Genomic DNA, 71068 nt, shown 5'->3' on the forward strand with positions numbered 1-71068 from the left:
TGAAGTAATTTATAAAAGCCGGATGCACCTTCCTGAGATCCAACTTACAGATGCACTACAAACAACAGCCATGGCTGCCTAATCCTATCACTGCTGTAGAAGAACACATTTGTATTGTGTCCTGCGTTTGCCAGGTATCAGGGTGCAAAACTGACAGCGGTTTCTTGTCTTTAATCCTTTAATTAAATGCGTTGACTGAGCTTTCAGGATTTCTTCAAAACTAAAAAAAAACAAAACATCTGAAGTTTGATGCATATTGCATGCAGGCAAAGGGGGTAAAAGCTGTATAGAACAGCAGACACTGGGAGGTGCACTGGAGAAGCATCAGGATCCTCCATGAACACACCCCAGGGCCGTGTCCACTGCCTCTTCCAGAAACTGGGAACTGATCTCATTGCTTCGCTTCTGTTAATCACCAGTGGCTTCCTTACTGTGTCTAACGATGGTGATTATGCTTTAAAGTGTAACTCTTGATTATTGGGATCAATAATGAAAACTTGTTCAATTTTTCTTAAATCCTTGTGCGCTCCTTCACACAGAGAAACAGGATTTCAAGTGGCACACGTATGCATCTGTGTTTAGCTGACACCACTGTTTGTGAACAAAATGTGTGATTGCTTGAGCCTTTTTGGGTTGTGTTTTGCATTGCAGTTTCCTGTTCAAAAAGCAACACCAGCTGAGGTGTGATTCCAATTATTATTTTTTTTTATTTCAGCAAGAACAAAGAATTTATCACAGGCTATCGGCAATTCTACAAGTCCCCTTCGATACCACTTTACACTGTGTCTCTAATTACTGTGTATTTACATAGTAGTTACTTAGTAAATACATGTGTACTTACAATGTCATTAGACATAGTTACAATGCACTTAATGTGTAAATCTTTTTGCACGATATATGCAAGTACACAATTGTATCAGAAAAGGGTAAGGGTTAGAGTTCTGGGTGCATCAAACAGCACTGCCTGCTAAATGCGCTGCATTTTATTATAAGCCAGAACTAGTTGGCTGTGCAGTTTGTTTAGATGTCCGAAAAGCAGATGCCACTGCCGGCTCACCGCATTTCTGTTTGCCACTCACCTGGCTGTTGCTGACCCAAGTTCAAACGCCCCCTTTCTCAAGCTCCTCTTTGTTTGCAGGCAGTCCCTTCGATGCAGTAAGATCACCGGGTAGCATGAAGAGGTAATCATGAAACAGATACAGCCTTCTGCACTGAGCCTGCATCAACAGGAGGTCACAGCAAGCACCCAAAGCTCCCCTGCTGCTCGAGGAACAAACACACAATGCAAGCAAACTGGGGGGGAGGAATAACTCCACGATAACACAGCACATGTTTTACCACTTAATATTTTATTGTGTTACGTTAACTGAAAGAAGTAGAAAATATTTTATGTACAATTGCACTTACAAATACAGCACTTCCGTCGGCCGGCAGTTAGAGTATATTCTGGGATTGAGGTTCGGAGTGTTCTCACGTTGATTTCAAACTTTACCAGGGACTTACACAAAGGCGGCTCTTATACGTCATTGCATCAACCAGCTGAGAACAGGACAACACGGCAGCCTGGATAAAACTTCTTAAAATGTCAATTTTACCACAAGAGGGCTGCTGGTTCTACATTTAAAAAAACACTTTTTTTTTTTTAGCACATTCTTAACCGATATGCAACAAAAAGGGCTAGAAACCCAAGTTTGAAAGAAACGCAAAGCAGTTGTTGTCCGTAATTTTGCTCAGTACATTGTAAGCATGACGCTTGCTTCCTTTTTACCAAAGAAACACTGATACTGCACCAGGAATACAACATTTGAAATAATGGTTTTCAGTGATGCCTCGCTCACCACAAACACGCACGTTCCAAAAAACAAAACAAAAAGAAACACACTAATTCGATATTTATAAAGAAAATAGGACACTGTTTCTTTTTTTTAAATTTTACCACACAAGCAGTAGAGTTGCGCAGAGCAGTAAACTCTCTGTCAGGATCTCTGGATCGGGGGAGTATTCCAGAATTACATTTCTGATCATGTTGGGCGTAAAACCAGATTCCTGTTAAACAGCTAGTTCTGTGTTTCAACACGTGAGCAAGTGTTCACCAGGAAAGAAGACTGCATCGACTAAAGATGCTTACACTTAATACCAATATATAACACAGCAGAGCTGAGTGGACTACAGAATGGGCAAGGGTTATAGATTCAAACTTGAAACAGCTTTCGGGATTGGAGCCAATATACATCACAGGATGTAGTTAAGTACCCGGAAGAGACCACCTGAATTTGAATTATAAATAATCGACTTGCATACCTGTGTTCACATAATACAAACACTCAGGGCTTCAGAACAGAGAGAAGAGTCGTGCTTTAGGGTAGTTATTTTAAAGCCCAGGTTAGCCAGGCAGAATAAACTGGGTGTGCAACATTCAATAATTCTCTCACCTGCGTACCATCTTATTTGGTTTGTTTTCCGTTACATCCTTGAAACTGAAACGTTTGAGCCCAACATAGTTCAATATCTACAAAAGAGCGCTGCCAGGTCCCCCGCAAACTTCAGAATCATTGGACCCGGTTAGTAAATCGAATCCCCTAACTAGCCCATCACAAAGCAGTTATCAACAGGGACAATTGCACAGGTGCGGAAGGTGAGGCTAACGCTCAAATCAGCCTCATGCTGACGGCTCCTGAAACCGCTGTGGGGAATGAAACACAAATCGTGGTGTTTAGTAAACAGTGTAACAATGCTACGGACCTTGCAGAGCTCAGACGCTTTACAAATAAGTAGCAAGGATGCGATTGAAAACAGAAACAAAGTAACAAATCGCACACGCTATGCTTTCTAATATTTTAATAACACATACAGCGACAATATTATTGGCCTCTTATGAGAAATCTTTTTTTTTTTTTTTTAAATGTCTTTTCATTTGGCAGATGAAGATGTTAAAATGAATGTAAACCAATGTCCTAATCTCGTATTGGTGAAACCCTTGTTCACAACAGGAAAGTGTGTACATGCTTTTGAATTGAAATCCAAGAAGTGCTTTTCTGACATCGAGTTTACCAGGCTGACGGCACTTCCCTTTTTAATTAAATCTGAAGTCTAATTGTAAATTAGCAGCACAGGCTCATTTGCAAACGACATTATGCTAATACCATTACCCTTGCCTTTTAAAAGTCATCTTTTTGACAGGTGTCTAAACAGACCAAGTGGGTTTTTCTGCTGGAATGCAAATTATATTAAACACTTTAAGGAAGGCCTTACCAAAAAAACTTTAAAAAAATACTGTCTTAAAAATGCCAGCTACAGAATTCGATTAGCACTGGCCAGAAAAGCCACATGCTTTACTGAATAAACTGCATGTTGCTACGCGTCTCTATTTCAGCAGAGTATTAGAGTATTATAATATATTATATATATATATATATATATATATATATTATATATATATATATATATATATATATATGATCTGACTGAAGATCAGCTGCCACCTGGCTCTCTAATTACCGGACAGTTTAAGACAGGTCAGGTTTTTTATTTATTATTTATTTATTTTTTAACTCATCTCTAAACCACAAACGAATTGATTTTAAACAAGTAAAGTGCGTGGAAACTGTGTGAACTTGTGTGCTAACTGAAATGAATTATTTTACTTACTAGTTACTAGCTAAAGCACACACCTGCCCTGGGAGACCGTCCGAGGATTGTTTCTGTCAATCAGACGGACGCAGCCGGCTGATTTGCTGTGTTTGTCTGAGGGGGCGGGACTGTGTGAAGCAGTTATTAATATTAAATCAATAGAAAGTGAAGCACAGCCTTAAAGGACGGGCGAGTGAAAGTTCTCTGTAATGAAGGATTTGCACTATTTTGATAGAAATTACTCACCATGTAAAACCTCAAGCATTACAATTTGAAGCCATGTTTTTGTTTTTAATTTAAATGAAGCAGATAATGCGCTCACTTTACTTGTTGATTACAATAAATTCATTTGCCCGGGGGTTGGGCATGTAATTAAACTGGCCATCAGAAAAAGAACCTCAATTCAGCCATCCCCGTCCACCTCTATTGTGGGAGACAACACTGTCACTGTTATATTTTACAAAGCCAACAAACAAACAATAAAAAAAGAGTGTGCGACAGCCTACAACCCGCGAATTGAAAAAGGTCTGACCCCATCAAACAGAAGCAGCGACTGTACAGTATAAACAAGCGCTTGGGCAAATGATGTGTTAGCACAGAGCAGACACCTACAGGAACACGTCCGTGTTGTTTAACGCAGCTCTCTGATGTTCGTGCGTCTTCAGGGGCAATCCTTCAGATTAACCACCAACCCGAAGCGCTCGAAAGCCCGTCCGCTGCTGCGCAAAACGTCTAGCAAATGCTTAAGACAGGTCCTGCAGGTTTCGAGTCCTGGTTTCACAGGTACCCAATGTTCCCATGCCAGAGTTCCTCTTGTCCCAGCGAATTCCTCAGTGGTAATCTGGTCATTTTTTTAAATGTTGTTTTTGCATAATGCACGTCGCAAGTTTCCAACTGCTGGTGTCCGCCAGACAGGTAGGCGTATGTGTCTGTTTGAGCTTGTCTGTGTATAAAACGCTGTCCTTCATGTTGCGTGTCGGATCAGGTGTAGGGCTATCGTGTGACCTGCATGGAGATAAAACAAAGATGTGCAAGTATCTGTGCAGTGGATCTTCCACAACTTCAACACGCTCCATCACAAAGAAACCTCGCAGGCAAACCGTTCTGTGCCTTAATCAGTCTACTGCTTCATTACGGTGTGTGGCGGTGTTCATTAACCAGCTGGGGAGGGGTAGCCCCCCCCCTCTTTGACAGCTGTGTGTGAGCAGGTCCCAGCGCTCTGCTTTGTCTGGGATAGAGAGGTGATGAGGAAAAGAAGGAAAGCACAAAAGAATTTAAGAAAGTTTTCGAAGGACAGGAGGCATGACTGAAAGCATCCATCATAAAATAACATTTTATAAAAGATGCTTTTTTTTTGGCGTCAGCTATTGATTCTTAAATACAATAAATAATAATAACAATAATAATAATAATAATAATAATAATAATAATAATAATAATAATAATAATATTTGATTCCTCTACTGATCCATCATCCATCTTTAATGGTGTTTATCTGGAGTTGAATTTGGACTGTCGATTATTATGTTGGATGCTAATGGCTCTGAGAAGGAATCAATGTGATAGATTGGTGTGTCAGTCCACCCCGAACCCTTGGAAAACGCTTTCATTTTTGTATCATTACACAGGGGCAAGTATTGATCCACAGGAAAACATATCTCGTTGCAAAACTTTTTTCCCTGGGTTTCATTCATTTATTTAACTGTTCTGTTATCAGGCTTGGGTACCGGTGTGCTGAGTGAGTCCTGCAGCCCGGGAATCGCAGGCTTGGATCCTGGCTTGGTGAAGCCGATCAAAATGCACAGGCAGCTGAAGAAATCTCAGTTCTATAATAAAAGCCCCCTGTCTAATTAATAATAACAGAACATATTAAATTACACCCCAAGTTAACCACTAGGTCACAATGCACCAAATAAGTCTGGAGTTATTAGCCCTGTTAAAGCAGTTATAACTCCAGCCCTCCCACACCTCTTAGCCTTGCGCCCCACACAAAATAAATTAAACTGTTTGATCAGCAACGCCGTTATGATTGCAACCGCTGAGGTGGAACGGCAATGGACCGTGTTTGGCCTTGCAATTAAAATACAAATCCAGTACTGCAACGCATGGGGATTGCACAACAGCAGCCCCTTTCGTTTCAGGAGCGCAGCTGCAGGCATCCACAGCACAATGCTAGTCTGCATTTCCCTCGAAGGAGCTATCTTTTGTTAACGGGTTACGGGGGTCAATACATACCTTTGTTGTTTGAAGTACGGGCGCCTCCACTATATCCCCGTGGCTAGGGATATTAGTCATCCTCCACGGGGCATAATCAGCTGTAAATTAGAGGGTTCATATTCATTAAGCACAGTAAATTGGCGCAGATAGCAGAAGGACAGGGTATTGGCATTGCACAGCTAGTGGATCAAATAGGCTCTAATGCAACAATACTTTCAGATCAGCTAACGACCATTTAAAGTTGACATCGACAAAACATAGAAACATATTTCAACTTGTGGATGCTGGTAATGCATTTCATTTCATTAGGATCTGGGTAAGCCCACGCTGCAAACGCTTTAGTTCAGGCATCCGTTATGAACAACTGCAAAAACAATAGCACAAATGTATAATAACTGTATTGCAAAAACAAAGCAGCCTCTTACAATTAGAGAGACAGGCGTGTGAAGACAGACAAGAGAGGTATAGAAAGAGAGACAGACCTGAGGACAGGCAGACGGACTATATCCGTTACAACTGATTATAAAAAAATAGCAGGAAAAAACCCAAATACATGACAAAAGTGTGAAAAATAGTCTTTATTACTTTATTACTAATCATATTGTTACTAGCATAATTAATAACATGTTTATAGAGCGTTTATAATCAATTATATAATGGATACTGAAACTAAAGTGTTACAGAAATCTACACTATAAAATGTAATTCCTCTGCAAAAAATGTTTTTTTGTATCGGGCGAGTGATTTCGACTATGGGTCTTACTCAGTATAGTGCTGCTGGCTTATAGAAGGAAAACACAGAAACAGGATGAATTATTTACTCTTGTGTCTGCTGCTTTCCACCTCCTTCAATACAAATAATAGAGACCAAAGGGCTTATAAGCATGTGTTATCCACATGCAGCGTGACCGAAGGCTGAAGGCTATTGTGTCAAGCTGTGAGCAGAATGACAGGCGAGGACTGAAAAGAAATTTCCCTCCCGTTGTGGTTTTGTGATGAAATGTTTCCTAACAGTGCTGGTGTTTCTGCATCTTTTGATTCAAAGTTTGAAGGTAGCGCTCTCTGGGGGTTTTCATCAGGTAACCCTCCCTAAACCCATTTCTTACGGAGAAATGCCTTCGGATAAGAGAGGCACGCTTCAGGCTTTGAATTGAGAAGCTATGTGTTTCTGTGCTTCTTGAATGTTGTTAACTTCAAGCTGTGCAAGACATACTGCTGTTAATAAACTCTGTGCCCATGGAGAAGTGGTGTTTGCTTTCAGTCTTTTATTGCAGTACAAACAATACACACCTTGAGTTTGATTTGAGACGCAATTAATCACTACACCCCCTTAACTGTGGGTACACCATATGAGTGGAGTCTGGAGAACAGAAGGCTCTGTCATTGTTTGTGTTTGGTTTATAAGGTGTACACTGGAAATGCTCCCAGTTACCTTACATCTCTGCTAGAGATACGCAACTCTGCCTGTGTACTGAGATCAAACGGTGCGCCTACTTTTAAAATCCTTCATCTAACATGGGCTAGCATGCCTTTGTGTATCAGGCGTCTCCTCTCTAGAACTGAGAACGGAAAATCTGCCTCTTCACAAAACCTTTTTAAAGCATTCATAAATATTTATTTTAAATCTCACCATTGCAAATCCTTGCATTTAACATTTCTTTCTTTGAAAGAGCCAAGAGTCAGTTAATAACATAAAAAGAAACATTTCAAGTTTCACGAAGCAGGCCCGTCATTGCCATGAGAACTGAGTAGGCCCGTTGCCGTGAGAACACAGTCTGAAGTGTGGAAACACATACCTTGGTTGTTTTGACTTTGTTTCCTGTACTGCAGCTCCAGCCAGTTTGATCCGGCAAAACTTTACACTCCTCTGCTTCAAGGCAAGGCTGCATTTGGCACCACCATTTCTGAATGACTATTGAAGCTGCATGTGAAAAAAAAAAAACAGACTTGAGATTTCAAAGCACTTTTATCTGACGGAATGATTCCACAACTCTATCTGCTATATATATACAGCCACGGAAAATGAACTCACTTTGCTTCGTAAAGTCGAACGAAACCTGCTGAACGATGTTAACATATTGAATTACATACCGCTTTGTAGCTTTCCATGTGCTTAATGAAAAAACTGACAAAAATTGAAAGATGTGACATTTTGAAATTTAACATGAAATACTGTGCTACTATTATTAACAGGAATCATAGACTTTTGCAATATTATGTAAAATTCAACGAGACTAATTCAAAGAAACAATGTACTATAATAATATATATATAGATATATATATATATATATATAGATAATATATATATATATTTATATACTTCATATCGTTTTTTTCTTTTTTATTGAGCAACAGAACAAATCAATTTCATCCGCAAACTGAAGAAAGAGCTCGTCTTTCCCCCGAGAGGGCAGCTACCATTTGTGTCAGCAAATGAATACTTGGTTACACTGAATTAATCACTTTTGGTCTCTTTGGCACTGCAGGGTTTAACGCTGAAGTGAAATTGTTTTCATCAGCATCTTAGAACATGCACAATACAGATTCAGCCTTGGGTTGTCTGCTTTTATTGAAAGTAGAGCGGATGCCGTTTTGCTTTTAAATAGCTCCAACCTTGCGTATATCTTTGAAAACAGCTCAACACGTAGTCAGAATTCTACCACTTGGATAAAGTTAAAAGGTTGAAACTAAACTATTTTTCATACCGTCCACACAGGAAGGGGCGGCCCTTGTTGTACCCGCCACCTGGCCTGGGAAGCAGGAACACTTCACTGTCTGAGATCTCTCCTCGATCTTGTTTCTGTTGCAGCATCGGTGGGCAGCGATGACCTCACAGGTTCCGGCTTTGACGTGAACTGTTAAAATACACAACCGGACAGGGTGAAACGAGCTCAGGGAATATACTGTAAATGGGGGGGCCAAGCCACCAAGCTCTGTACGGCTATGAGTCGTCAGCACCATTTTCTCCAATCAATGCTTCCCCTATTGACTGGTAGGCTTTCAGGCAGTCACATTGTCTGAAAAAACTGCTGGGGGCAACAACAGAAAGAAAAAACAGTAAGTAAAGCTGAAACAGACACCTTGGAGGGCAAATCAAGCAAACTGAGAGCTTGAGATAGAAATATATGTAGGCTTGTTTTTTTAAAAACTGCACAGTCGAGACATATACAGCTAATGGCAGAGCACAATGAGTACGACTCATAGAATTGTTTTGTTCGCTACAATCACAGTGCTTTAAAAGGCTTTAGAAGTGATTCACTTGAATCAACACTAAAAACCCAGTACCTTTCTCTGTGAGCTGTCGCGTCCAGTGAGCTCCACTGGAAAATCATTCAAACACAGACCCAACCATCTTTCCTTTCTGGTGTCTCCATGTGTTATAGTGATGTCACAAGGGGTGGGGGCGGGGCCAATAAATAAAATCAGTATTAAAAAGAACAGAGAGATTGATACGGGGTTGAAAGTTATCTCATGAGCTGCTTAACATTGACTGGAGAGCTGTCTGACTGCTCAAACCGTGCAAAACCATTTCTGTAAAATAATAGACACCCTATGACATGATGCACTCAATTATTATAAATCATTAAACCTGGAAACTCATGTCAAGGTGGGAAGGAGCTTCCAGATGGTAAAGAGGCTTTGACCTTTCGTTATACCTTGGAAATTGTGCCAGGGTTAATTCAGAGCTCTTTATTTTGAGCGGAGGAGCACGTTCAACCTTCAGCTATAAAAGACAGAGGCGTAAAGCAGTGATTTCTTTTTCAAACTGAATGACAGTGTCCTGAAAGCTTAGGGTTTTTTTTTTTGACATTCTCTATTTTTAATGTTGCAGTGCAGACTTGTTCCGCAGAGGGCATTTCCTTTCGTTCCTTTTCTTCGTGGTGCGACAGAGAATATTGCATTTGCTCAGTGTTGGGATCAATTGAACAGGAAGCCCTTGAAAGTTCACACACCTCAGCTCAGTTGTCCCCTTTCTTTGGTTAATAATCTTGAGGCAGTTCTAGTCCTGTACAGATATGCACATGGAAGCCACAGGGGGCCACTGGGGGCCCCAGAAACAATGGAAGCAGCAAATCCTAGCTGTCAAGATGTCATGTACAGGTGCATAGGTAAAACAATTTTTTTTAAAAGCACGTCAATTAGAGTCTTTTTTTTTTTTTAAATGTAACTAAAAAAATGTAATCCATTGCAGTTACAAATTACTGAAATATGTAATCAGATTACAGTGGCACATTGCATGCAATGTGATACTCCCCAGCTACAGGTACATGTGTTGACATTTCTGTCAAGATTCGAATCCTCTTCCTCTAATCCAATCAGGGCAAGCATGTATAAAGTCTATTTATTCATTTGAATGTGCAGGAAACCCAGCCAGTTATTTCACAGCTATTGCGCTCCCAAGGCAAGCTGTACTGGAGGTCAAGGTGACCCATCAAATTCCCTCAAGGGTGCTTGTCACATCTTCCAGGTTTCAAGTCCCTTCGCGGGGAACGTTTCGTAATTTAATTTCACTGTTAATTAAAATCTCTTCCCAATCAGAGAGGCACATTCTGGTGTCAGTTATACATGACCCCAGGAGCTTGTCTTTTAAACAGTTACTAATATATTCCCGTTCATTCTCGGAATAATGATTCTGCTTATTTACACAGCGGAGTGGAGATTCAACCCTGTCATGAGCTCTGTTTTTCTATCAAGGAGCAATGCGCTAGGAAAGGCTGTGTGACACAACTGACACAACAGGAGAACAGAAGGAAGACGATGAACGGCGCTTGCATTACCAGTTTTCACCTGGCTTTGAGCTTGTCTGCATAACCCTGAGTGCTGGGAGATGAACAGCCTTCCCATTGTCCCATTGTCACGTGATATGAAGGAGATGGCTGTTTAGTTCATAGAGTGTCCAGAAGCCTTAAAGGAGGGGGGGGGGGGGGGGGGGGGCGTGTGTGTTTCTGCAGCTAAGACTACCTCAAGCAATGTAAACAAACTGGTAAGCCAACCAAGTTTCTGATGTGCATGTGATTGGGTTGGGGGGCGCTGCCAGGGTTCCTTGGCGGTCGTCCATCAGCGGGAGGTTCGACTGCAGGTTCGATGAGAGGCCTCACACAGACACGCAACATTTCAGGGAATCCAACCTAAGACTTTTATTATGTGTCATGAGTCATACATGACTCTGTTCCCATCTGTAGAAGTGTCAATCCTATACACCTACAGGCGTTGGGCGTGCTGTCTCTACATCGATAACACAAAGGAGGAACGGAGCATCACAACCCTCCATTTAAACCGAACTCCCTCTTTCATTAGAGTCTCCCGTGACCTTTAGTCTCTCGCACTGTTGTGTCTTAAAGGCACAGAACTGAAAACATGATAACATAATCATCACACGTGAACAGAGCACTGAAATCTAGACTTAATCTGTAGGACTTCATTGGAAAACTGGGGCAGGTGTATATCGTTCAATAGACACATTTTCTCTGTTCATGGGCAGTGCTGCTGTGGAACCCAACGGACAGCAAGGCATTTTCTCTGGAGTCGGTAGTGCATGATTGTATCATTATAACTAATCTTCAATAACCCCCAGCCCAGAATCCCTTCTGTATTACAGTATATTGATCAGCTCGTTATAGTCACTCCCAAAGCACTCGAGCAGTATCTGGTCTATAATTGTAGTGAACTATCAAAACATAATTCTGCATAGGGCTTCGATTGATCAGTATCCTGGTAACACCGTTACTCAAAGAAACGAGCATCGGAAAGCCTTTATAATATGAGAAACAAAACACAGGGGAGAATATCTACCTAATGGATTAAACCCAATCCGAAAAGTCACATGTGAACAAAGACCCAGCAACACGCTAACGCGGGCTGTGTTTACTGAACAGAACAGCAGACTGTGTTACAAACCTCCAGCACATTGGATTTCTTGGCCATGTTAGCAGTTCAATCACTAGTTACTCGGCACACTAAGACATCACTGCTTAAACACAGGTTTCAATGCCGTTTGCAACCTCCTTGGGGCAGTTTTTGTGGCTCAAAAGGACTGAACGTCCTGAACATACTGGTGCCCGTCACGAATCGCTAAATGAAAAGGAAACAGCCGAAGCAGGAATAATATATCCTGTTGGGGTTGCTAGGCTTCTGAAATTGAGAATCTGGCCTGCCCTAATTAAAATACATACTGGGGTTGTTATAGACTGGTTCAATTTGCAGCCAGCATTGTAACGTTTCCCCAGTGGCAATTAAACAGTTAACAAGTTTCCTCTCTGAGTACTCACTGCCAGAGATTCACTTTTGTAGCTGAAGGTGTTAGAGTCTGCAATCTAATCAGTGCAACAATACCATGTGAAGAAAGAAAGAAAGAATGAACGATCAGTGCACCATTTTATATCCTTTATAACCAGCTAGACTGATTTTATTTCCTATGCTATAAAAATATAATAAACATAATAAAACACAGAAAGGAATGTGTGAAGAGTAGAACTACATTGGTATGGTTGTACTGTAAGTCTATTTTGCAGCTGATGTTAAATGCATTTATGCATGCATGCATACATGCCAGTAATGTGTTACGGCATCCAGATGAAGTAAAGCAGGGAAGGACTACATTGGTACTGTCGTACATGTCAGTGGAAATGTTGTTAGCTTATATGGGATTTGCTAATCGTTGCCTCCATAACATTAATCTTGTGCTGTTGTGCAATGATTACAGTCATAGAAGATTATGAAATAATGGATACATTAGGACGGGGCAAAAACATATTGTTTTGAAAGCTGGCTCTTGTTTCTATAAAGGCAGAGGTGAGTATGGCAGGCAAGTAGAACTGAAGAACAGCTTCATTATACTCAAAACACTGAGAAGATAACAAGGCAATAACACGGTAATGGAGTTCTTGAATTTATAATTGCAAGTATTATACAAAGGTACAGGGATGGTAACAAAAAAAAAAAAACGTTTTTAAAATGTCGAGCTGCATGCCGTTTTGAAAAAAATGCTTACAGTGATTTTTGAGATCACAGTCATAGTAGCTGATCACCACCCTTTATGCTAATTCAGGATTCATCTGTCTGTAAAAGATAATTGGATAGGAAAGAGCCTGACGCTTGCATGAGGTTTCTAATTGAGCTTTAAGGGGTCTCAGCTTGTGCTTCTGAGAAAGATAGAAATGAACGCAGCGCCTGTTGAAAATAACACCCCGATGACCACATTCTGCACCGCTCTGCACTTCTAAGAACAATCAGTAAATCAGCCAGGATGCAATATCCCAGAGAACGCAATACATCAACTCTCGGTTTCAATACCAGGCACACTAATGTTGAGTAGAAGCAGAGCTTTGTTATTAATTTGCTATGCCAAACATCACCGGCTTTATTTTTTACTGCCTGCATATCAGTAAATATTCACCCTTACAGGAAAGCATCGCCATGAAATATTCAGAAACTTTTGGCCCCCTTAAGTTGAAAGCCAACTGCTGATAACCCCATTTGAAAGCCCTTATTGGTCCACTTAAACACTTCCACGCACGTTAAAGATAGACAGCTTAATGTAACTGATCAACTGAAAATGCAGTAAATGGCTCCACCTAGACAAGTATGTCAATTCCAAATTAGAGCTATCATCACAGGAAAAACGTTGCTGACCACGGCGAGCATCGCCAGCACTGAATGGTTTAGGATAAGAAACGGCAAAGAAAAGTTTACGGGAAATTGGAGAAGAGGTTTTAAAGGTAAGCAAATAAGGTGATGATGTAATAAAATGACTGATTCACAGTATGTTTAATAACTTCTTGAGCTCTTAAAGATACATGTAAAAACAGAGAGATGGACGGGTGTTCAGACAGAAAGACACCGCCCCACATCCCCACAATCTGAAATGTGGCACACAGCCGGACAACTGCCATTACTCTTTTATCAGGGAAATATTAGAGCTACAAGAATGCTTTTGTAAATGACAAAAGCAGGATACTTTAAAGTCAGGCTTGCCGATTGGAGTGTAGACTGCAGATGTTGCACTTTGAAATTCAAACAAAGAACCAAAAGAGCTCCCAAAGAGAACAGCTTCTTGCTTGGCAGTCCTTTAAAAGGCACGTGATCCATAGATATGCCACTAAGTTGCAAGGAAGCAGCCGTCTCAGTTAGTCCGGTGGCAGTATGGAAGGAAACAGGCTGGGAGGAAGCCGGTGACAGCCACAGATGGATGGGACTCTCAACTAGATTGGGACCTTGACCGTGGGATGCACCCAAGCAACGCAGCACACGAACCAGTGATGAAGAGTGTGTCTGAGATGAGCTGAGGCTCCTGCCAGCCTTACTTACACGGGCTGCGTATTGACTGAGCGAATGAAAATGCCCCAACCAAACTGATTGTCTTTATGAAATGGGTACGAGGACTGTGAAGTTATCAAGTTCCGGGGCTGCAGAAAGTCTAGCCGCTCTGTGAAGCTGTCAGTGCCCAGTCAGGATTTCATTTTTCATGTGTCAACACAGATCATTTGGGAACGGCAAAGGGGGAGGAATCTTAAGATAGCTGGGTGGAAGCGCTCTTTCGAACTCCATACAGATTAGTGGGAAACGGACGTCAATTCCCTTTAATTCTAGTATACTCTTGCTGGTAGTTTCCTTATAAGGTTATATTTGTGGACCACTTTATTAACATCTCAACGTACAGTGAACTATTATCTCAGTGTTACTAAACAGGGCTCATAGCAAAGCCCATTGCAAACAGCTCCTGACACCTCTGCTCTACGTATTCCTGCAGTATTGCCATTTCCTTCCTTCATGCATCCCCATAAAGACTGCTGTCTGTGGCTTTGACCTATTTTAGTGAACTGAAACACCCACAAGTTAACAGCACTTCTTATTTCTGGTGCTACACTACCAGTTTGACCTTCTTTGTTTTTTCGAAAGTAGAGCCTCTGTCGTTTTTACTGCAGGGAAGTACCTAGACGTCTCAATTTAATTACTGTTACCATAACACATCTTTTACAAACTACCGTCCAGTCTGCAAACAGGAATAACTGGATATTTAGACACCTTTCTCTCCGTAGGCAGAAAAGAACTTTACAGTCTATAGAATTTCACCCAAATCCATTCATTCTACATCTACTTAGACTAAAAGAGCTGCATTAACTGTAAGTTTAATGTGGATTAAATACAGTAACGGGCGCCAACGCTGAAGCTTAAAGCCTTATAAGACTGACCAGCTCTTGGATCGAACCCAGTGCTCGTGCGTGCATTATCTGAATCTGTGGAGCGCGGGTCACATTTTATTTCATGTCTTACTTCCCCTGCATTTTGCGTATGGGGACAGAGGCCTGTGTGGATTAGTTTCAGCTCGGGGTGTGTTGTTAATGTCAAGACCCTGTAGTGCAGGTTTAATGAGGAATGGCCCCTCCAGAAGCCAATGCTTCACTGGCCTAAGATGAGTTTTAATTGGAGGTTATGGGCTGGATCTTCATATATTAAGATGCTGTCAGCAGTTTTCCTTTAATTGTATTCATCAATGCGAATCATTGCGGCGCCTGAAAATTAAAACCCAGTGTTTCTTTCAACTGAGGCTAGCTGCAGGTAACTGGAATCCATAGAGGGCTGCGCTTTAACCCTAATTAGTCTCTGCAGTTTGCTCCCTCGTATACAAAGAAATTAATGAAGGGAGGCAGCGATTTCGTTAGCAATAAAAACATGTTTTAAAAGAGATTAGGATGATTGCTGACTGGGTTTTATCGAATGACATTTGCATGTTATAATCAGGGGTAATGTTTACAGTTACCTTGTTTTAACTGCCCCTAATTTGCAATATTTTTATAATAGAGAATGAGGTATATGAGAGAATGCAGGTGGTCTCGGATTAAACCATTTATAGTAGATGGTTGGTGGGGGGGGTTTGAGACTATGCGAGGCAGCTTCAGTGCACAATATTTCACCTTTGGGTTTCAGCGCATTGCAGATATGCCTCAGAAAATCAGTCTCAAGGAATGTTTTCAGAATACATTTTTTTTGCTGAAATAGTGATTTGAACTTGAACAGGAACATAGAAACACGCCAGGATATTAGGTAAGAAAGGTCTTTAATAACAGCAGCTCAATCTAGATAAAACGGAGTGTCCAAGTGCAAAAGAAGACGTCTATAGGAGGCTGGGAGTGTCCGATAAAAGCTTGGCTTAAAATCATCCCGCTATTAAAAACTCAAAAAAACCCTCAAACATTTCGACATCGACATTGAAAAATACGGCTATGTACTCTTTAACACGTGCTGTACTTCGGTGTATGAGTGCCTAATCCCATGTCCTTCAATGCACAGTTTAACTGCATTAACTCTCATTTAGCTACAGTGTGTTACTGGCGAATTCCTGATCAAGTTTACTGCTAATGCTCAGTCCCTGTGAATGGATTTTTAAAAGTGTTTTGTAAAGAGATGTCTTTCTTCGTGTTACCTGAGATGCTACACTCCACAGATTACTGCACAAGGATGAATTCCCATTAAACAAAGTGCAAGCTGCTAACGAGGAGCGCTAATGAATTCAATTTAGAGGCGTTGACGAGGGGATCATATTAATAGGGCAGTAGCAGAGATCCATCGTCATTAACTAGAAACGTTATCCTTTTCAAAGGGCGGCTCTAATTGAAAGAGGCTTCCATCTCCTCTCGCTATCGCCATTGGTTACAGTGCCTGCCTTTCCCACAGTGTCCTGAAGTTCTTTCTCCCCTCCGCATTCCCGCTCCGAGGGCCGATGCGCTATCCCCCTGCCTTAGCTGACCCCCAAGAGGGTCAGAGGTCGCAACCCAATGCGACATCCTGGGCCCAAACACTCTACATCACTCCCCTATTCAGTTCAAAACCGTCGAGTTGTCAGTGCTTATGGGACTGTTGCCTTGCCATTTGAAAGTAGTGTGTTGAGGATCCAGATTTACAGAGACAGATGTATAATGGACGCGTATGTACAGATAGAGAGTTACTGCTTGCTATGGACATTCTTCAGGTATTGCTAGTATCACTGTCTGGGGTGTATTTGGGGCATATGTTCAGCTGTGTGTATGCTACACTTGCATTTTTACATTGCAGCTGACAGTGTGATAATGCTTGATCAGGACATTTTAACACAAGTTATTAATGGTATAAGAATCTGGGGGTATGGCATCAATCTAACCATGGTAGTGTTTTGTTTTTTTTTTCAAATGAAACAAACAAAACAGACAGCCTAATTTCGTATGCAGTCTTCACTCAATTATTACACACTGTTATTTGGTGCTTTTTAAAAACCACAACATTGCAACTAAATCTAGAGTACCTCCTATCATCCGCTCTCGAAAAGGGATGGGAAACTGAGAAAAAGATATTTAAATGGGATTGTAAAATGTTTTTGATGCTTTGAAAAAAAACAGCACTGTATTTTAAACGGTGAGATTATTTATTGTTTCGTTTAGTTTTCTTTGATGCTTCAAAAGTTCATTAAATGGTGCCTCTTTCTCTTTCACAGAACACAGGTGAGTGAGACCTGCTGAGGGGCGATCCCGTCATCAGAACCACACTGTGGCTTTAAGCAATGTTGTATTCTGGTTTGGATGCGCTCCTGCCTCTGTTCTGTTCCTCAGGGTGCCGTTGGTGCAGGAGAGCTTTGTCTAACTCTTTCAAGCCTTCTTGCTTTCAGCTGCATTTCAAATTGCAGCCCTGATGTAACAAATTTGAAAGGTATTTACGGTACTTTTTTTAAAGGACGCCTCGCAATGCTGACAACAAACGTATCTTTGCTGCATCACTGTTGTTGGTGTCGCAGGAATCTAGTTGTCAATATCAACCAGATCTTTTTGGATTATAAACTTATAAAGTGAGTTTCTCTGCTAAACGTTGCAGTGTTTCCAGATCCTGCTCCCTTCTGCAAGTCGTTTTCCGTTCCGTTCAAGTACCCTTGCTTTGGATCGCGTAACATGTAAGTTTGATCGTAAATAACGAGGCTGACGGCTATTTAACTGATCTTAAATGTGATGGATGGAACCATTAAAATAGGATCAAAACCTGGATTTGTTTTAAGGAACAAGGAAGAGAGACTTGCATGCACCGTGTTAAATTCGCAAAGCTATTACTCCAATTAACCATTAGCTCAGCTTTTTTTTCAGAAAGGAGAAAAGCACCCAAGAAAGTTAATAAATAAACACCTCAGACTTTTAATTCAGGGGCTTGAATGAGATATTAGTGTGTTTCTTGTTCATTTTAGATGTTGATGTTTCTTCTTTTCAGAAAAAAAAAATATATATATTTTGTAGTAAATAGCTTTGAGAATCCAGCCCACTGCTCTCTATTTAGATCTGCCACCATTTAGACCAGTTTAATAACCCGATTGATCTTCAGAAGACCGTATATCATGACAAGTATAAGAATCCTGGGCTACAGGCTGTGTTTGTTGTGCATAAAGGCTGTGAAATTGAACACATCACTGCACAAACAGCCATAAACCTTAAAATAAAACCTCCCCACTCCCCCCCCCCACCCTCCCCCAAATGTCATCATAAAAACTGACAAACTGGACCATTAGCAGACCGTTAGAGCCTTGTAAATAGCTGGCAGAGCTGATTTGCATATTAATATGCTTCACATCCAGGCTCAGAGGAGGGCCAGCGCTGGTTAATGTGCTCCAGAGAGAAAGCGTTTGAGTCTTTTGAAAATGCTGATCTCCAAAGAAATCTCAGAGAAACCGGTTTAACAGGTAAACTACAGTCCTAAAGCTGGGCAGTGGGAATACATGGAGAGGTTTACAGTTACTCCTGTAATTACTGACTGTGAATGTGGGGGGGGGGGGGGGGGGGTAGTGTAATTAAGGAATAGGATTTGTCATCTCTGAAAGTTCCTATTTTTTAAGGTTGAACTTTCAAATCTGCCTCTACTGTAAACAGAGGTCAAAGGTCACAGTGTCCCATGACTTGTCTGGACAAATAGTTGCTACAGGTACTAACCAAACAACAAGGATTCTTCAGGCAAGGCCAAAATACATACACGTATTCATGAAAAAAAAATATTTGAAGCAGCAAAGAACCAGACAGCATAAAAAGACTGTTTAAAACTTTAAACTTGGCAAAGACATCGTTAATCTGCTTATTAATGGGAATTAAAGGTGATTTGATTTGTTATAAAGAAGCTAAACTCAATATCCCTTAACAACAAAACAAAACTAACCCAGAATACAACAACACAAAAATGAAGATATATTCTATATCTCCTGACCCCACTGCTGTCATTATAATCCCCCTCTATCAGGGAAGAAATGATTACCATGGCCTGCAGCACATTGCATCCCCTAGCAAAAGTATAATGGAACCCACTCTAGTCTCTTCGGAACTCCCACCTCCCAGAAAATCTACTCCAGTGCAAACGTGGCCTACCTGTGTGGCTTCTGTGGGCTGATGCCAGTGTTAGTCTCCCCCCTAACGTTATCAGGCAGAAGGTGAGCAGAATTACCCATTTACACATGCTCTGCAGATCCCTCTCGCTCATTCTGGAACAAAAAACAACAACAACAACGACAATTACTTTCAGCAGCATCCCTTTGAGCACTTAGTATGTGCGCCTCAAAATGCATTTTCAAGAAAGGCAGAACGAATGCTGCCCTTCAGTTCCAGTTGCCTGCCGAAGACGTGCATGCATCGCAGGCTAGATTCCAAAGGAGCTGCTTTAATCAAGCTACTTTGACTCATCTAAGTTAAATATATCGACTGGATGGCAGGAATACTACAACTAAAGACCAGCTCTTGAGCTCAGGTGAAAGCACGGTACTGAAGTGACTGCAGTAAGAGCCATTCACAAATACTGCAAGCATCTTTCTATGAAAAAAGAACGCGCCATTCGAAGCCGTCATTTGAAGCGCCACTCCTCAGATTTGGTGAACACACACTAACAAATAGCACTACCCTCACAGTTTAAAGTGTACTATAGTGAGTAGGCATGCATTGTAAACACCTCTGCTCAGGTTTTTTTTAATGGTAACCCAAGGATAATAGCATAATATAACGATGGCAAAAGCATAGGGAAAAATGCTAAATTTCAGTGCAAATTTACAGTGGTAAAATGTAATATCCTGTGCATGGAAATGTTGCAAATGGGTCCAAAAAACATTTTCCCCAGAACTGTTCCCTTGACTTTAAATGTATGACAAACTAGTCTTCATGCACACATCTCTACTCAATTCACACAGCCTAGTCTTCATGCACTCAATTCACACAGCCTAGTCTTCATGCACACATCTCAATTCACACAGCCTAGTCTTCATGCACACATCTCAATTCACACAGCCTAGTCTTCATGCACACATCTCTACTCAATTCACACAGCCTAGTCTTCATGCACACATCTCAATTCACCCAGCCTAGTCTTCATGCACACATCTCAATTCACCCAGCCTAGTCTTCATGCACACATCTCAATTCACACAGCCTAGTCTTCATGCACACATCTCAATTCACACAGCCTAGTCTTCATGCACACATCTCAATTCACACAGCCTAGTCTTCATGCACACATCTCAATTCACACAGCCTAGTCTTCATGCACACATCTCAATTCACACAGCCTAGTCTTCATGCACACATCTCAATTCACACAGCCTAGTCTTCATGCACACATCTCAATTCACACAGCCTAGTCTTCATGCACACATCTCAATTCACACAGCCTAGTCTTCATGCACACATCTCAATTCACACAGCCTAGTCTTCATGCACACATCTCAATTCACACAGCCTAGTCTTCATGCACACATCTCAATTCACACAGCCTAGTCTTCATGCACACATCTCAATTCACACAGCCTAGTCTTCATGCACACATCTCAATTCACACAGCCTAGTCTTCATGCACACATCTCAATTCACACAGCCTAGTCTTCATGCACACATCTCAATTCACACAGCCTAGTCTTCATGCACACATCTCAATTCACACAGCCTAGTCTTCATGCACACATCTCAATTCACACAGCCTAGTCTTCATGCACACATCTCAATTCACACAGCCTAGTCTTCATGCACACATCTCAATTCACACAGCCTAGTCTTCATGCACACATCTCAATTCACACAGCCTAGTCTTCATGCACACATCTCAATTCACACAGCCTAGTCTTCATGCACACATCTCAATTCACACAGCCTAGTCTTCATGCACACATCTCAATTCACACAGCCTAGTCTTCATGCACACATCTCAATTCACACAGCCTAGTCTTCATGCACACATCTCAATTCACACAGCCTAGTCTTCATGCACACATCTCAATTCACACAGCCTAGTCTTCATGCACACATCTCAATTCACACAGCCTAGTCTTCATGCACACATCTCAATTCACACAGCCTAGTCTTCATGCACACATCTCAATTCACACAGCCTAGTCTTCATGCACACATCTCAATTCACACAGCCTAGTCTTCATGCACACATCTCAATTCACACAGCCTAGTCTTCATGCACACATCTCAATTCACACAGCCTAGTCTTCATGCACACATCTCAATTCACACAGCCTAGTCTTCAAGCACACATCTCTACTCAACTCCGATGGAATACTTTTCTAATACAGGTAATCCACACTGCCTGCCAGAGCACGCGCTCCCTATTCCTAGAATTATCATAATGCTGCCAACTTACACACTGGGGGACGGAATGCTGTTTCTTGCACTCAAGCCAATACAATTAGCTTAGCAGCCGAGAATAATTCCTGCATGAGCAAATCTGAACTTCAACAGAGCTCAAAGCTAGACGCACCTGACAGACACAAGCACTTTCTGTGGTCACATAGCTTTAACTCAGAGGTTATTTAAAGAATGTTGCTTTTCAGGTCTGTTTTAATGGATAAAACACAGTGTCATATTCCCAAAACCATTAATCAAAAGGCTCAAGCAGAATTCTAACCTAAAGCAATAGGAAACTAAAGCAATTAGACAACTGTGTATTAATATATTTTCTGATGTTGGGAAGCATATTAGCATTGCGCTGCAGTCCATAGGTGAAGCATTAGACTCTGTAGCGTTGCAGGATAAGTGTTTTGTATGAAAGATGATATCTAACGTTCAAGTACATCAGTCTTTCCCCCTGCAACACGCTGCCCCAAGTGGACATAAGAAAAAAAGCAATTCTTACTGATGAGGAAGTGTGTTGCAGGGGGGACAGAATAAAGGTTACACTCTGGTGTACCAAACGTACTTGGAGGTCAAACGTGATTCTGAGAGATCTGCGGCCAGGGGCGGTTTTAAAAACTCACTCGGATGTGACGACTGAACCAGACAATGTCAATCCAAACAAGAACACTCTAGTTAAGATAAATGTGGCATGCTGTTCTCTTAGGGAGCTGCTTGGTGAGTTATATTATTTAGTTGTCTGGCTGTAGTGAAAATGACCCCACCGCTCCAGGGCGTTCTTTCCTGTCGGTAACCAACCAGTGGCTTCCCTCCTGAGTGACATGCTTTGTAGCCAGTAAGGTGATTTGACCACAAAGACACTGCACAGGGGGAACGAGCTAGGAAGTATGAACATGTTTGCTAAAGCAATTTTTTCCTTTTCTCTTGGGAGCTATGCAGCTAGCTACGTGACAGGTGTGATTTATGGATTTCTTTTTGGTTTTTTGTTAGCTTCATCCAATTTAACAGCTTGTTATATTTTTAGCAGCCTCTTAATGTCATTGACTCCATTCCCGGCAGCTTTTCTATAGGCAAACACAAATAACCAAACCCTGTGCATCAGAAACACGGCTGTCACGGGGAGAAGGAAGGACTGGAAAACGAGAGCTGTTCCCTGTTGTTTCAGATCAGTTCCAGCCTCGGGTCAATCCTTAGAAGCACAGGAACTGCCTATCGAACAACACTCTCCTTTTTTTTAGGCTCATTTTGAACATTTCAGCATGAGAGTGTTAGGCTGCAGAAGCAGTTACTGCTTAAGGGGTGAATTATCTGAATGATTATCATTTTATTTCTGTGTTTCTCCCCCCCCCCCCCCCCCCAAGTACCCCTGTGTTAGAGCGCCCCCTGCAGGTGGTGTGTGATGCACTGCCGTTACGGATGCTGTCTCCAAGAGGAGGTGGGGTTGAAAGCTCGTTAACCCCGAATGCAGTCAGGCCTGGCTCTTTTGCATTGTGGTTAAGAAGTTCTAAAATGAGGTTTATTTACTCTGCAGCGCTGGATATGAAAACGCTATTTCAGACTAGAGCTCTCAGCACTTGTTGCATATGTATTCTTTATAATGAAATGGAACCACAATTCTACGGTTTCTCAGCATGTTGTCATCACAATCAAACTAGCTAGCTGGAACCTATGGGGCACTGTTTCTTCTCCTGCTGATAATAGACTGAGTTGCTGTGCCTGTTGCCTGGTTACCAGCCTGACTCTGATTCTAACTCTGTCTTAGTCTACTGGACAACACAGCGGAACTTGATAAATAAGATATAAGATATAAGAATAGATTTTGAGAAATCCTAATGAAAGCCTGTGGCAGAACAATCGTCTCCCTCAGATTTGAAACTTGTTTCCATGCCACTCATCCCATGAACAGTAAACAAGGTTGAAAAACATCTGGAGACAATGGCAGCAGCAACAACAGAGAAATATCTTTAAAACGCAAAAAACTGCATCTTAAGTTGTGGCAAAGAGCCTGCAGACACGTCAGACAGAGCTCTGACAGCACTGTATGCAAAGGAGCAAGCACTGAAATCTAAGCTGGAGGTAAATCTGTCTTCCAATCTTCAGGAATATTCTGCTGACGACCTTCCAATCAGAGAACAGGAAAGACGCTGTGGGTAATGATCATTTAAGCATTTATATATCACAGCCAAACAGTGACGCCTTCCTCTCCCAGTTAAATAACACTATCACTGGAGGAAACCGGCACAGAATTTATAAGCCAGGGTCCCTGCTGGTTCAGTCTGGGCATAAAGAATGACAGAAGGGAGCAGGCAAGGATCCAGAATCAATAGCCTACTGGCCGAATCTGTCTATTTCAAATAACAATAGATGAACTCTTAGAGCGAGACTTGGCTTCAGCGAGACTGCCTCATCCTGTCTGCTGTACATGACCTCAAACAAACACTCACAGGGTGACTGCACGAAGCAGCAGGGAAAGTCATAAAGCTGACAGGTCTGAAAGAACAGGGCTGTATCTTAATTCAAAGTCTGCCACCTGCTTCATAGTCGCTATGTGCTTCATTCCTTCCTTCTACATCCAGAGAAGTGGGTGATGATATAAATACTGTTCCTCCCTCGCGATGCAATGCCATACCGAATGCCAGTACCCTTTATGCAATCGATCTGGTGCACCTTTGTAGAAACAATGTCAAGAGAGAGGCATTGACAAACCACTGAGGTGCTGGGACTGACCAGTGAAAGCAAGGCTCTGATTGAGGTGCTGGGACTGACCAGTAAAAGCAAGGCACTGACTGAGGTGCTGGGACAGGCACTGATTGAGGTGCTGGGACTGACCAGTGAAAGCAAGGCACTGATTGAGGTGCTGGGACTGACCAGTGAAAGCAAGGCACTGATTGAGGTGCTGGGACTGACCAGTAAAAGCAAGGCACTGATTGAGGTGCTGGGACTGACCAGTGAAAGCAAGGCACTGATTGAGGTGCTGGGACTGACCAGTAAAAGCAAGGCACTGACTGAGGTGCTGGGATTGACCAGTGAAAGCAAGGCACTGACTGAGGTGCTGGGACTGACCAGTGAAAGCAAGGCTCTGATTGAGGTGCTGGGACTGACCAGTGAAAGCAAGGCTCTGATTGAGGTGCTGGGACTGACCAGTAAAAGCAAGGCACTGACTGAGGTGCTGGGATTGACCAGTGAAAGCAAGGCACTGATTGAGGTGCTGGGACTGACCAGTAAAAGCAAGGCACTGACTGAGGTGCTGGGATTGACCAGTAAAAGCAAGGCACTGATTGAGGTGCTGGGATTGACCAGTAAAAGCAAGGCACTGACTGAGGTGCTGGGATTGACCAGTGAAAGCAAGGCACTGATTGAGGAGCTGGAACTGCAATAAGACTTGAATCATTGCTCTGATGTGACGTCTATCTTAATTCACTCAGGGAGAAGGAGAGGGGAGAGAGGAGCGTGATTCTGTAGCCAGTGCAACAGCGGGGGAGTATATTTCATTGCCCAAACACAACATCAATATACTGCATTTAGCCTGCCCTCGCAGTCCTTCCAAATTCCAGTAGGAAATTAAACGAAGGTATGAAATACACTTTTACAGTTCAGCCCTGCAATACTTATGATATATTTTTTTTATTGTGTTAAATAAATCTCTTTTGGACAGGTTGCGAAAAAAAAAAATTTGATTTACCACGATAAGATTGACAAAAAGATTACGTGTGTAAATTATTTAAAGCGAACCAACGGGGACTTTATGTATTACTGACAAGGTCTCTCGCATGGTTTGGTAAGTTTGCAGTCAGAGAGCACAATAAGACATTAGCTCTTATCTGACTACACTCCCTCTCTGTCTGTGCATTAGTGAGTCTCCGATGAACAGCTCCTCGGAAACAATGCAGTGTACCCTGAACTAAACAACTCGCTCAGGGTCTCTCGCTGCAGGGCAGGTAGAGGAAATGAATACTTCCATCAACTGGCTTGAACCCAGATGGGAAACGCCCCTTCATAAAAGTTTACCACGCTGCATTTGCACGCAGTAACTTTGCAGTTTCTCCATGGCTACACTAAGCTAGTCTTATAGTTTACCCTGGTTTGCCATGTTTTTAAATATGTGTGACCACGCCTCTCTGCTCTTTGCAATGCTTACCTGTGCTTCACCATGCTTTCAACATGCTTTACTACACTTTGCTGTGCTTTTACTATTTTCAAGGGTCTCTGCTTTATTCACATAACAAGATGCAAGAAGCCCATGTTGATGACCTGTGCTGCCCTTCCATTTGATAAATACGCCTCAGATGTGCAGTTTCGAAAGAAACACACATTACAGCAAACACGTACTTTCATTTCAAAACCTGACACTACTTAAAAAAAACATTTTAAAAAAAGAAAAAAGTGATCACTTTCCATGCCTTATTCTCAGGATATCTGTTACACTTCCTTTGTCATTTGCAGTGTCTTTAGGGTTGTGTGACTGGCTGAAAGCATGTTAGTCAATAGGGGGAAGCTGTCGGTTGGTTAAAAAAAGCCATTGAAGGGGCGGGGACAAGTTCACCCTCCAGGTGAGACGACCAAGCACGTGCAACACGAAGTGAAAGCAGGGCTTGCAAACAAAGATTTATTTAACCAAGTGTACTATTATATAACATGTTTTCAAATAAATAAATTTTAAAAAATTGTGGACTTTTGAGACCTGTATAATGAATGGACAACAGCTAAGAAGCATGGAATCAATGCAATCACTTTAATCTTGCAGAATGTGTTCTCTCTTCATAAAGGTTAGACAGTCCAATAGAACATGTCTCTCTCTCTTCAACTAGTCTACATTCTAGTGGTTAAAATGCAATACCCAGTTTTATCATTTTAAACTCAGTAGTATTTGTCAGGCTGTGTTAATTGAAACCGTATAACATACAGAACATTGAAAAAGTAATACACAATAAAATCTGTGACCCAGTACTGAGGAATAACTAATATAACTAGCTTATGTACAGTTCCTAATCTCAATTACTTTCTTTAAATGAAAGTGTTCTGTGAAGCATGTCTGTATTCCGACTGCATTAAAACAATGGGCATGAAATGATTTTGCATTGCTGTACTGGCGGTACATTAATTGTGGGCGCATTCTAACAACCCTTTGACACAAATACAGATGCTGTTCAGCCATGTGGCCACATGGGGTGCCACGGGCACAGTGAGATGCCAACTTTGCCGCTGGCACCACAGAGAAGCTATTAGCAGGGACTTGACTGAAGTCTTTCTCAAAAGGAGTCGACAAACCCTAGCTGTCGAGCAGCACAGAAACCGGGACCAGAGGACACAGCTGGAAATTAAGTGGAGACAGACTTAGGACAGAGGGTAGGAGGCACTTTCTACACAGATGGAATGGGTGACCTAGCCACGCGGTTGATGCCGAGTCACTGGGATCCTCTAAGACCCGACTTGACAAAGTTTATAGATCAATCCTGTTCTAGAAACCCAACAAGCACTAATGGGCTGTCCTTAGGCTGTACCATACGTCTCTGTGCTTTATAATGCATACCTCTGCTTCCCCATGCTTTCACTATGCTTCAACACTCATGGTTTTACTGTGGGAAACATTGATCAGAGCCTGGTATTAAAGGAACACTACCACCGGAGCACAGCTTTGCTTGCAGAGACACGGAACTGCGTTTTGATCAATTCACAAGCACTTCAAAGCTGCATCTCAGTCTTGGGTGTCTCTGGATTCCAGGGCAGGTTTTGAATCCATTACCAAGATTAAATAATGCACTGCTAACAATGAAGCTGCGGTACATTACTCTCCGTTTGAAGGTCACCTTGAAACTAGACACGGGTTTATTGAGCTCAAACTGCGCTGTCATTTAATCAGAGTCTTAAGCGCAAACAGGCTTAGTGTGAGTGCTTGTCTGCCACAGTCTGGGCTCTGGGGTCTGATAGACATGCACCTGCTCAATTAGTGGCAATTTGCAGCGCTTTCTTTTCTGCAGTGTACTTCTGTGCTTTGGAATGAAGTGACAACCACCTCAGCTCCAGTCACTGGGGTCTGTAATGTTTGAGTGATATCGGTTCAATTTCAAGACAGCTTACTTTTGTAACAGGCGCGTTAGATTACCTTACGCCATTGTGTTTTATACTCCAGTATATGCCTTTCCCGTGGCTTTGCTATGCTTTATTATGCTGTGTTATGCTTTTACTCTGGGATATTTTTTTTAAGGGGCATTAGCTGACTGTAAAATTTAAATAAAAAAAAAAAAAAACCTCCAGTCTGTTGCCCTGCATCAGTTTTCAAGTCGTGTTCTGTCGTGGCGTTTAATCCTTGCCTCCTTTTTATTTTCCTGATGGCATGTTCTGAAAATAAAACAGAACTAAGAAAAAAATCCTCCAACTAACAGCTTGCAGGTCAGTGCTGAAGTAGATTCAATGAATCTGTAGCTAAGGGCTCCTGAGTGGCACATCCAGGATACTCCCTATAGCCTGGAGGTCGCCAGTTCAAGTCCAGGCTATTCCACTGCTGACCGTGGACAAGAGCTCCCAAGGGGTGGCGCACAATCGGCCAAGCGTCACCCGGGTGGGGAGGGCTTATGTCGGCCAGGGTGTCCTCGGCTCACCACGTACCAGTGACCACTGTAGACTGGCTGGGCACCTGCAGGCTTGCCTGTAAACTACCCAGAGCTGTGTTATCCTCCAACGCTGCACCTCTGAGGTGGCTGCAAGCCTGCAGAGTGAAAAAGCGGTCGGTTGATGGCACGCGTTTCGGAAGACAGGGTGTGCTCATCTTCACCACTCCTGAGTCAGCGCGGGGCTGGTGGCGGCGAGTTGAGATAAAATAATACAACTGGCTAGGAGAAAAATGGGGTACTACTAAATTAAAATAAATAAAAAATCATTTGTAGCTAAAATATATATGCGATGTCATCGGGGGTTTCGCTTGGTGTGCATGCCAGAGCTGATGTTTAAAATCCCAGTGCTTAGAGACAGTTTACAATGAAAGGGCAAGTAAGGGCACCCTAAACGACTGCGAGTGACGGGGCTTCACTAATCTGCATCTCTTTTCAGAGCAGTGATTAGGAAACGACCAGCATATCTACTGATAAGAGTCTTCTGCTGCTCTGGTGAACACGCTAAACCCAGGAAAACCCAAACTGATTTCCAATCCCAATCAGAAACGCACGATGACAACAGCTGTGTGGAAATGTGAAATATAAGTGTCTCGTTTTGGATCACCCACATGGTTATTTTTATGTAATGCCGTGAATTTTTTTTTTCTTTTTTTATTGTGACTCAAATTCATTCTATTGCTAAGCATTCTGTGTATCATTTAAAACACTTCCCCTCAAGTGTCTCTAATTACTGTGTATTTACATAGTAGTTACTTTGTAAATACATCTTTCCTTACACATAATTCCAATGTTATTATGCATCGTTACAAGGCAATTAAGTGTTTGCATGATATAATCCTCACCCTTTTCTGATACAATTGTGTACTCAACTATATTGTGCAAATAGACTGGCGTGTAAAGTACATTGCAACTCTGCACAATAACATTGTAATTATGTGTAAGTACAGGTTTCTTTACAAAGTAACTACACAGTAATCAGTCACTTACTGAAACAACTGTGCATTCGTATGTTTGTTCTGAAATGAGGCGATGAAGCACAAGCGACTTGACAAGTTAGAGAAGATTGAGATGTTTTGAAATTTTCCTTCCAGCCAGCAGAAGACGATCCACAGCAAGCTTTCAGCATCGGTACGTGAAAGCGGCAGACTACCTCAGGGCTCCTCACACACCGCTGCACACTCAACACTATTCTCTGACGCTCCTTCGAACTTCCCTTTTGTTATTAAAACTGGAACAAGGCTAACACTTCCCAAGGCCTTCTGAGGACGCTTCATTAGGTTTGGAAGTACTAATTTAATTAATAGAAAAATACTCATCTTAGCAAGCGTTCTGCTACATTTAACCAGTGGCCCGGCCCTGTGCTCATATTGAATTAGTATTTTATTCATGTTTGCAGAACTTTTATAATGCAATCCCTGTACTGGTAATGAGGAATACTAATATGGCATGACTGTTGATAAGGTAAAGTAGGTGAAATCTTATGAGAATTGCTGACGGCTGTGTGGAGGTTTTATTAATTACCAGGCTTTTCAGTTGTAAGTACATTTAGAAACACTTCAAAGAATCCCAATCACCTCGATGACAATGTTTCGTCAGGGCACTGAGAAAGACTTCTAGTCCAAGGGTTTGGCATTTAAATTTAGATCAATCAAAACAGTAAATTAGAACAATTTGCATAACAGAATAGTTCTTAATCAATAGATCTTTATAATCCTCTGGTATACAATTGCTCCCAGTGCAATGCCCCACACAGCTGACAGTTATTTCTCCAAATGCACATGTAGACATATAGATGTCATTTCAAGTGTCTTTAGGGCCACGGAGCACATAGTGCTTGTTCTAACACTGGGGTCACAGCCATTAACGATGTAACCTGACACTGACAGCACAGCACATTGGAGAGATAACACCCCCCTACAGAAAGAGGAGTGGCCAGGTCCTGGGGAACGTGACTAGAGTGGCACTCTAGTGGTGTATTCCTAATTCGAACCAGAACTCCGCTACAAAAACTACAATCACTATACCAATTCACATTTTATTTGCAGACTGAACTTCTGGTAACACATCCAATAGCTGATGCATTTATCTGTTTTTTTTTTTTTTAGTTTTCACAAAGTGGCTTTACATTACGAGCCCTGTAGTAAACCGGATCTGTGTTCCTGCTCGTTCCGCTCCACTGCGCTCCGGGTTCTGAGCGGGGCGGGGACCGTTTAAGTTGGGCCAGTAATATGCCAGCGGGCTTTCTGTTGTATTTAAAGGCTTTCCTGAAGAGGTTCCATGCTGATTTTGCTTCTTGCTTTTCAATAGTGAAGCATTCTCAATGCACTGAATATTGCCAGTCAAATATTTGATTAGGAAATTGGTGGCCCTAATAGGAACTGATAAGATACCAGGAAGCAACAGCAACACTTAATTTCATTTGCATTGCCTAAATTGAAGTATAATCAAAGGATATTCAAGGTATGTGTGCCAGCAATAATGTTATGAGGGTTAACAGGTAAGGAAATAGATTTTAAAACCATTGTTTTACACTTATAAAGAAGAAAGTCTCCAAATGGAAACAGCAGTAAAATGTTAGCCATTCTCTCACATTTTTAATGTATGCCATTGAAGTACCTTACAATAAGGTAACAGAGAGAAGTGGTTTAATGGTCTGTAGCGCAATGCTTCAAAATCTCCATGTCCCCTAATTACTGATAAACACAAGCACTTTCAGCACAGAAGGTGGAGCAGTTCAAATGCCAAAGCTGACAAGAATGAGAGATGAATGCATTGGCTAGCACCCCTTTAAATATTCAGTGAATCAAGGAAGGAAATGTAGACTCGTAAACTACTGAAAATAGAGGCCCCAGAAAGAGCTCCGGGGAGATGAATCGAGCCGGGAACGTTTCATGAATGAGGCTCGCAAAAGCAAAAGCCACGCCCATCAATAAATGATTCCTCAGTTCATTCTTTACTTTCATGGTATCCTGACCTGAACACCCCTTGCATTCAGTCCTGAGCTGTTTCACTGAACCCCATTCTCGTTGTGCTGTTCCAGTGACTGCCCTGCCCTCCCTCTGCAAGCAGGTTCATGCAGGTCTCAGTGTGGAGAATGCTACTGTAAAGCACTGTGCTGTTCCAGTGACTGCCCTGCCCTCCCTCTGCAAGCAGGTTCATGCAGGTCTCAGTGTGGAGAATGCTACTGTAAAGCACTGTGCTGTTCCAGTGACTGCCCTACCCTCCCTCTGCAAGCAGGTTCATGCAGGTCTCAGTGTGGAGAATGCTACTGTAAAGCACTGTGCTGTTCCAGTGACTGCCCTACCCTCCCTCTGCAAGCAGGTTCATGCAGGTCTCAGTGTGGAGAATGCTACTGTAAAGCACTGTGCTGTTCCAGTGACTGCCCTACCCTCCCTCTGCAAGCAGGTTCATGCAGGTCTCAGTGTGGAGAATGGCAGTAAAGCACTGTGCTGTTCCAGTGACTGCCCTCCCTCCCTCTGCAAGCAGGTTCATGCAGGTCTCAGTGTGGAGACTGTTGGCTTCTCAAAGCACTGTGCTGTTCCAGTGACTGCCCTCCCCTCCCTCTGCAAGCAGGTTCATGCAGGTCTCAGTGTGGAGAATGTTACTGTAAAGCAAGGTAAGCATTACATGCTGTTCCGATAAAATTCCAAAATATGCTGTTCCAAAATAATAAAATAATAATGACATGAAAATGAACCACGCGAGTTATTACAAGTTAAATTGCGTAGGAAAATCGCAGCTCGCGTTAACCTCGTGCAAATGACCTGGTAAGCTATTAATAATAGTCACTGCATTCTTTCATAGCCTTCCCTTCTCTGCGTCACCCGAAAGCAGCCGGTGTTGGCTCCCCAGTTGGTTTACTTAAACTAAGATTACTTTAGCTACAGATATACACGCCGTTTATATTTGCATTGAAATAACGTGTTATACGTAGTGCAACAATATAATAGTATTCGATATGTTCCATTAAAACCGCATCTTTAATAGATTCTGTATAAAAACTACCACCACTCCTTCTCTGCGTGCTGCACCAACACCTGTCAGAATGAATTCATTCTGCTTGACCCTGAAGTGACAGGTGTAATTTCTGTTTGAAACGCGTACGCTGCTCTGGTATTAAAAAAGCAAACTGCTTGTCAAGATCGGAACACAGTTACACATTAATCCACCTGGCTGGAAATCCATCCGCCTATCTGTTCCTGAGACCCGTGATATTTATAAACCAAGTCAGGGAAGTTTCCAAACCGCACCGCAGCAATTTCTCACAACCGTGACTAATGGAATTAAATGGTATCTAATATTTCATGCAAATATTGCATAAATACATTTCCATGCAAATAAAAGAACAGCAGCTGCAATGCTTGAGCTGAGACTGTTATTAATCATGCATAATTTAATTATCCTCCACTGCAAACTCGTGCAAGCCCAATCAAGCCCGTTTAAACCATTCTGCTGTTTAAAATAAAACGTTTACAAATAAATATTTTCATTGCTTCCGAATGATGACTGTACGGCAGATGAACACATATACACACACACACACATATATATATATATATATATATATATATATATATATATATATATATATATATATATATATATACACACACACGCACACATTTCCCTTCAAATTAAGTGTCATTTATTGCTTTATTTCAACAGGTCCGACCTGTGCATTTGGTATCGCCTTAATACAGATTAGCATGTTCACTGTACAGTAATTGTGCGCATTTTAATATAATATAATGAACAAAAATAAAATGGGTACCGCAGACAACTGTTGTACACAACTACTGATGAGACACCTGCCCCGTTGCTCAGCCGAGTGAAGAATATGTTTTGCGGGAGAGCCGTGTTTTTAGGCAGTTACCTGCTTTTCTCAAACAAGTCGTCGACACGTATACCTGTTGGTGTGGCCGTGTGAAGGTCTCTTTTAATCCACAGACAGTGTTTTCTTTTTGTTTTCAACCATCAGTGAAAAAGAGTAAATCTGAAGAAGTCGCGTTCCGGTTACCCCGCAGTGTGAAGTCCAGCTCCGCGTGCTTCCTTTACAAAGTGCCTCTGTTATAATTGTTTTTATTTATCAATACTTCATTTTAGAAAATACGGTTTAAAAACAAAAGCTCACCAAAAACTATGCCGTGTTTTCTTAAACTGTTCCCCTTTCTGTCCTGGGTGGTCTTTATCCCCCAAAAACAACCTTAGAGGACTCCACTGCCGCTCTGATGAAGACGGTGTTTTCTGGCGGCGTCTGTTCTGTGGTTAGAAACAGATGCTGGGGTTGGAACCACGAAGATACTCATCAAGCCGGGTTTGTTCACAATTCACACTCAACATCTCGAAGACCTCAGGGGAGAGAGGGGGAGAGAGAAAGAGAGAGAGAGAGAGAGAGAGAGAGAGAGAGAGAGAGAGAGAGAGAGAGAGAGAGAGAGAGAGAGAGAGAGAGAGAGAGATAAATCCTGCAGTGACCTAGCACCACCTAGCGGCCACAGCTCAGTATTCTAATAAAAACCTTTGCCATGCATACTGCATGTGACACGCATCACACATCCAGCGCGTCTCTTGCAGTCTGTAAGCACCAAGAAGCACTGGGCTGTGGACGCGCCCAGCATAGCGATAGTGTTGTATAGTATGCATGTTAATTAGGGGATTACCCTCCCACCCAAACAAAAAAACAACAATCAATAAGCGAAGGCAACAGCTCCCTGTGATCAGTTAAATGAGAGGTACGAATAGCAAGGCTTTCTATGGGTTATTATAACTATGCATTTTTTCTATCACATGTTTGTCTTTGAGTTTTGACTGTAGGTTGTTTTTCTAATCCGTTACAGGCACACTCCAGTATAGTAAATGACCAGTATTCGTTATTATTGGTAAAAGGAATATTATCCAATTACGGGACATACCTTCATCTTGCACTAAACACGATGACTGCCAACAGCAGTGCGTACCGTCTTTATCGTTCACAGCATTCATGTCACCAGCATGTGTCAAAATCTCCTGGGTTGTTCAGCAACATCAGTGTGTTCATCTTTCAATCTGCTGTCTGAATCATAATTAATTCCACACAGCGAGAGTTTAAATTGAATAATGCTGATGAGAAGAATATACAATCATTCATGCAGCTGGCACAATATGTACCTGGCAGTGTTTTGCAGATTTTCTTTCCAGTGCAGTGCATTTGCTAAAAGCTGTTGGTCTCTGATAATGACTAATGGCTCCAGACGCACATTTAATTCCCTCACTTCAGCTCCCGCTTCCACTAGATATTGCCTAAAAGCACTTCAGCGATGTTTTAGCAGGGTAGATCATGGCAGCTTACTAGCCTGCCATTGTCCTGTCGTTATCCCTTCAACGTGGTGCCGTTTATAAAAAATGCAATAAACGCGCCTAGGGTTAGGTCGCCTAGTGGTCTAATTATTCACTTGACCTTTTATTTTGTAATGCAACCCAAGAACAGCTGCTCATCCTCGTAGCTGGTCTAATCTAGTGAACACTTACAGGATCCCACTACGGCAACAACGGGGCTTGGTAACTCTCCCTTGTGAAAGTTCACCTCGGTATCTTTCACAGTTTTCCCACGCCTTTCCCAGGGCAGTGCGTTTACCGTGGTTTACAATGATGTGACGTTTGTATTAATATGCATGACTTCTCTGGTCTTTACAATGCTCACCGATGCTTTGCAATGCTTTCACTCTGCTTTATTAAAGGTTGGTAACCTGTACAATTGTGTCTTCTGGTCTCGTTGGCTGTGCGTTTAATAACCGCTAGGGTCATTCGTGGTCTCCTTTTTTAAACCCTTTAAACGCTGCGCGCTTTCTTTATTCCAGACTGCATCGGTTCAGCTCCTATTTAGAGCTGGCTGTTCTTCGCTTGCCTTTCTCCAAAGCCACAATAAAAACTGAAAGCAGCCGTGTGTTCAGCAAAGGTCCCGTTAATGGACTGAGTTTGTTTTTCATTTAACGGTCATCTATTTGTGTGCGACCTGTTGAATTATTGAACGGGGAGAGCGTATAATACGCACGCAACACTTTACTGATACTCTTTCATAGAGTAGTGCTGGCGCTTCTTGCACTGGTCAGATCTTCCCGAGCCCAACACTTGCAGGACACGCAAGTGCATTAGCTTTCGCTGTTGACAAAGCCAGTGTTTTAATGGGCTTTTCCCTGATATTTTTAGATGGCCAAAAATAAATCAATTTCTAGCTCAGCGGAGAGCCTTTGCAGTCTTCCCTATGGGGACTGCGTTGAGCACAACCTGGCTTTGTAAAGGAGGTCAGACAGATGTACTGATGGCAGAGCATGGAGGGGAGACACACAGCGAAGTCTTAAAAGCCTTACTCTCAGCTGGGATGAGATGTCTGGGGAGATCCACAGCCCACCACCTCGCAATGAACGTTTCAACCACCGGAATTTAAAAGAAATAAGAAATGCGCCTCCTGAATTATGGGGTCGATAAAGAACAGGCGCTTACTGCTCATCGAGGCTTTCAAATCTATTCTCTTTAGTAAGGAGGCCGTTTGGTCCGCCCAGCTTGGTCCCTTGCGGGCACACTATTGCTGTTTGATATGCAATGTTGTAGGTGCTTGTACTTGCTTCCTTGGTTTTTGGCACCTGGCCTCGCTTTAGGGGCACAGGGTGAACATTTGATTGCCATCTTTCTGAGAAATCTGCAGGGAGGCAGTTCGATTGCCCGACACCATCACGGGTCTCTCTCGCTAGCAGTTTAAAGGAACGCTCTTTCATAGGGACTGACGTTTCAAACCACTCTCCCACCTATTATATTGAGCCATGTGATAAAACACAAAAAAAAAACCTCATTTAAAATAAGTATTGCATTTGAATTGGTGAACACCGCAGGCAAGATGAATACTTGTAATACCCAACGCCTAAGAAGATTATTTCAATGTGTTCTAACACAAAACACAGGCACCATAAATAATTTCTCTTTGTGTTCGTACTTTGCAACTGATTTTAAAAGCATGCTAATGCCTGGGTGCCTGGTCTTTGCTTGCCATTTGTTTGTTACAATGCATGCGTCTGCTTAGGAAAAGTACAGTACTGGAAATATATTTTGGAGAGATTTGTGAATGCATGAAAGACGTGGAACTACTAAAGGCACATGCAGAGATTCAAGCTTGAAATGCCATTTGAATGACTGACAAAGACCGCAGATGAGCGCTTGGTTTCGCTCCCACATAGTGAAGCTTATTAGGGCAGTCATGGGTGGCCTTATTAAAGGGGCGGTCGTATTACTGAACTGGACCTATTCAAGTAATCCTTCAGTTTGGTAGTGAATAGATATAATATGATGGAGGGCCGGTTGCTCGTTAAAATCTTTCTGTCTGCATCTGAAAAACAAACCAAAACAAAGCTGATAAAAGTTCAACCAATGCTACCTTTAATAGGCTTCAATTAGATTTAATTAGCACACCACGGGGCGGCTGTAACCGAGCTGCGGGAGATTGCTTCGTTAAATTTCTTTCGTCTGTGAAGCGAGAGCCAGGGGAGGTAGGAAACATGGCTTTCTGGTATTCCACCTCGACTCAGAAGGCAGGAAATTAATGGATTGAAAAAAGCAGTGTGAATCCTACTGTGCAGCCACCCGCATCGCTAACGGAAGATCAGGGGTGTGCAATCCTACAACTGATTTGCCTATCCAAGTCGCGCTATTAGTCCTCCAAAAGACTTTCTTTGACCGCAGTGTGAGTAAGATACAGCCCTCGTGTGGCGATGACATTCTTCTTTCTAGTTTCTATACAAGGCGCTGTGTGTTTCGTCCTTTCTTAGTTTCAGCCTGTCAACACCGGAGCCAGGTGGTGTACTCTGTGAAGGAGCTCATCAATGTGGTGTTTCAGTACGTGCCACTCTAGTGGTAACAGTTCCTACAGTCTCAGGAGTGCTGTCTGATCTCTCCTGCTAAATTGGACGCCTTTTTCTCACACACGAACAACCTGTTTTAGATGTTGCCAGTCAGAGGTGTTATAATGTGGTCGACTTCACTTTGTTCTTTAATAGCATAGTTGTGGACCCTTTCACAGAGCTGTACTGATCAATATTTCTTAGCAGTCTCATTATAACTATTTCCGTCTCTTGGGCTTAGGACTAACCATACTGTGGTTCAAAGGTGAAACAACTTAATTTCTTGGCAAAATTCCCGTCTTGCAGACTCTTTTGTATTTGTGTTCCTTAGCTATCACTGTGAGACCCATCTATTAGATAAGGGACAAAGGGGCTGTTTCTCCTCATTTTGCTGCAGCGCACCCTGCTGGCCAGGCGTCTGTTGAGCGCCAGCAGACACCTGCAGGGCTGGCCTTTATCCTCCAGGGGGCGGTGGTGAAAAGGGCAATTGTTTTGGGCTCGGAGACCACCCATTGACTTTCGGTTGTCCTGAGCTGTTGCTGCAGGGAGAGAATGTAATTCGACATTCTAAACCTGGTGAGAAAAATGATAATAACAGGGCGCGGTAAAATGTAAAATATCAGAAATGGTCTCTGCAGGACCGACAACTACAGGAAGCAGATAATACCTTGATATTGAAGCTAATCGTGTAGTCTACCACAGCTTACTATCCAGAGAATTAGTATCAATAAATAAATAAATAAATGCAAGTCACACCTGTGTGTAATTAATTCTAATTATAGTTTTTGAGCGATGTTGCTTTCATAGGTTTTTCTTTCCCTGTTTGTTGTTAGCTCATGCACAGACATCTGTTTGCATATTAACTGCTTGAGAAACCCTACAGAATGTTTTAATGGCACTGTAACCCTAAGCTGTCCTACCCTGTCAAATCGCTGGCATCGCTGAAACTGTCGATCTGTCATTTTTCAGTTCCCCCTCTGCTTTTCCTTTGGTTATATTACACATTTACCATAGTTTCCCATGGTTTGCTATGTTTTTAAGCATGCTTTAGCACACCTCACTGGGCTTTACAGTGTGTACCAATGCTGTCACTGCGGTTCAATACACTCTGCTGTGCTTTTATTTTCCAGCAGAGTGCTTGGGGTTGCGTTCTATATCAATCAAAATGTATAATAATTACTTATTTTAAATATAGGAAGGTCAGGTGGTGAAACCAGGAAAAAAAAAAACTGTAATCATTCTCCTTGTACTTTGGCACCATCTAGCGGTAGGAAACCTACAGTACAGTTGCCTCTGCATACTTGACAGAGGGCCCGTTGGAGAGTAGCCGTGGTGTTTAAAGCAGCGCTCAGCCAGGCTCTATTCTACAGAAACTTCTTAGTTTGACCAACAGCAGAGACTTTCATCGGAGACCCCCAGAGCAGAGCTTGTGACACTGTTGACAAAGCCGACCTGCCTTGTGGTCTTCAATAAAGCTTTCACTTCAGTTTCATCACCCGAACATCAAGGAGACAGGAGAGACCCCAGGCTCTCATTTCCGCTTCATGTTAAATTGATACCTGTTGTCTGGCGCAAGTCGGGAGTTCCTCTTGTTTATGCGCGGATTCTAATGGATGAATAATTCATGCCGAACTGAAAGAGAAGCTCGCAAAGCAATAACCAGCCATACATATTAATAATCCCGCAAGCAATAACGCTACGTTAAAAACACACACACACAAAAAAAACACGACTGACAACGCAGACTGAATATAAAAACAGCCGGATTGCTTTCTCGAAACAATCCTGGCAGATCCTGACAAAGACAGAATAGACTAATAATAACGCGCTTTGGAAACAGACGTGGCTATTTACCGACACACTAACAGTCACTGGTAGACTGTCTGTCTTAATTGTACGTGTTATCCAAGTCATATGTCTTACACAAAAACACACACATAAACACTTTATGCTGTGAGTAAGCGTAACCAAACATAAAAGGAACCGAAGCCTCTCATTAACATACAGAGATGGAGATAAGGCCCCATCGCATACCAGTTTGCTCCATTCCTGGTTTTACTATGAGCCTTTAGACAAAATAGCATGTTACCTATAGTCAGTCTGAGGCCCGTTTAGCTCGTAGTAAAACCTGGAATGGGTGAAGCTGTTGTCCAACAGCAGTCTCACCCCAACCCGCGACAGGACGCACTTTGTTGTATAGACTCGTTGTCAAATCTACGTTTAATAGATAAGCAACTTTCTGTAATGCATAAACCAAAAGCTAGATGGCAGCGGCGAGCTTTTAAACAAGCGCTTGTTATAAATAGAGTTCTGCTTATCATACTGAACTCGCAAAAAATCGTTACTGATGCACCCAGCACAGAAACAGTCTCCGTGCTAGCGGAGGACAGTGTAGAGAAAACCATCTGAAATGCTTCTTTATATATAACTTCCCTATATACTGTGTATATACACACAATGCAGGGGAGTAAAGGAACATATATGAATAGGCTCTCGAAGGTTTGAATGGAATAGCAGACAGTTACAGCATTGGCTAGGTAGTCAATGACGTCTCAAACACATTGACAATGGTGTGTGAAACACAACGAGTTGGCTCTGTGTAAAAACCGCGGGGGACACGTCAATTAATGCTGTCAAATGTTTCTACTGTGCGTACTGCGCATGCCCAGACTATTTTCTGCTTGCACTGCCCATTGCAGATTATTATTATTATTATTATTATTATTATTATTATTATTATTATTATCCCTTGCAGACCGGAGATGCCCTTCAAAAACAAATACCTGTCTTTTGATATGAAATACGTGTTCTGTAAACTTACTTTGCATTCCACGTGTTGTTGATATTAGTTTGAAAAGAAGTTATGTTAATTATATTAAATTATTATTTTTTTGTTATATTTTTTTGAAATTTTGGTACAGGTAGCAGATTTTGACCAGGTAGCACGATTTGACGCTTATACATGTCAGATTTTACTACTGGTAGCAAATTTCGACGAAGTAAAAATGTACAAAAAATGTATGTTACACCGGCTCTTAACACTGGATGGAGACTTTATAATGTCTGAAAATATCCATAAACCGTTTAGAGCTTAAAATAGTCCCCGATTTAGAATGGCACTGTCTGTTGCATTTGTAAAAAACAGTACCCGTTTCTTAGAGAGAGAGAGAGAGAGAGAGAGAGAGAGAGAGAGAGAGAGAGAGAGAGAGAGAGAGAGAGACAGAGAGACACACTGTGGCACTCGTCAGATGAGATCAGTATTTGCAGAGGCAGACCGCGCTTCCTCAATTGCAAGAGCTCTGCCTGACCTCTGTTGCAAATGTGAAAGTGTTGGTTTGAGTTAACGTACAGTACCTGCTTGCCGGCTGCAGACACGGGATGATCAGCAAAGTTAAAAACGCAATGTCGAGTTTCGTCGGAGGGGTCCGGGCGAACAGCCATCACCGCGGCTCTGGCTCCGCTCACGGGCACGAAGGAGAAGCGTTGCCCCCGAGGTTTCCGTACTCCCGACCCGAGTTTTTGGAGCTTACACCTGAAGATTTGCAGTACTCCGCTGATCACACCAGGAGACCTGTTTTAACCTCCGGGGCAGATCGGAAACTGCTGTGGAATTCAGGATACTCCGAGTAAGTTGGCCAAGCTTCTTGGAAATATTGTTTTGTACAGGCACAGTTGCGCAATTATTATTGAAATCGACTTGGGAATTAGTATTTACTATTTGTTATTAGGGTATTCTTTTCTGTATAATATAAATAACTTTTTGCTTTTTGGTTTATCGCTAAGCATGTGTCTGACTATCTTATTGTATCTATCTGATATTTATTTAACATGTCTAATTGTTCAGCCACAGCGCTAACTTCCTGTGTAACAGGTAATAGAGCCACACCTGATCCCATGTAAATGGTTTCACCTGAGGCTGAAATACAGTTAGGAAAAGATGAAGACTGTGAAGTAGAAAAGGTACACATTTAAGCACAGAGGTAAACACAGTCTCCCCTCTTACTCAACTGTTAGAAACCCCAGCAACACAGGTATCACTCTGACTTTCCACAGAGAGGCGTGTCCGGAATATAATCAACACAGTCACAAGGGTTTCAGTTTCTTCAAACAGACTTCTTCGGTTTCAGTCGTCTAGAATGAGGCTTTTGCATTTGAAGACTTCTGAAAAAAAAAAAAAAAACTATATATATACATATATGATGTTTAGGTTCAATTACAAGCTAATGAAAGCAGTGAGACAGGATGTTCATGTCAGCTTTTAAGGAAGAGGTGCTCTGTTTGTTGAGTCTAATGCCCTGTCGTTCCAGGTGTGGAAAATAGCGCTCAGAGTGTTAAACACATCTTTAACCACAGCTAGCAAGCACACACCAGGAATGCAGGTGCAAAAAAACAAAACCGAAGAGTTGTTCTCAACCTAAACCTGGCTATTTATGGCAAGCAACCAAGAAAACATGGCCCTAGTACAGCTACAGAACATAGACCTTCTTATAACACACTTAAACCATATTTAACGTTAAGCTAACTGTATTAAAAACCATTCGACACCTGACTTGCTTTCACAGGCTGTTTTCATGTATTGTTTTAGTTTGCAAGATTGGAAGCAGTTGGTCGCTTTTATGACATGCTGGTGCCCTTGGGGAGAGGATTCAGTGGCAGGTTTAATCTCTCCAGCCAGATTGCCATCTTGTGACTGGCTCTTGGGGTTTCCACCTGGCCCCGTAATTCCAGAACACTTTGGGACGGGACAGGGTAAACCTGCAGGCAACTTCCAAATCCTGTTCTGTCTCGCTGGTGTGAGTTTCAAGCCCTGAAATGGCCATGCTTATACAATACAATTTGTAAAAAGCTGGTTTTAATTTTCAATGCAGATTTCTAAATTGCGTGTGTTTATAAGACAGGAGATGTAGTGGGATCTCTCCTGTGGTCACCTAGGAAACTATCCCAGAGGAGCCGTTCCACTTCACATGGAAGTCTATTGTCCTGCCTTAAGTAGGAAATTCAAAATTAATTAATTACCCTAGATGAAAGGGTGCAAACAAAGGCTTGATGTGTTATTGAGATTTACTCAGAGCTGTAGGTTGTTACATTCACTGTCCTCAAAGGGATTCTGGCTACTGAAATAATTCCTGCAGTCTGGCTCACCTGGTGAAGTCACACAGTTAGGGCAGTGCAGGTTTGCATGGTGTGCAGAGGGAGTCACACAGTCCGGGCAGTGCAGGTTTACATGGTGTGCAGAGGGAGTCACACAGTCAGGGCAGTGCAGGTTTGCATGGTGTGCAGCGGGAGTCACACAGTCGGGGGAGTGCAGGTTTGCATGGTGTGCAGAGGGAGTCACACAGTCAGGGCAGTGCAGGTTTGCATGGTGTGCAGAGGGAGTCACACAGTCGGGGGAGTGCAGGTTTGCATGGTGTGCAGAGGGAGTCACACAGTCGGGGGAGTGCAGGTTTGCATGGTGTGCAGAGGGAGTCACACAGTCAGGGCAGTGCAGGTTTGCATGGTGTGCAGAGGGAGTCACACAGTCAGGGGAGCACAGGTTTGCATGGTGTGCAGAGGGAGTCACACAGTCAGGGCAGTGCAGGTTTGCATGGTGTGCAGAGGGAGTCACACAGTCAGGGGAGTGCAGGTTTGCATGGTGTGCAGAGGGAGTCACACAGTCAGGGGAGTGCAGGTTTGCATGGTGTGCAGAGGGAGTCACACAGTCAGGGGAGTGCAGGTTTGCATGGTGTGCAGAGGGAGTCACACAGTCAGGGGAGTGCAGGTTTGCATGGTGTGCAGAGGGAGTCACACAGTCGGGGCAGGTTTGCATGGTGTGCAGAGGGAGTCACACAGTCAGGGGAGTGCAGGTTTGCATGGTGTGCAGCGGGAGTCACACAGTCAGGGGAGCACAGGTTTGCATGGTGTGCAGAGGGAGTGCTTATCAAGCACTTGAGGTTTTTAAAGTGTCTCTGACAAAACTGCTGATCCAGTGATAGCAATTTACCGAAACACTGTTAGCATGAAGTCACCAGAACAGGAACTGCAGAGGCTGTTACCACGACGACAAGCAGCCGCGGTCAAGACGTGAAAAGTTACACAGTGCTGTTTGTATTGAGAGACTGAAAGAAACCATATTAGTGAACTGGTCAGTAATTCATGCTTTTCAAATTCGAATCCGTTCATAAAAATAATTTACTATAAAGTCCTGTGGAATGAAAAGACTTCAATACTATGTTTTAAAAAAAGCCCTGCACTTTGGAAGATAAATATACTGTCATTTTAAAAAGCAGCTAGCTTTCTTAGTGTTATAATTTGTTTTGTATGAACTAGGACAGTTCTGTTCTGGATCTCCGCTCTCTGAATTCTTTAGAAAGATTTTGTCTCCGGCGGGTTAGGGAGAAAAAGGCAGTTCTCATCACTCTACAGTGACCCCTACTGGTGTCGGTGAGCTCAAACTCACAGCTGCAGGACTGCCCTTCAGTTATATAGTATTTTATTGTAATACTGGACCGATGTTTGAGGAATTAAAGTTAATATTTGGAAATAGAAGTATAAAATGATGCTGTAACAGTCTGGATCATTTTTGTTTTGCTGCAGTGTCTTGCTGTTTATAAGCAGCGGTGCTGGAACTGTGAAGCAGGTCTGTTATTCTCACTAGCTGATGCAGAGAGTATGTGCTTCTGCAGTCCAGCTCAAGTCTGTAATTCTTCTGAACAGGAGTTTCTCAGACCGAGATTCCTATAACTACAGGGGGCGGAGTTGGAAAGAGGAAACGTAACGCCTTGGCTCCTCTTCTGTCATTTTGGTACTGATCTGACGTGACTGAAATATTGTTGTTGTTCAGAATCTCTTTGTACCCCTTAGCCCAGGGCTGTCCAATCACAGTCCCGGAGGGCCATCCCGCTGCTTCAGGGTCTGGTTGGGGGGGGTTAACGGGTTTAACTAAATAATTTAGAACAGGGTTGGAACAACAATCAGGAGTGGAGGGCTATCTTACTCCTGCGTTACCCGGTCCCACTGGAGCCAGTCTAACCCTGGTGCATGTATTCCGTCTACTAGGGGCAGAGTTCTGCGACTCTTACCTCATCTCTACCTTTCCTGTCCACCCCGCGGTGCACTCTATACCACCCTGCACAGTCTGGGTGGATCTATAGTTGAAACTTGGGTACCTGTTCCTGTTAATTTCATGAGCTCTCTGTTTCCAGCGCCAACGTTAAATTCTTCCCAAAACAAAACAGCTACTGTACAGATGATCACCAAAGACTCCCAACGCACTACAGTTATTGTGGCTTTTTATCTGGGAGGTTATTGATAGATCTGGACACATGTTGGAGGACAATCAAATGATTGTTCCCTGGTTTAATATTAAAAGGGAAAAACAATAGCTACGTTTTGCAGGCAGACATAAAAAATAACGATTCACTTTGTAACTTGGCACAGCAGTGAAATCTCAGCAATGTGTTCATGTTTATATTCCAATAATACATGAGCTTCTGCCTCAGTCACTGCATCCCTAGCACCGCTGTGTCCTCAGTGGAGCTCTTAGATAATGTCTAAGCACAGCTGTAACTATTAACCTGCCCCCCCCCCCCTGCATCCCAGTGGATGCAAGGAATACTGCATGTGTTCCTGGTGGAATTTCTTACTAATGATGTATTTCTTATGTATGCTATTGCTTATATACTCCAGCAGTGCAATTCAGACATCGTTAGCTGTTTGTTGTATATTCAAGTGCATTTCAACCCCACGCAACAACAACAAAAAATATACAATGCGTCATTCTTTTTGGTTGCAAAAGAACAAATACAGTTCAGCAGCTGATCAGATTAATCGCCTCGCCAGCTTTTATGCCGTTCCCTCGGCTGCCTGAAAATGCCGTTATCTCAAAGCCGGATTATAATAGCAAGCCACTTCTAATGAGTGGAAAGCAGGATGTTGGAGTCAGGCAGCACTGGGATGCATTAGTGCTAATGGCATCGCTGAACAAACAGTAAGGAAATTGTACAATGTGTGCTGTGTGTAAGCCCTGGAACAGTCTGTGTTAGTTAATAGAATCTAGAACGCTGTATCAAACTCAATGGCAGATCTTTCAACTAGAAAACTTTCTCTGTATCCACAGTGGTGAAGTCAGTGTTGGTTCATTTCAAAGCTGAAGACCAGGTTGCTAGCCAGAAGTGTCTTGTAATATTAACACACATACACAAACACACACACACACGCGCCACTGTACAGTAGTTCTGGGTGACCAGTGAAACGCACAGGCTCGGATGTGCTGTTAACAGCAACAGTAGTCTTGTGGTTTCAGGGCAGCCTTGTCTCTCTCGTCACAGGCTCTCCTGCTTATGTGTTTTCAGAGTAATCAACGCTGGAAAGAGCCCCTTGAATGAAGACCAAGCCTGTTGCAGGGTGGTGTGTGTGGAGAAGGGGGCTCCCATGGAGCGCAGCAGCGCACTCCAAGCCAGGGAGGATGTAGGTGATGTGTGATGAAACGTACAGCTGTGGCCAAAAGTTTTGCATCATGCTACACAATGTGGGAATCTTAAAATGCAAACCTTTTGGCTATAGCTGTGCAACAGTTGGGCCTTTGTGTGTGTGTGTGTTAGATACTTCTAGACTGTCTTGCACTGAAGTCGGTGCACTACCATATATCTGGGTTTCTTTAGCAAATGCACATTTCAGAAGTGCACGGTGGGTAGGATTATGGTGTTGCTTTGTTATCTGCAGTTGTTTTAAGCTGAAGGTGGCGCTGCACCATTGTGATAGTGTTTTCCCTGTTGTTTCAGCCCTCATAGTGCAGTTTGAATTCAATAGCAGCAGTTGCAAGACTGTGGAATTGTTGGGAAACTGTCTGACTGTCTGGCTTTGTTTCAGGAGACGAATGGGGTCCGGTTTAATTTCTGGGGTTTGTTCGATGGCCACGCTGGTACAGGGGCTGCGATTATGGCCTCCAAGCTTCTGCATCTCCACATTTGCAATGAGCTGCAGGAGATTGTGGAGCTGCTCCTCAACCCCACCGTGGCCCCTTCGATCATCCTGGGGGAGGAAGCCAGACCCCTGTCATCAGAGCCCAGGAACACATCATCCCAGGAGGAGGGGGGCGGCGCCCAGCCGGTGGAACGGTTTCACCAGGAGAAAGCAGTGTCGCTGGAGAGCCTGATCATCGGTGCAATAGAGAACGCTTTCAAACAGATGGTAATGATTATTCAGGAATCTGTAATCACTCTTAGGGGCGAAACATTTTCATCATGGCCAAAAACTCAGTGACCTTAAATATCTGTTTCCAGGTCCCAATCATGCTGTCTGACCACTGGAGTAAGATTGCACCTACAGCTCTGGCCAAAGGTTTTGAATCACCCTACAGAAGGAGCTTGTCTTGCTTAATAAAGTCGAATGAAACCTGCTGAATAATGTTACCTTACCATATTGAATTACACAACGCTTTGTAGTTTTCCAAAATCCATATAGTTTCCATATAGTTTTCCAAAAAATGGATACAAATGTTAAACTAGAAGGAGACCTCTGCAGGCCTGGTAGCTCGCTGCATCCACTCTCGTGTTTCTGGGTGTAAAGAGGCTATTGGCTTGGTCTTGGATCAGGGGACGCTCCCTGCAGCTGATGAGGGAGTACATCATTGGGCACTCTATGTTGTAATGCGGATGGCCACCAAGCTTGAATCGCTAGCGAAAAAGCCTTAACGGCAATAAAGCCTCTGCCTTTTTTTGCTTTGCGGCCTTCTGTTAGGAAACCTTTAGAAGGGGAAGTGGGCAGATCACAAGACCCTGCGGATTGTGAAAGAGTGTTCTAAGTGCTTCCTGTTTTTCTCTTGTCATTGAAGGATAAGCAGATCGAAAGGGAAAGGAGCGCTTACAGTATCACAGGGGGCTGCTGCGCCCTGGCTGTGCTTTATATGATGGGGAAGCTGTATGTAGCGAATGCAGGAGACAGCAGGTGAAGCTCAACAGTGTGTTTAACTGGAATCCAGGTTCACAAACTAGTGTCATGTGTCTTTGCATGTAGGTCATTCTCAGCTCTAAGGGTTCCTGTAATATACCGCATATACAAACGCATGCAACATACTGTTCGTGATGTATCACATGGTAATGTCTTACAGAAACATCCTGTTTATGGAATTAAAAATAGAAGCATGCCGCTGACAAAGCACAGTGACGTTGTATTGCTGTTAACATGATGCAGTGCCAGTCTGCTTGTTTTGTGAACCAGATCTTACAAAATCCAACAATTAATTTTAAAAGCATGATATATTTGGATTTTATTATACCAACATTAAAAAAAAAGAAAAAAAACGCCATATTCTGCGCAAATGCTACTGTCATCCACAGAAAATATCAAATGCAGTTTGCCTAATCCAGTCTGGTAGACAGTGGTGCAGTGATGTGCGTTTCACGATTCTAGCAGCTTTGCTCATGTTTTTACAGAAGTGGTTAGGGGTGTGTGCAGTGCATGTAGCTGTGCCATTTACAATGTTCCTTCTCATTGCAGGGCTATTATCATCCGAAACCAAGAAGTCATCCCAATGTCCAGTGAGTTTACCCCCGAAACTGAGAGGCAGCGGCTGCAGTATTTAGTAAGGAATTCCTTTCTGAAGATATTGATGCAGGAAAGGTAGCTACTCAATGAAGAGCCGCTCAAAGCTGGGAGGTTATTCCGAGCTCTTCTCTTGTTTTTGTTGCCAGGGCTTCTTGAAACCGGAGCTCCTCGGGAATGAGTTCACACACATGGAGTTTCCACGGAGGATCCAGCACAAGGAGCTGGGGAAGAAGATGCTGTTTCGAGATCACACAATGACTGGCTGGTAAAGTTTACTGGGCAGGGAACGAGGGCTCCACCAAACCAATCCCTTCAATAGTAATGCTTGTACGTAGAGCTCTGCAGAGCGGTCTGCAGGTTTGGTCGTGCTGTAAGCGGATGCCGTTCCTGTGCAGTGATCAGGCTGTTGAAGAGTGCAGGTGGTCAGTCGGTTTTGATGCCGGATTTGTCTTTCTTTCAGGGCGTATAAGACCATCGAGGAGGAAGATCTGAAGTTCCCACTTATTTACGGAGAAGGCAAACGGGTAATTTCATTTTACACAGTTTGATGGTTAGTAAATCTTCATTTCCTTTTTTTTTAAATCACATTTGGGAAGCTTATTTTAAATCCCTCCTTTAACTTTTTTAAGCACTCGAGTGCTAGAGCCTTTCTCTCGAGATAACTTTATATAAAATAACTGTCGATTTTATAGTCACAGTGTTTTTGGTGTTTTCGATGATTTCTGCGCAATCGCTATGAAAACCTACCAGCTTCTCATCCTAAAACCTTTTTGCTTTAAGTTAGAGTTTGGTGCCATCTGGTGGTGAAATAAATATTTTTTTTCATTTTCTTCACACTGTTTGGACTCTTAACGTTTCTCAGTAGCAGTGTTTACACCCTTATGTTTGTTTGTTTTCCAGGCGAGGGTGATGGCAACGATAGGAGTGACCCGAGGGCTCGGGGATCATGACCTGAAAGTCTACAACTCCAACATCCACATCAAACCCTTTTTGTCCTGCTGTCCAGAGGTGAGCGCAGCTGGGGTTAAACAGAGTAGTATTGCTGGGTCTCCCCTAGTAAAAGCACTGCCATTCGCATTGATCATGTCCCCTTGTGAAAGCGCAGCCACGTGCAGTGCAGGGTGAGTCAGGGGTGGACCCACATCCCCCCCCCCCCACGTAAGGCATATTTATCGGCCTTCATCGTTGCTTAGTTTTTAACTTTTGTGTTTTGTTTTTTTAAAAAACGATAATTAATAAAAAAAATAAAATGAAAATGGGATCTACAAAATGAACGAGGAACGGTTTCAACTCGTGTGAGTTTGGCTTGGGTTTTGAAAAGCGGTTTCGGTTTCACTGCAGCGCACCCTGTCTCGTTTCCTGTCCTGCAGGTACAGGTGTATGACGTCACTCAGAACCAGCACAGCCCTGACGATGTTCTAGTGCTGGGCAGTGATGGATTGTGGGATGTCACCACAGACAGGGAAGTGGCGGACGCAGTCAGCAGTTTCCTGTCACAGTTTGAACCCAGTGACCCCATGAGGTTGGTTAGGATTTCTTAAAAGAGACCGTAGCATGGATTGCAAACTCTTTGACTTCTATCATGTATCAGTGTTTACTATAACTTTGTATTTCTTTCAAAACTGCACATTTGATAGCAAAGAGATGTGCAGAATTGTATATATATATATATATATATATATATATATATATATATATATATATATATATATATATGTTTCAAATAAAAAATACAGCCTTTTCTGTCTTCAAATAGCAGAAATGGGGACAATAAGTGGACTTGACTATCAGGAGTTCACCAATGAACTCAAACTTTTTTTTTTTTTTGGTCTGTTTTATCCTCAGTGACCAGAAGGTGGCACTGTGAGTCAGCAAGCTAATGATGCTGGCACGTTCTCTTTTGGTTTACCAGTTGAGTCCAGTTTTTCGTTTTAATTTCACTTGTCTCTGAGTTTTGGAGAGATAAGTTACTAGAGTCAGAAAGAAAGACCCTGAAAATTGTCCAGCTCACTTTAAAACTCCGGTCTGGAGTCTGTAGACTGGGAGAGAGTGCGCTGGGAGTCTCGGAGACAGGGAAAGAGAAATAGATTGCAGCACTGTTTGAAAATACGCGATTCAAATCAGTTTAAAGGCTTACACAGATGTCTGCTACTTTGTTTTCTAAAATTGGCTTGCTTAATTTTAGGCTAAATAAACTCTGGCTCCTTTTGGGTTTTGTAGCCAGTCATTTTCTTTTAAAAAACAGACGTTTTAAATACATGTGCCAGGTTTCTGAGGACAGGACTGACCCCTTGCTTCAAATGACTATAGAATTCTCCGTGCACGCTCATGGAGTCCTAATTCCATAAATGAGGATAGCCAAATAACCTGGCTGAGCTTCTGGGGGCTCGGCCAGGTTATTTGGCGATCCTCATTTATGGAATCGCTACAGTACATGAACAGGGAAACGTATCCCGTGTGTCACATTGCCATTCGTTCCTAGGTACTCCTTGGCTGCCCAGGATCTTGTGATGAGGTCACGCGGAGTGCTGAAGGATCGAGGGTGGAGGCTAGCCAATGACAGGCTGGGATCCGGGGATGACATCACGGTGTTTGTGATCCCGTTGGCCAGCCAGTGCCGGGAGAGCTGAGAGCACTTTTGTAATGACTTGTAACAGGCCTGCCTGTGTTAAGTGATGGCAGTGATTCTGAAGATCGTGCTGAAGCTGTACCGTGTTCTTACCCTCGGCTCCATGTTCACATCATTCTTGTAAGCTTCTCGCTGATTTAAGCAGCCTCACTTTTAAGACCCTGTGTTTTAGACTCACTGTAAGTGCTGGAGGTACTTAACATTGTTCCAAAGATGCTTGACACATAGCTGATTCATTAGTTAATCTTATACTAACCTAACAGCCTCCCTCTGCTCTGTGCTGGTGGAGCAGAGAAAGAGAAAGGGAGGCTCTTATACTGTCATAACAGCCTCCCTCCGCTCTGTGCTGGTGGAGCAGAGAAATAGAAAGGGAGGCTCTTATACTCTGAACAGCCTCCCTCTGCTCTGTGCTGGTGGAGCAGAGAAAGGGAGGCTCTTATACTGTCATAAAAGCCTCCCTCCGCTCTGTGCTGGTGGAGCAGAGAAATAGAAAGGGAGGCTCTTATACTCTGAACAGCCTCCCTCTGCTCTGTGCTGGTGGAGCAGAGAAAGGGAGGCTCTTATACTAACCTAACAGCCTCCCTCTTCTCTGTGCTGGTGAGCAGAGAAAGAGAGGCTCTTACCCTCTGATAACAGCCTCCCTCTCTGCTGGTGGAGCAGAGAAAGACCACTTTGTTAATTTATATTTAATATGGCACTGGTAGATCATACTTTTAAAAAGGGGAAATTGACTGTTGCACAAAAGAAGTACATTTTAAAAAGGCATCTGTTTTAACTGTTTTATTTGTATGTATTTAAATGTGTATAGTTGTAATTTTTGTATTTTAAAATGATGACACTGTTCAAAGTTTCAATAAAGAAATATACATTGCTGTTTGAGTAATGTCCATTTCAATGCAAATTACTCCGCACTCACAACCGCAGTTAAGATTACGCGGTCTCGATGAGCATCGTTCGTTAGAGAGGGTGTGTTTTTGCTGGAAATACAGTCGCTTTAACACTGCAGTGAGGGCGGCAGCGGAGAAAGCGAGAAGAACACGACTGGGAAAGGTGAGAGGATGCGCGTTTAAAATGATGATGTGTTGCTGTATGTTGAAAAGGCACGGTTTAATTTTTTATTTTTTTTTTAAAGTGCTGGTAAATAAAAAAAATGAAAAAGTAGGCGGTGTTGTGTCCAGTTGCCGCTGGTAATATAACTTCGGCTACGGCGAAGCGGACGATTACGGAGATGAACTGCAGCGACGAGACAAGTTTCTGAAAGGGTTACGTCATTGATGCTTGTTTTTTTTAAAACGTGTTTTTATTTCTTTTTATAACCAAGTGTACATTTGCGTTTATAACAGCGAGGGCAGGGGCAATGTTACCAGTACAGAGGGCAATACCAATTTCCCCACCTTCTGAATTGGCTATAGGCGGGGCAGTCTGTGTAGCCATATGAGCGAATTTGAAGCTTTTAAGTTTTGTGGCCAGCGGTGAATGTATTGAGAAGTGACTTTCAGATAGTGTCCAGTGACGAGCTTGAGGCTTGGAGCCTGTGCTAAAGAAACCAGGAGAATTTACTGTGTAGTTCGCTGTGCATTGATTTGTTTTCTCAGATTACTAGGTCATTCTTTATCGATCCTTTTTGTTTGTTTATAGCAGTTCGCAAATATATCAAACAATTTCCAGAAAACACATGTGTTGATCCAGGAAATGTGCTTTTAATATTTATTGGTTGGAAGAATGCAGAATTGAATATAGGTGCGGTAGTTTTGTGGGCAGAGCGCTCAATGAGGTTTCTAGGGATGGGTTAGGCAAAGGAGCGATGCAGAATACGAGCTACGGTGTTAGAAACTCGCATGAGTCAGGCAGCTACTGTAGACCTGCCTCAATCAAGTTTATTATTGAAATGACCTACTTTTGAGCTGGGTCAAGAGTTGATGTGGTGAAAAGGTAGCGGTTTCTGAATAGAGGGAGAGCAGTACAAAGATAGCCTTTGAACTGAGAATCATTTTTAGAATGGTGTTGATGCGTCGCTTCAGAAACGCGAGCCAATGTTTTGGTCCCTGAAGGCTTGTCCTCTTTGGAGAAGCTGCTGTGACTTTGCAGAATAGATGCCTTTCTGTGCACACCTGCATGCAGGGTAATCTACGGGAGGCTGAGCTGATACTGTGCACAGAGTATGGCTCTCAGATTTCTGCTGTTTTTGAGAGCCTGTCGGCTTTGCTGGCTTTATTTGAAAACCTGTTTTTAAGTCGGTCAGGTCTTCTTAAAGTTCTCCGTTGTTGCAGAACAACATGACCACATTTTTCCTTTTGAAGAGCATAATCTGGGCAGACAACAGTCTAAAGCTGATCCAGAACAACATGAAGCGTCTCTGTTTTTTACACTCCCATTTTCTCCTGTTGACAGCAATGTGAAGTCATGTTCAGTATTAAGTCTGTCCCTGTATTTAGTATCTCCAGTCCCAAACGTATCAAACCATTTTAACAAACCGTCTGGCATTCAACACAATGAACTTTTGATTCTAAAATAAAAAATCTAGAAACTAAAACAGTAAACTAGAATAATTTCCATATAAAAAAAGTGTTTAACCAGCTAAATTGGGTGGACTGGGACATTTTTAAGTTCTCAAAACGTTGGTATTAATTTGATCTTCAATGATAAGGTCAATCCCCTGTTAAAACCACGTTTTATTCAATCCCTTGACTGTCTTAGGTTTCATTTTATATTCTGGTTAGTGTCATGCATTTAATAAATTTCAATGATAACACCGTGTAACAATTTTTTTTTTGTTGTTCCTGGGTAGTAAGTGTTATTTCCTAATTGCTTATGCCTCAAAAGTATAGAAAATGGCTATTATTCCCCGCAAACTTCACTTTTGTGACTAGGACAGGTCAATTTCAAAATATCACTATTTCCAATGAGAAAACGGGCGAATTTGTGTCTTTTCGTTCACATAAAGTCAGAAAAAAATATTATTACCAATGACTAAATATTGTGCTGCTGTGATGTCACACACTCATCCTAATTTGCATGTCCTAATTCAGAGCCAAATCTGTTCGGGTAGATGGGTCCAAATAAATACTGTATCCCCCGATCGTCTGTGCAGAACCAACTCGTCGTGCGTCTCAGATCCCTGTGAGTGTCTCCTCTAGAGATGGCAGCGATTCGGAAGAAGCTGGTGATCGTGGGGGATGGCGCCTGTGGGAAGACCTGCCTGCTGATCGTTTTCAGTAAGGACCAGTTCCCGGAGGTGTACGTGCCCACAGTGTTCGGGGACTCTGCTGTTTTAAACTGAGATCCTGCCTGCTCTAAATATTCAAGAGCAAGGGTTCAACACACGTGTCCTGGTTAAATCCCAGTGCTGGTCTACAGTGATTCTGAGGACTCGATCACAGAGACGATCTTGCGTGAACGAGGAGAGGTCAGGGTGAGGTTGGTTTTGCTGCCGGTTTCCAGTGATGGGAAAGTTCAAGATAGATCTGTGTTACGCAGTTTTATTTAGTTTTATATCCTTGTTGGAGAGCGGAGAGAAGGGCAAGGCGGATTGTGACATGCCTCCCTCCCTCTTCCTGTCTTTCCTATTCTGGTGTAATGAAGGCTCTGTTCTCTGATTTTTTTTCCACTGCAGCGGCACGGGTGAGGCTGGAGTGTTGTAACACTACTCATTTTAGCAGCTTCCCCCCTGTTTTATAAATATACATACACCAAATTGTACTTGTATGTACACAAACAGTCACTCACACATTCATTTTATTACAGCATGTCGTCATTGTTCTCAAACAGCTGACATGACGAGTTCTTTTGCTGTTTAACATTTGAAGTAAAGAACACATTTTGGCAACACTCTGAAATTCAGAAGCTTCAGATAAGTAACTTTGGAGCTTTTGTGTTTCTGCTGTACAGCATAAGCAGGTTTTTTTTTTTTTTTTTTTTTTCCTCATCACAACTAAAAGACGTATTTGAATGCCCTGGAGTATTTAACCCGACGTGCACAAGAACGTTTCTTTTTGTGATCTGCTAATCTTAACCAGCTGTGACCGGCTCCTGTTCACATTAGTGATTTGCTTTGAAGTGCTGTAGTGAAGGTGAACTAAAAGCATTGCGTCTGGTCTTTTGTTTGTTGCTGAGACTTATATTTCCATCAGAAATAAGTTGCGACACTCTTGGGATATGAAAGTCTGGCGTGATTGTTTTCCAAGCTTCAGCGGCTCTGCGTGTGTTGGTGTTTTCAGGTGGAGCTTGCTCTCTGGGACACAGCAGGATGGAGGACTATGATCGGCTCAGACCGCTCTCCTACCCCGACACCGATGGCATCCTCATGTGCTTCTCCATCGACAGCCCCGACAGTTTAGGTAGGACAGTCAGCTTCCTGGTGATCCCACTGCAGCTGACTGCACTGCCTGAAATCTTTCCATAACGCTGTGTGTATTTTAGCCAGCAGGCACAGAAATGACAAGTGCTTGCGGATCAGAATTCATTGTTGTTATATTTCAGAGTGCTGTGTGAACGACACACCTTTTATGAAACATTTACTGAACGTGTTTGATTAGCAGTTGGCCTGGCTCGCTGTAATCTCCACTAAGTTTTGGAGCTTGCCTGTCTGGATACGTTTCATGAGAGGCCTGTGCTGCACTAGGAGCACATTAAGCATGCTTATGTGTTTGGGGTCTGCGTACGAAGCTGTAACTAAGCAACACACATCTGCCCCCCCCCCCCCTTTCCTGCAGAGAATATCCCGGAGAAGTGGACCCCCCGAGGTGAAGCACTTCTGCCCGAACGTGCCGATCAACCTAGTGGGGAACAAGAAAGACCTGAGGGACAACGAGCACACTCGGAGGGATCTGGCCAAGATGAAACAGGTGAGCTGCCAGGATTGGGAAACCCGCGGGCGGACGGGCCGGCAAACGAAACACAACCGAGGCATCAAGCGCTCCCGCTCTCCGGAGTGCAGACGAGAGGAGAGAGACCAAACTGTACTTCACACTGTCTGCTTGGGCCAAGCCTCGATTAGACATGCAGCTGCAGGGAAAAAGGGTTCAAGTCCTTTTTTTTTTTTTTCCTGTAGCTCTTACATTACTTAGATTAATTACTGTTATTAGTAATTCTGCAACACTTGAAGAAAAACAGTGCTCACAAATAGAACACCAGACATGATCAAATCCATGTTTAAAGTGCTGACTTTTTACCTCAACTCTTTTTCAAATGAGCTGTCGCTCCACCCTCGCTCTCAGCATACTATTCATCAGTCTGTTCCACTGGCAGGTGGCATTAACATACTAAACGTGTTTAAGGCACTAGGAGTCCTTGTTGTAATTTGGATCACCCTTCCCACCCAGTGCAGTGAAAAGAGCCTGCTTGTTGGTCCGCTGTAATGAAGCTCTTCTCTTTCAGGAGCCGGTGAAGCCCGAAGAGGGCCGGGACATGGCTAACAGAATCAGTGCCTTCGGGTACCTGGAGTGCTCGGCCAAGACGAAGGACGGAGTTCGAGAGGTGTTCGAGATGGCCACTTGGGCTGCCCTGTAGGTCCGGAAACGAAGGAGGTTGCAGCCCTGTCTGCTGTTGTGAGAGGACTGCAGCAAGACCTGTCCATGCTGTGTGTCTCTCTCTCTCTCTCATGCACACATTTCACGCCCCCAGAGAAACCAACAAGGCTGTATGTAGCACAGGGTAGTACAGGTTCATAATTCTTCTTTCGGGGGCCCTAACAGTCAACCCTTTTTATTTCACCGGCACACCTTGCTACTTCTCGTACAAAGATGCAAAATAGAAATACTAACAGTAATAATAAATGCGTCTCTCTTGCAGAGTTTCATCTCTCTCTCTGTCTCGGCCCCGTGGCACTGTAGTAGTTGGGGGAGGTGGTTTGTATCCCGTTCTACATGAAATAAAAAAATGATATTTTTTTTTTGCATTCCATCTTTTCATCTTTCTCCACGCAGAACAACTTTCCAAATGGAAGCTGTGCTGCTGGCAGTCCAGATCTGTGGAGCCCTGTATCCCCTCACACTGTAACAGGCGTGTATTTGATCTGTTTACAATGAGTCTTCATGTCAAATACGTGCCTTTACTTTTGCACACATCTCTAAACTTTCTTTTTTTAATGCAAGCACCGTCTCTACCCCACTGCGATGTATATTTAGTATTATGATGTGTGATAAATATGAAGTGATGGATGCAATTCCAGAAACATTTCCTCCTGGATTTAATTAACTCCTTTTTTTTTTTTTTGTTGTAAATTCAACAGCACTGTACAAAAGAAACAAACCGCTTGGGAGACCCTGTGTTTTAATGACCCAAGTGATTTGATAGTAGTTTTATAGTCCAGTGGGTGCTTTTCTCCTTTCAAAAGAACAGGAGTTAGCGAACGCTTTGAAGATATGCCCTGACGTCGTTTAAAGACGATGAACACGTGGAGTAATGGAAGGAAGAAATCTAACATTTAAATGAGCAAAAAGTGGACCCCCGTAGGATTTGATACAGTTCTGCAAAGGGAGCTCCATTTAAAGGGGAAACAACTTCCATATTAAAGATCTCATTTTTGTCTGTCGCTTCTCATCTTTCATAGACCCTTGTCTTTTTTTTTTTTTTAATAGCCCCAACTAACTGTATTGAAACAGTAAAGCAATGCCAAAACAGAAGTGTAAAGAAATGCTACAAAATAGAACTACACAATAAAAAAAAAAACCATTAGCCAGCTAGCACATCCAGTAGATAGTCTGAGGGCTGGGTTAAAGCTGACAGAATGTGAGGTCAGAGTGCAGGAGGGCTGCTTGGAGTGAGTTGCTGTACTGATCTGAAAACATGCCTTTCATTACAGTCTTGAGAGAATTACAGGTTGCCCTCAGAGTGGCTCGTCGGGGGGGGGGGCGTTATTAGCTGGAAATTGACTGCAGTCTGGCACTGGCTCCTGTATGCTAATAAGTGATAACAGTGTAGGTTACTGGGATGCGAAAAACTGAACAATTTTGAAACTGACCTAACAGACTTGACCGAAACAAGGAGGTTTAGTGACGGTTACAAAAATACAACCCAGTAATTAATTTCTGTGCTTCAGTGATATCCATTAATACTGAGTAACAGGTAGTGTTGAACTGTCTAGCAAGCCAGAGGTGGTAATACAGTCCTGAGCTCTGCCAAAAAGCTGCCAGATGAAACAGATTCCCCAGTCGAAGTGCTTCTATCATTTACAATTTGAGGTGGGTGAGAAAGTGATCTTGTGCTGGGAAGGCTCCTCTAAACGTGTGCCTACTCTAGGAAACTCGATAGGGCAAGATTTTGGTTTTTGGTTTGGAGAGACGCGTGTCTTGCCTGTGCTGATAAACTGTTCTGTTCATGGTTACAGAAGGATAGTGCTTCAAGGAGTGAGATCAGAGGTTTTAAAAATCACTTCCTGTCCAACTCATTATTTGGTGACACCTGGTGCCGAAGGACATCCTGTGATGTAGGTCACGGGGTCTGCTTTCCGCTCCACCAGCAAGCAGCGCATTCATATATATGTATTTGCAAAGTAAAAAAACAAACCATGGCCCTAAACAGCATCATGCTTTCTAATGACCCAGTGTATCTAACACAGCCTGATACTGTCCGTGTGATTGAAGAAAAACCCCAAACCTGTTGGGTACTGGTTTCCAGCCTCATTCTCAATAAATGTGCTATACACCAGCTCCACCTAGCTGCACTTTGCAGTATTGGAGCCTTTAGCAAAGATTTTAACATGTAACTCTACAAAACAGGAGAAACTGAGTAGCATAACACTGCATTTAATATATAAGTGTTCAATATATAAATAGATATGTCATGATTAAGAAAATCAACTCAGCTTCTGCTTATGCAGAAAACATGGAGCGTGTGCACATTTGAAAGCAGGTGTGTGTTGTTTTTATTTATGTGCAGAATTCACATGGAGTATAAAGTGTTGTCTTTTTTTTTCTCTCGCTGATGCATGTATTTACCGTTTCTTAGAAGTTTTTTTCTGTTGTAGTCAATGTGGGTAAATCCAAGCTTTCATACAGCTGTGTTCATGTCCGTTTTATTCCCAGCGATCATCTGCCTTTTTGTTTTCCAAAGCACAGAGGTGATTGTGGACGCTTTGCAAACCCAGAGAGTGCTGTAGTTAAACCTTCCAATAGATCAAACACAGTGATCATGATAATAATGTTAATAGAGTATTTTTGTAAAGGGATCACTGGGGCAAGCCTGCTTTGCTGAGCTTTCTGTCTGGAAGAGAGTGCTGTTGTACAGAAAGCATTCCTAACCTGTCATTAGTGATGATAACCATGTTGCTCCAGTCTACATGTTGGCCCAGCTGTGTAACGATTGTTTGTTTAAAATGTCATAAAGTAAAATGATAAAGCCTGGTCTTACTGTATATCTAACCCAGCTTGCAAGAGGTCTTTATTTCAAAGGGGGGAGAGAGGAGGAGGTGGGGTGCAATATACATCTGTTTACATGTAGAACTATCTGCAAACTGGTCGGCCTGCTTGTGTTCATGCCAGTCCGAGTTTGGATTACTGAAAGCTGCATGCTGTACATTTTCACCATGGATACGTACATTCTGGGATTTCTGATGTTTTGGCTGCATTTAATGCTGGTGGATCCTTCATACCAGGATACATATAAAAGCATTTATCACCTGCATTTAAAAGATTCACAGACAGCAGCAAAAACAGAAACCAGTATTCTGCATTAGTTGGGCAAGATAGCAAGACTAAAATAAAACACAATTTCATCAAAAGTAATCGTGTTCTGAATTTGCAGGCTGAAAAGCCCAAGCTAACGTTTAGCATGTTTTATTGGAAGTGGTCTGGTTAATTAAAATCCTGGTTAATTGACTTTTGAATATAAACTCTGTACCTGTACATTCAGATAGCTTTTAAAAGTATTAACTGTATCCCAACACACACATACACAAAACACAATGAATGCAATTCTGTGCAGAAACTTTATTAACAGCAATTGTCAAAACCCCAGTTTCAAACAAACTAAACATCAGCTAGGCTCTAAAACATGAATTAACTGCATGAAAAAGACATCGGGATCTGAAAGCATTTAAGATTACGAACACAAAAAACCTCAAAAAAAGGAGAAGCAGAGCTCCACTCCTAACACGGTGTTCTTCATATTCTAAAAAACGCATTTCATTATTTTCTGTAAAGATTTAAGAGAACAAAATAAAAGGAAGCCTGCCACACAGTGAACTCCTGTAAAAACAGGTCTGCTGGCCAAAAGCAGAGTGCAAAACCAAGGCTTAAAATTACATTTCTTGATAAAAAAAAAATACAATTCGTTTTTTTTTTTTTAAAAAGAGAAAAGGTGCAACTGCAGTTTCTTGGTGCTTTCGGGGCTGTAGATTAAAAGATCCGATTGAAGCTGGACCAGTTGAATGACCTACAGCACAGGAACTGGTATCAGCTGAATTTCAAAAACTCTTGCATCACAAATGAAAGAAAAAGGGGGGGGGGGGGGGGGGGGGGGCGGTGATAACGAGACCAGCGTGAACAAGTCTGTTAGTAACACACAAACAGACCTCACCGCGGCTGGAAACATGAATTTAGAGTGAGGAGTATGGTGAGAGAGAGAGATCAGCCAGACCTTCACTGTGCATGCAAAAGCACAGACAGGTTCCACTACCTCTCTGCAGATTCTGATACCATTATCTACCCAAGCTGTGTCACAATCGGATAACGCTGGATTTCTGTACGGATTCTGAAGCCGACATACAAACAGCTAAGGAGAGCTACACTTTTTTTCAAATAAGAGGTGAGAGAATGGATTCAAAAGTCTTGGTTTTGCATGAAACAGGATAACGGCGACGGGGGGGGGAGTTCCGGAACTCCCCTCAAAATGTAAAGTTAAACTTGCATTGATGTAAACAGATTTTGAATTCTTTGCTTGTACATCACTACGTCTGGGAAGGCAGGATCGAATAGAAATCAAGGCACTTTGAGGAGTAGCTGATTAAAATAGTTTTTGCTCCCCAGTTAAAACTAAAAACGTCCCAGATTGTACCATGCAGAACTTTGCAAGAGAAATCGGCATGTTGCATATTCCTAGATTTTATTTTCAGTCTTTAATTTAATTTTTTTAAACCCTCATATAAGTTTTCAGTTGTCGTGTGCCTCTAAATCCCAACTCAACTGAAAATGGTCTGTTCTGTTTTATAAAAACACCACGACTGTTAAAGGCTGGCTGCATCTAATCTGCATTACAAGTGAATAAAGAATCCGAAGCAGGAATGATAATGATAAAAAGGTGGTTTCAGTGCAATACGCCGCCCCCGAGTCCTCCCGTCTCCAGTGTGGGTCTCACTGGATTCTCGGAGTGTCTGCCCTTCACAGTTCATTCCTCCACTCCGGCTCCTGCTGCTGCTGCACAGCGCTTTCCCCAGAGGTGTCTTAACATAAGAAAAGGAGAGAAAAACAGTCCAAAGGGTCACCGGGGCTGAGATGGTTCATCTATAAATCGCCACAGCAGGATTAACAATAGAAACAGGTGGCTGATGCGATACAGACGAAGGAGGAGCACGCTCTAAAATGCTATTAACAGAAACCTGTGGCTATTTCCAGTGGTGGTGAACAAATGCACCAGCAAACGTTTTCAATGCATTGTTTTTCAAGGCCCTGCTCTCGGCAAATCCGAACAAGCAGGATATCCTGGGATGTGTCGCTGATACCAGGAATATACCGCACCTGCACAAAGCCCACTTTAAATGCTCGCTCCGAACTCGCCCCTGGACGTTTCAAACCGTCCTGACGGACAGCTTTGCTGCCTCGTTCTGTTTGCTGAGGTTGCTTCAAGGGTGAATTTAATGAAGACCCCTACCTTCAGGCTCTGCGCTGATATCGAGAGAGGCAAGCCGGGTCACCAGGGTCTCCTCCTCCTCCTCCTCTTCAGTGAAATCGTAGCCAGTGTAGCCTCCCCCTTCACTGCAGTACTGGATGAACCTGGGCAAGCACACAGCGGGGCACAAGCAGAGACTGAGGATACGGACAGGAGCGACTGGCCAGAGCACGCAGCTCACTGCTCCCTGCGTGAAATCACTGTGCACCAGTCTCATCCAGCGTTTCCACTCTATCTCAAACCCAATCAGATACGCAGGCTCTTTTGTGGAGTGGAATTGTGGTCTGGGGTTCTGCTGTCTGCTAATAACAGGAGCTCCTAGTGTGGTGGCAATAGCATGGAGGCAGCGTGAATATCAAGTCGACTGGGGTGCACAAAAATGCTGTTTTGTAAAGCTTTCAGCCTGCTGTGTTCTTACCTGTGCCAGATTGGGTCCTTGCTGAGAACAAAGGGGTTTCCCACTACGATCAGGAGAGCCTTGGCTCTGGTCATTGCAACATTAAACCTCTGGGGAGAGAGACAGAGAGAGAGAGAGACAGGGAGGTGAACTAAACACAACAGCTTCTAGTGACCCTCCGTGAAACGTGAACTAATGAGATGACCAAAACTCACCCAAGCCAGACTCGAACCCAGGCCTAGGACTATTTCACTTGCCACCTCCCTTTTCACCAGCTGAAGCCTTTTCCAATCCTTTCTACTTAAGCGAGGGCTCCCTCTAGTGGTCAGAGCTAATGCAGCAGTTATTTAGAAGTGCACACACTGTAGCTTAAACTTATCATAAAGCTCTGCTTTCTTTCTTTCAGCACTAAGACAAGTCAATGACAGCTGTGAGTACAGAGCAGGGGCTCTGCTTGGTGTACTCCTAATATTCAGTGCATACCTTTCTTCAGGTAAGGGAGATCCTCAAAATCACTAATTTGACAGCATTTGCTAACTCTTGAAGCAACCCTCGAGTGATCACTAAAGTATGAACAACAGGCTTTGCTGCAAAAGGGATGCTTCTAGGATTTCTAGGATCCACCGGATCAGAACCTAGCCTGTACCTTTGGGTTCTTGAGGAAGCCCAGCTTGAAATCCTCATCCATTTTGAGGTAGTCCATGGTGCTGCGCACTGTGGAGATGAGGATTACAGTACGCTCCTGCCCCTGGAACTCCTCCACAGAGCCCACCTGAGGAGAGACACGAGAATAAACACCACAGCAGCAGCAGCACTGACTTTCAGCAGGACACCCGCAACAGCCACACACCCACACACATCACACACACACACACACACACACACACACACACACACATGTCTAGCTTCAGTGTTTTCGATGTCTTAGTCATGTTTTAAGGGAAGGTGTTTCCTGTTTCTCCGTAGTCCTACATCGTGTACTTAGTTTTTGTGAAGTCCCTCAATAAGGTAAGTGACATTCACATGTCTTCTCTACACTATCGTAACGACACAGGTCCAAGTCCGATCCTCCACACACCACACACATCACACACACACACACACACACACACACACACACATACAGATCTTAAAATAAAGTACAAAAGCACAGAATCAAACAATCTTCTTCCACACAGGAAAACGAGGATCAGTGATAGCATTGCTGGTTCCAATAAGAGGTAAAGCATGAACTCTCACATCTCTTTCGTAGTGATTTATGTGTTGCAAAACCACATGGCAGAGTCTATTACAATGAGCTGTACTGAAGAGAATGGATCATTTGGCGAGGGTACCAACAGGTTAGGAGTATCTAAAAGCGCTTTCATATGGGGCACTGGTCAGAGATCACAGCCCTGCACAGTCGTGTGAAGGAAGTCCACTAGGAGCAACATCAAGACATAATTCAGACCAGGCGAGACCCAGGCTGTGTGCATACCTTCAGCTCCTTGATGTCCGGCATGCTTTTCAGCTCCTTGTCAACGGTGTTAACTGCACTTCGGATTTTTTGAACCTGGTAATGAAGGGAAAGCTGTGTTAGTGCAGTTAATACAAGTTTCCTGTAGAAAAAAAATAAATAAATAAATAAATAAATAAAAATCAACAAAGTAAACTTAGTCTGAGCGGAAATGCTTTGAAAAGATGCCCGTAGTTGTTTAGTGTGCTGGCTGGGTTTGATGGAGTGACCAGCACAGTGGCAGCCTGTTACCTGCTTCCTGTAGGGGGAGATGATGCCGATCTCTTTGGGAGAGAGTTTGCGGATGCCCTTCTTGCCTTGATTCTGCAGCAGCTTCTTGACGTGGGACACAACCACGTCGATCTCAGACACGTTGAAGAAAGAAGGGCTGTTCCCTTCCCTCTCGTCCAGCCCCTGCACCCCGTGAAAAACGACCGGGAAGCCCTGCGAGCAAATGAACCTCCGTTCACATCCTGTCATTTACAAATCAGCACAGCCAGCTAACGAAAATGTTATTCAGCAGTCAAACACTGTGGACCTGCAGGGTTACCTTCTTGGGCAGGTTCTCCCAGGTGCAGAAGGAGTTTCTCAGAATTTCATTAGCAAACACCTGGAGTTCTCCGTCGTAGAACAATTCGTTGGGAATTTTGAGGATCGCTGGGTGGGACCTGGTTGACAAGGGATCCCCGTGGCTTATTATTCAGAGGGCCAACTGAGCCTTTAAAATGCACCCACACCGTCAAAACACTTAATCAAAAAACGAAGACGAATTCTCTAAGAAAGAGAAGCAGACACTCGACGAAGCATGCAACTTTGTTACAGTTCATATTAGTACAACTCGGCTTGCAGTCTAGGCTTTTTCTGCAATTGCTCTTATGTGAATCCACTCTCATCCATTTATCGTTCCTGCTGCGTGCGCTTGCTGGACTTTACTCACAGAACCAAATATGTTTATTCGACTGCTCTCAGTCCAACTCGCTCTCAAATGTAATTATTTACTGCATTATCTAGTTTGCTCTTATCTGAATTGGATCTTATTTGCTACTAATTTTATTGTACTTAGTAACTGCTCTTATCTGGAATATGATATTCTGGAATGTGATATTTTGTACTGTGATATTTTGTAACAACTGCAAGTCGCGCTGGATAAGGATGTTTGCTAAGAAATAATAATAATAATAATAATAATAATAATAATAATAATAATAAATAATAATAGAAAACATACAGTATATTGCCAATAGAACATTTCTAGAAATACTAAAAGAAACTTCATAAATCCTGTGGGTATTTCTACATTTAGGGCGATTCAGCGTTTATGAGTTATGGATAAAATAGAATACTTTCACTGCAGGTGAACTCCAATGACCTCGCTGCAATGAGACAGGAAGAGCTGCAGTTCAAAAGCTGGGATCCACTGCAGTGAAGCTTGATGCCAGTGAAATCAACGTAATTCAGTGTAATTCCCTGGGCTTATGTTTTAAAAACCTGCTATAAAAGAACTGGCTGGGCTCTCTGCAGTGCATGACGTCTGTATTTCCCGCTTTTCTATCTGGAAGTGCTTCAATTCGTTCTGGATGCCCAGGTTTAGGACTCACTCACCTGTAGTTGCGGAGCAGCTTCGTCACAAAGTGACTGTTGAACGCTCCGGTGCTGGAGTCCTTCTGGTACAGACTGTTCTGTGTCATCAGCCTCTCCAGCAAGGACACGTCTGAAAGGGGAAAACACAAAGAACAAAAATGAAATGCTTTCCAGCACAGGGCTTTATTGAGGCGCAGGACATTGTCAAAGGTGTTGGGAGCTTCTAAGGGCTAACAAGAAGATTGCTCCCGTTAACCATGAGAAGCTCCCAATGCCTATTGCAGCGTCCTTTGACACAGCGAATCTCGTGTGTTAGTCCAGTGTATAAACTAAAGCAATGATGGCTACAACATGGAAATAAATACGAGGCACCTGGGAGATGCATTAGTAAAAGGGCCGTCACTAAAGCACAGATTCGAATGGTACTCTCACTATAATTGTAGCGTTGGCTCGAGGCATCACATGGGGTGGGAATGCCCTCGCTCCCAGCTGGAAGTCCTTACCCAGTCCGTGTCTTATTGCGAGCGGGGATCTCAGGATGGGTCCGAGCTGCTTTGGGTCTCCGGCTAAAACCAGCTGCCCTTGGTCTTTGTTTAACAACCCTGAACGTTTCAAAAAGAAGAGGACTTGCGTTCATCACAGGGTTACTCAAAATGAAAGACTATATTCTGTATCCCGGGTGGGGTTACAAGAACAGGATCCCCACCTGCCACTGGGATGATGCATTCTGGTTCAACTGCGTGTCCGGCTTCGTCAATGAAGATGTGCGAGAAATGACCAGGAGGAATACCACCGGACACCAGTCTGATAGGACGAGAGAAGACATTGATAAGACAGATAAGGACGTGGTTTCTTTATTATTCCAACAGAACGTTACACCTTAGAATGAAATACAACAAACAACAGACTCACTCTTCATCAGGCTGTGAATCTCTATTAAACAGATCAAATGCCTTAACCTTCTGTGTAAGTTTCGTTTTCAATGTCGTCTTTATATTTGAATTGATTTTGACCTTTGGAGCCATCATGTTCATGCACACACTAGGCATCACAATCTAAACAGATTAAACAGCTTGGTGCCTCGCGCTGCAGAGAGTAACCAAAACCACGAGAGCACAGCATGAACTCCTGACTCCCCTACCTGCCAGCTGTCACTACGGTGGTGACGAGGATCCTGTACTTCTCCATCAGCACCTCCTTCGCAGGAAACACAAAGCTCTGGAGACTGGAGTCCCAGTTAGAACAGGGCTATAACAGAGTACAGCAGAATGAAAACCAGACCTGCGCTGAAGACTAGCTGTAGCAGAGCACACTGACCATCACAGAAAAGTGAAACAAATCCAACAGTTTGAGCAGCAAGAACTACGAAAGACTGGCTTTTCACCAAACTGCACGATGAAATAAGATGCACACCGTGCAGGAACCATACGTTACAATATAAACTACAAATGATTCCCGTGCCACACTACGCATTTAAAACTTGAATCTGCTGCTTCCTGGTCCGCTCGATGACCAGTGACCTCACACTGGCAGACGATGCAAGGTTAGAAACACACACCCCCTTTACAGCAGGGCTAGAATATACTTAAAAACACAGCCAGTCATTACTATGCTGCTGCTACTGCTGCTTTGAAAGTGAAGCGCGAGACTGGTCGATGACCCGATTCTGCGCTCGACTATCTTGCTCCTATTGGACGTTACCCCCAGTGCATACCAGGATGTCTGCGGGGAGATCACCGGGGTCCCTGCTGAAGGCGTTGAGCCGGTAGATGGCGTGCTTGTCTACGTGCTGCAGCAGGCGCTGGCACAGCAGGTCCGAGGCGCTGTTTGAGGGAGCGCAGGCCAGGATGCGAGAGTCTTTGAGAGTGAAGTGAACCTGAAAAGACACAGCGCCCCGATCGTAACAGTGTAACTGCTCTTCGCTAAAATTAAAAGGTGCGAACAAGCATAAAATAATAGAAATCTATGAAGCTATAGACAGAGAGCAAGCAGATCTGTGCAGTCAGAGGGATGTCAAATAAAATGAAGCAAAGTGATGCTGCAGAAAACAAAGGAGGACGCTTTTTAGGACTTGTGTTAGGCACCTACAGCTCTGGCCAAACGCTTCGCATCGCCCTACAGGAGGAACTAAACTTGCTTCATGAAGTCTAATGAAACCTGTTGAATAATGTTCCATTAACACATTGAATTACATACAGCTTTGTAGTCTCTAGGGGGATGCAAAGCCTTTGGCCACAGCTGTAGTAATTACGATGAACTGGAGACTCTCAAACGGAACAGGTTGGGATAGTGCTACCTAAGCAAGAACTAGACGGCAGAGCTAAAGACACTGCTGTGAAAAGTAAAAAAGGATGATAGTAAATAAGATGGCTGCGTCTGTATTGGACGCACGTTCTCTCTCTAGTGTAAAAGCTCACAGCACGAGATAGGAAGCGATGGTGTTTGTACCCCGCTGGGGGGCAGGGAGTCCCACCTGTTTGATGGCTTCCACAATGGTGACAGTCTTGCCTGTCCCTGGAGGTCCGAACACCAGGAATGGAGCTGGTCTCGACGTTCCAGCCACGATGCACTTCACAGCCATCTCCTGCTCAGGATTCCTCCCCAGGTTCTGATCATACAGCCTGGCCGCAGAAGAAAGCACGACGCATTACTAAATGCGTATCATGAACCTGCTGCTTTTAACACTTCATTATTGAAGTAACCCAAACAAACAAACTGATAAAGGTCCCTTTCTTATGTAAGTTTGCAAACAGTAAATATATATATATATATATATTTTTTTTTTCTTGAATAGTTAGGAAGCATGCCAAATAATATTAAAAAGACAAAACATTACAGAAATACAGCTGGGTGGCACATCAAGCCCCCCTTTTGAAGATTGTTACCTCAGGGTCGGAATGGGCAGGTTGGTTCCCAGACTGCAGGTGGGGAACAGGAAGTCTCTCAGGTCGTGCTTTACCGCCAGCTCCACCGCGCGGTGCTGGAGTTTCAGCGGCAGGCGGTTAAAAGTGAACGTCACTTCGAACTTCATGTTGGCTATGTGCTTATTAACCAGCCTAGAAAGGGTGAAACAGAATGAAGAGGGGATGAGCACAAAATCTCTCCACTACTGCTGTTAATCAATCAAGCCATCACTACTTCTTATACCTTTCGATCGCCTCAAAGAGCTTTACAGATACAAACAAGAAAATGAATAGAAAACAAAACAGCGGAGAAATACTAAATGATAAAATACTCTTTAAATTAAACACGTTTTTAATCTTACTTTAAAAAAAAAAAAAGACAAAAGGAAGGTACATTATTTATAACAACAAAATTAAATTAAAAACAATTTTTATAACATCTGATGATACATTTTCCGTTTCAAATACCTTTCTTTTTTTTTTTAATTTATTCGTCCCCAATGGTTTTTATCTCAGTTTGGAATGCCCATTATTATTATTATTTTTTATCCTGGTTCACCGGTGCAACCCCCCCTGGCGACTCGGGGAACGCAGGCTGGAGCACGCTGCCTCCGAAACGTGTTCCTGCCAATCGGTCATTTTTTCGCACTGCGGATCCACAGCGAAGCCACCAGACCTGTAGTGCCGGAGGACAACACAGATCTGAATGGCTCCACTGCAGACCCGCAGTCACCCTATCAGCCACAGGGGTCGCTGGTGCGCGGTGAACTGTGGATTCCCCTGCTGACCTAAGCCCTCCCTACCTGGGCGGTGCTCGGCCAATTGTGCGCCGCCCCCTAGGAACCCCTGGTCACGGTCGACAGTAACACAGCCTGGATTGGAACCTGCGATCCCCAGGCTACAGGGGGCATCCTGCTGAATCTCAGTGTGTTTGAGTCTCGTACTTTTGTGAGAAGCCCAGCTTCAGTTTATCCAGCTGCACCGCATGCACCCAGCCCTTGTACTTGATGACAGGGTCCCCTGGGTCTTCACTCTCTGACACGAGCAAGTAGTCCCCTTTCAACACAGAGGGCCTGTTCTCAGCCACACCAGGCACCTGTGAAGACAGCGGTGTTACAGTGATAGATTTACACTCACCATACCTCTGCCCCCCCATTCAAGAGACCCGGCTTTTTAGTAGAGTGTTTATTGAGCTCACGTGAAGTATAAGGAAACGCTTCTGCTGGGGGTCCGGGTGCATGACAGCATCGTGCATGTCGTACTTCTTAATGTCCACTTCCATCTGGATCTCCTCCAGGTGCAGCAGTAGCTGGAATCGCTCTTTGTAGTTTTCAAAGTGCAACTGAGATTCGAGCAAAAGCCTGCAAATGCAAAGCGCAGCAGTGAGAGCCGGTATGGGCTCACTTTCGGCCATTAAAGAACTCCGCCCTCAAATGTCTCCTTTTCCTCCAACATGTATTCTGTCAGCGTATCAGACTTACTGCACTCTGCTCTGCTCCTGTTTCAGCTCAGGGTATAATCTGTCTGAATCCTCCAGCCCTTGTTTCACCAAATCCTTCAAACGTTTGGGGTAGTCAAAGTTCGGTAACGGAACGACCTTCAGTTCAGGCTGATAATTGCTTTACATCAAAAAGAGAAAAGGAAAAAAATTACAATTCCAATACACAAACAATATATGAAACCTGCTTCAAAGAGGATGCATTACCTAGACCTCCCTCTTAAATTCAATCCAATCCTAACCACATTATCCCGACTCAAGATTACCCAGCGTACTTGCACCCCCTGTAGCCAGTGGCCCTTTCCTGCAGGGCTGTGCCAGAGCCAGGCTGTGGAAAGGAATATTACAGCAGTATTTGTGCAGTGGAAACGCATGCCTGAGTCATCGGCCTACCTTTCTGGCACGAGGCCCTCCTCCACCTGGACGTTGACTGGCCTCCGGGTGGCGATCTGGTAGGGTTTGTAAGGAGAGGTGGGACCCAGTTCCTTGGACAGGGCACTGTTCGCCACCCCCGCCAGCATTCGCACAATGTAGAACGGTTTGGAGTCTCCGGAAACGTGGGGTCTGAACTCGAAAACCACGGTGACAGGAAAATAGCCGTAATGGGAACTGAGGCAGGAGACTTGAATTTTATAGGTGTCGCCTGAAATGAAAAAAAGAGACAAAATCTTATTGAAATAGAGTTCCCTCCTGATTGCGCTTTGCTAGCAGTTCTCTGATGTCCGGTTACAGTCCGAAATTAATTTGAAAGTGGCGCCTTCCTTATTTTTTCATATTTTTTTCATTGGAAAAGTCTGCTTCCTTCTCTTAACTACATCTGTGGAATAACCAAGTTAAGTTTCTCATGTGTGAGAAGAAGGCGCTCACCAAAAACATTTGTCTACTTGACCTGCAGTTTTCGATTTCTGATTGTCCGTTTGGAAGACAATGAATTACAGCCTTGCTTGCTGGCTGATCTGCTGTCCAGTAAACTCCGTGCAACACCCTAAACTGCACTGACGGCCTCTGTCCTAGACTCTTACCCGGACTGAGCAGGAGGGGGCAGGCCCTGGTCACCCTGTGCTCGTCTCTGAAGGTAAAGACATGCATCCTCCGGAGAGCCTCGTACAGCGTGAACTTCACTGGCTCCGGCCCAGCGTTCTCCACAGAAATGACCACAACGCGGGTCTGCTCAGGAGCGAACTCGAATTTCATCATGCCCTCCGTGAAGGCATGATCGGAGCGGATCACAATGCCTCCCTTGTCTGAGATGATACTGGATCTGCGGGGGAAGAGACAAGCATAGAGACACCTCAGTAATATGTAAACATACTGAGGAGTAACAGAAAGGCTGACCTCCACAGAACACTATGGGAGAGCAGTGCCTGGTCGGAGTGATTCAGCATGATCGAAGCATGGCACATGGACAACCTCCATATACTCCCAGTTACACTTGAACCATTCTCTAGTTACAGCTGTTATACGCCACGTGCTTTTGTCTTTCCCTGTCTTAAGATCAGGCGTTTCATATATTTAAAATGTTAAAAGCTGCTTCCACTGCAAGTGCAATCAGGCGACAGGCTGCTGGTGCTATGCTCTCAGCGGACTCCTCGTGACATTTCCTTATCCAAACTGTACTGTGTCATGCAATCCCAGGACAGCAGGATCTGGAATTCCAATGAGAGCGACTGACAAGAGATTGCATTTACAGACTGCTGTATAAAAGGCCTAGCAACTTGACTTAACAAGACACGGATAACGCTTATACTCTAGACTACTGCAACCCGCAATGGTGTCCGAACAGGGGGCTCTTTCACCTGCCCTAGTGCCAGGCATCATGTCTCAAAATGAAATGTGGATGAACTGTACCGATTCTGTCTCAGCTGCTGAATGATGGTTCTGGCCTTTCTCTTCCCCAGTTCCTTCTGCGTGGGACTGTGAGCCGGAGCAGCACCAGGGCAGGCTCCGTTCATCCGCACAGGGCTGTTAGCAGGGGGCTGCTGACGAGGCCTTCTCCATTGGTCTCCAAAATACTCCACAGACTTCAAAAGCAAAAAGAGTTGGATTACCGTCAGGGCTGAACCTGACTGCTGCTCTCCAAGACCGTGGCCCGGTGTGCTATCTTCACAGTGCCTTACAGAAATGAGTGTCGGTGCTCTCATCACTAGGAAACAATCCCTGAAACCAGCACTGGGCTCAGCAGTGTCACCTCAGAAAAGAGCAGAGCGAGCGAGGAGTGAGGGTGAAAAAACACGACCGTTCACAGCTGCATCACAATGTGCACTGGGGTGCAGGGTTTA

At 43.3% G+C, this 71068-nt stretch overlaps 3 protein-coding genes and 1 pseudogene across 4 annotated transcripts in view; 2 read left to right on the top strand and 2 right to left on the bottom strand.

The window, feature by feature from the left end:
• Positions 1 to 3923: 3923 nt before the first annotated feature.
• On the bottom strand, positions 3924 to 33463 carry LOC121299559 (chemokine-like protein TAFA-2). 2 transcript variants are annotated; one of them, XM_041227347.1, is made up of 6 exons: positions 33206 to 33463; positions 19214 to 19326; positions 8555 to 8704; positions 7644 to 7768; positions 5866 to 5945; positions 3924 to 4635 (listed from the first exon to the last, which is right to left on the bottom strand). In XM_041227347.1, exons 2-5 carry the CDS (start codon positions 19323 to 19325, stop codon positions 5922 to 5924), a joined length of 411 nt encoding a protein of 136 aa, XP_041083281.1. In that variant the 5' UTR covers position 19326; positions 33206 to 33463; the 3' UTR covers positions 3924 to 4635; positions 5866 to 5921. The 2 variants fall into 2 exon arrangements, with proteins under 2 accessions (XP_041083281.1, XP_041083280.1); XM_041227346.1 differs by having other exon boundaries at positions 32948 to 33462.
• A 6712-nt stretch (positions 33464 to 40175) lies between these two features.
• Positions 40176 to 50461, top strand: LOC121299450 (protein phosphatase 1H-like). Its single transcript, XM_041227147.1, has 10 exons — positions 40176 to 40564; positions 45269 to 45383; positions 45786 to 46106; positions 46750 to 46862; positions 47415 to 47499; positions 47609 to 47727; positions 47923 to 47986; positions 48363 to 48470; positions 48833 to 48984; positions 49945 to 50461. Exons 1-10 carry the CDS (start codon positions 40317 to 40319, stop codon positions 50090 to 50092), a joined length of 1473 nt encoding a protein of 490 aa, XP_041083081.1. The 5' UTR covers positions 40176 to 40316; the 3' UTR covers positions 50093 to 50461.
• Positions 50462 to 51049: 588 nt separating this feature from the next.
• LOC121299811 lies at positions 51050 to 56171 on the top strand (annotated as a pseudogene).
• A 2827-nt stretch (positions 56172 to 58998) lies between these two features.
• Positions 58999 to 71068, bottom strand: part of LOC121299810 (putative helicase MOV-10) — a 15135-nt gene continuing 3065 nt past the window's right edge. Inside the window, exons 3-22 of the mRNA XM_041227901.1 lie at positions 70638 to 70810; positions 69812 to 70050; positions 69183 to 69432; positions 68773 to 68910; positions 68490 to 68652; positions 68236 to 68387; positions 67274 to 67444; positions 66862 to 67009; positions 66103 to 66264; positions 65530 to 65636; positions 65095 to 65192; positions 64892 to 64990; positions 64410 to 64518; positions 63358 to 63475; positions 63060 to 63251; positions 62790 to 62864; positions 61959 to 62084; positions 61334 to 61422; positions 60898 to 61019; positions 58999 to 60469 (exon numbers count right to left, since the gene is read on the bottom strand). Coding sequence (XP_041083835.1) covers positions 60408 to 60469; positions 60898 to 61019; positions 61334 to 61422; positions 61959 to 62084; positions 62790 to 62864; positions 63060 to 63251; positions 63358 to 63475; positions 64410 to 64518; positions 64892 to 64990; positions 65095 to 65192; positions 65530 to 65636; positions 66103 to 66264; positions 66862 to 67009; positions 67274 to 67444; positions 68236 to 68387; positions 68490 to 68652; positions 68773 to 68910; positions 69183 to 69432; positions 69812 to 70050; positions 70638 to 70810 — 2793 coding nt within the window. The 3' untranslated portion in view covers positions 58999 to 60407. The remainder of the gene's footprint in view (positions 60470 to 60897; positions 61020 to 61333; positions 61423 to 61958; positions 62085 to 62789; positions 62865 to 63059; positions 63252 to 63357; positions 63476 to 64409; positions 64519 to 64891; positions 64991 to 65094; positions 65193 to 65529; positions 65637 to 66102; positions 66265 to 66861; positions 67010 to 67273; positions 67445 to 68235; positions 68388 to 68489; positions 68653 to 68772; positions 68911 to 69182; positions 69433 to 69811; positions 70051 to 70637; positions 70811 to 71068) is intronic.

Source organism: Polyodon spathula, chromosome 25 (assembly GCF_017654505.1).
Source record: "Polyodon spathula isolate WHYD16114869_AA chromosome 25, ASM1765450v1, whole genome shotgun sequence".
Taxonomy (NCBI): Eukaryota; Metazoa; Chordata; class Actinopteri; order Acipenseriformes; family Polyodontidae; genus Polyodon; species Polyodon spathula.

Coding starts and splice junctions, on each gene's coding strand:
- LOC121299559 (XM_041227347.1), bottom strand. CDS start 19,325: ATGAGCGAGAGGGATCTGCAGAGCATGTGTAAATGGGTAATTCTGCTC. Junction 8,705..19,213: donor AGCCCACAGAAGCCACACAG/GTAGGCCACGTT, acceptor GTATTTTAACAG/TTCACGTCAAAGCCGGAACC. Junction 5,946..7,643: donor ACAAAGTCAAAACAACCAAG/GTATGTGTTTCC, acceptor TCTAATTTACAG/CTGATTATGCCCCGTGGAGG.
- LOC121299450 (XM_041227147.1), top strand. CDS start 40,317: ATGATCAGCAAAGTTAAAAACGCAATGTCGAGTTTCGTCGGAGGGGTC. Junction 46,107..46,749: donor AGAACGCTTTCAAACAGATG/GTAATGATTATT, acceptor TTGTCATTGAAG/GATAAGCAGATCGAAAGGGA. Junction 46,863..47,414: donor GCGAATGCAGGAGACAGCAG/GTGAAGCTCAAC, acceptor TTCTCATTGCAG/GGCTATTATCATCCGAAACC.